The following is a 60948-nucleotide window of genomic DNA, read 5'->3' on the forward strand; positions in this document are numbered from 1 at the left end:
AAAATTCTTAATAAGATGGCATTTCACCCCATACATAGTTGCAGAATTGTCCAAAGACAACTCACACCTATGTCGGAGAGAGTGTGACCAAGTAGGAACTTTAACGCATATGGTTGGGCCTTCCTCTGTTTCCGTAGCTTCTGGTCAGAAACATTCAAATTAATATTTAGAGTAACTGGGGTCTTCATAAAACCAAATATTGAACAAGCTATCCTTAGCATAAATATGTCAAACTACCCAATCTCGGTCAGATCGATAGCTATGCATATATTTTTTTGCTGCACGATCAGTGATAATGTACAAATGGAAAACCAATGAGATCCCTAGTATAAGGGAGATCATCACGAAGGTCAACACTGTAGCAGAATTTGAAAAAATTCTAGCATACAGGGATGGAAACACCTCTAAATTTGAATCTAACTAGTCTACCTGGAGAGCCTTTTCACCTACAGCTTAATTAGATTAAATACGTTAATGTTAAAATACACTGCTGTGATACAGGTTTGAATAATCATCGTTGTCTCCTTTAAGTAAATATAAGGCAACATCCTGACCTTTATCTTTTAATTTCTGTCTTTAGTCAGGATCTTATCCTATAGAAAACTGTATAATGATTTCTAACGGTAATTAAAGTTTCACAGAAAATATACCGGTATATGTATAAACATGGACAGAAATTTATGTATACCATACTTGCATTATATATACTATGTTAAAATTCAATAAAAATTATCTGAATTTAAGAGGCTCATCTACCACTACTTACTGGCTGCAAACTGATACAGCATGGAGGAATTTGTAGAAACAAGGTACAGCAACATTTACAGTGAATATTCCGCCAATAATAAAGTCTCCATCCTGGAAATATTTTGCATTGAATAGGTACCTAATCTTCTTGATAAAACATTGTGGTCCAGAGCTTAGTTTCTGACCTTTCCCCAGAAGTATTACACAGACATAAGCAAATGCTATGCAAAGAAAATGGTTACGATACATCTTTAGATAACATAATATATAACATATAATCTGCTTCATATAAAGTACAGCATTGTACGCTTTAACGGTGCCGCCTAAAAGATGTATGAGTGTTATACAGATCAAGTCACCTCATATAGTCTGGGAGATCAACAGGAGATTGTGTAAATATTATATTTAGATGGCTTTTTCTATGAGTAATGTATCTCCAATAAAGATTTTCATTTTTTTCTGTCAAAACATGTTAACTTAGGAAAGCTGGAAAGTGAAATCTTAATTTGATCCCTAAACTTCAGAAAAGCAAAAATAACATTCAACAGCTCTTGGTGTAAGTAAAAGATTATACAGAGGTTGTAACTACTCCTAAATCCTTAAAGTGGAAGTCAAGGCAGATTTTTTTGTCCAATGCACTTGTTTGGTAACTTGGGATTGAGCCCATTTGGTTGGACCTCGTATGCACAAGAGGGACCCCAAATTGAAATAACATTGTTCCTGAGTAGCATTACCTACTCAGGGCTTGAAAAACTAAAATCGTAGGTGTCATTTAGAGCAATTATTGAGGAACATGGGTAAAAAGAGTAGAATACTTAAAGAGTATTGTAGAAATGAGCAGGGGTCAGCCGTGTAGTCCAGTGCTTCTCAACCGCCAGTCAACTTTAAAGTTAAGGACAATCTCAAAGCACCCTTTAAAATTATGGACGGTCTTGAGGCACCCCATTTTAAGATCTAAAAACGATTCTAATACTTTTATATAATAAAGCAACATCCACACATGTAGGACACTCAATGTTGGTGGTGATTTATTCTTCCAACGTAAATACACTTTTGCACACTGGTACTGGCTACTAGTATTCCAATTTTTCTCTTCTCTCTCGGTTTCTCTCCATCACTCAGCTATTGTGACCCCAGTGTTGACAGAGAGGTACAAGGAAGGGTCACACAAGGATGCAGTGTAGGTGACAGACATACTCCTCCCCATCAACTGATTAACAACTGAGCGTTAGTTGTTAGAATGCCAGTGGCGAGAAGGTTGTAATTATGCATAATGAAAACCTGTGACTTTGTGTAACTAAAAGGCAGGCTTGATCTACCCACTGACTTGTATACAATTTTTAGGCACTTTGCCAAGGCACCCCTGAAGAAACCTTCAAGGCACTCTGATTGAAAAAGACTGGTCTTGTCCATTCACTTGCCTCCCATAGAATCACAGGTCCAGTGAATGACAGCTTTTATATATAAGGGGGCAGGGTCTCCGAGGTGACATCACTGGCCGGATATGGCTATGTCCATATATATGGACATAGTTACTTAGTAGGTGAGGTTGAAAAAAGACACAAGTCCATCAAGTCCAACCTATGTGTGTGATTATATGTCAGTATTACATGGTATATCCTTGTATATTGCGTCCTTTCAGGTGCTTATCTAATAGTTTCTTGAAACTATCGATGCCCCCAGCTGAGACCCACGCCTGTGGAAGGGAATTCCACATCCTTGCCGCTCTTACAGTATATAACCCTCTACATAGTTTAAGGTTAAACCTCTTTTCTTCTAATTTTAATAAGTGGCCATGAGTCTTGTTAAACTCCCTTCCACAAAAAAGTTTTATCCCTATTGTGGGGTCACCAGTATGGTATTTGTATATTCAAATAATATCCCCTCTCAAGTGTCTCTTCCAGAGAGAATAAGTTCATTGCTCGCAACCTTTTCTCATAACTAATATCCTCCAGACCCTTTATTAGCTTTGTTGCCCTTCTTTGTACTCGCTCATTTCCAGTACATTCTTCCTGAGGACTGGTGCCCAGAACTGGAAATCATACACCAGGGGCGGCCGGACCAGAGTCTTGTAAAGCGGGAGAATTATCGTTTTAACTCTGGAATGAATCCCCTTTTTTAATGCATGCCAATATTCTGTTTGCTTTGTTAGCAGCAGCTTGACATTGCATGCCATTGCTGAGCCTATCATCTACTAGGACCCCCAGGTTATTTTCCATTCTAGATTCCCCCAGAGGTTCTCCCCCCAGTGTATAGATTGCATTCATATTTTTTTTTCATATTTTTGCCACCCAAATGCATTATTTTACATTTTTCTACATTGAACCTCATTTGCCATGTAGTTTCCCACCTCATCAATTTGTTCACATCTTTTTGCAAGGTTTCCACATCCTGCGGAGAAGTTATTGCCCTGCTTAGCTTAGTATCGTACACAAATACAGAGTTTGAACTGTTTACCCCATCCTCCAGGTCGTATATGAACAAATTAAACAGGATTGATTCCAGCACAGAACTCTGTCAGAAATCATGAAATCAGACTGAGACAGAAGTACAGTTAAATTGCACTTGTTTAATTATAAAAGTAAAAAGAACAAACATAGTCAAAACATAGCCAAAGTTCTGTAATTGGAATGGATAGTCAGCCAAGCCAGAAGCCAGGGATCAAAGTAGTGGAACAGCAGGCAGGATCTGGAGCCAGAAGGGATGTCAGCAAAGCCAGTCTTTAAACAGGAATGCAGGAGATAGATTCTTGTGACGTGACCAAGGGCAAGCTAGAGCTACTCTGGACTGAACGGCTTAAGTAGGCAGGACTGACGAGCAGGATCATCCACAGCTGACTAACTGTTGAAGCTGACAATTAGCCGACAGCTGAGCGACCAGCTCAGCCCTGACAAACCCTGGGCGACCCCACTACTCACCCCTGACCATTCCGAGTACCCCCCATTTATCACTACCCTCTGAACTCGTTCCTGTAGCCAATTTTCAATCCATAAATTCACCCCATGGTCCATGCCAATGGACCTTATTTTGTACAGTAAATGTTTATGGAGAACTGTGTCAAATGCTTTTGCAAAATCCAGATACACCACATCTACGGGCCTTCCTTTATCTAGATGGCAACTCACTTCCCTATAGAAGGTTAATAGATTGGTTTGGCAAGAACGATTCTTCATGAATCCATGCTGATTACTGCTAATGATTAGGGATGAGCCCAAAGTTCCACTCGAACATCGGGTGCTCATCTGTTCTCCGAATAGCGAACAATTTGGGGTGTTCGCGGCAAATTTGAACATCCTTTAAAAGTGGGAGAAATCAAAAGTGCTATTTTTAAAGGTTTATATGCATGGTATTGTCATAAAAAGTGTTTGGGGACCTGGGTCCTGCCCCAGGGGACATGTATCAATGCAAAAAAAAATACTTTTATGTGTATTGCCGGGACTGACAATTCATTATAGCCACGATCAGTTTTAAATTACTTTTTTTCCTTTATAAATGTCATTTTGTGCAGGGACTGTTGTAAACACGGGAAACATGCGCCACTTTACAGGCATACTATAGACACCCCCCCAGGTACAAAATTTAAAGGAATATTTCACTTTTATTGTTTCACTTTAAGCATTATTAAAATCACTGCTCCCGAAAAAACTGACGTTTTTAAAGCTTTTTTTTTGCTTTGATACATGTCCCCTGGGGCAGGACCCAGGTCTCCAAACACTTTTTATGACAATAACTTGCATATAAGCCTTTAAAATTAGCACTTTTTATTATTCATGTTCACTTTTTATTATTCATGTCCCATAGACTTTAACAGTGTTCGAACAACTTTTTTGCCTGTTCGCATGTTCCACTGCGAACCAAACTGGGGGTGTTTGACTCATCCCTACTAATGATAACGTTCTCATTACTAAAATCTTGTATATAGTCCCTTATCATCCCCTCCAAGAGTTTACATACTATTGATATTAGGCTAACTGGTCTGTAATTCCCAGGGATGTATTTTGGGCTCTTTTTAAATATTGGTGCTATATTGGATTTTCTCCAATCAGCTGGTACCATTCCAGTCAGTAGACTGTCAGTAAAAATTAGGAACAATGATCTGGCAATTACTTCACTGAGTTCCCTAAGTACCCTCAGGTGCAAGCCATCTGGTCTCGGTGATTTAAAGAATGTTAAAGGGGTTGTAAAGGTAATTTTTTTATTTTCTACATAGGTTCCTTTAAGCTAGTGCATTGTTGGTTCACTTACCTTTTCCTTCGATTTCCCTTCTAAATGTTTTTTTGCTTTGTCTGAATATCTCACTTCCTGTTTCTCCTCAGTAAACTTCTCACCATCATCCGAGCTGGTGGTTAGTCAGCCAGAACAGCTTACTGAACAGCTTACTGAGGAGGAACAGGAAGTGAGAAATTCAGACAAAGAAAACAAAGAAAAAAACACATTTAGAAGGGAAATCGAAGGAAAAGATAAGTGAACCAACAATGCACTAGCTTAAAGGAACCTATGTAGAAAATAAAAAATTTACCTTTACAACCCCTTTAAGTTTCCCAAGTCTAATTTTAATTCTGTCCTCTGTTAACCATGGAGGTGCTTCCTGTGATGTGTCATACAAGACAAAGCCATAAAAACTGAGATGTGGAGTGGATTTTTAGACAGGTCTCACTGAAAGGATCCTGCCTGAAGTGAGACCTGGACCTATTTTGGGGTAGATTGTAGGCTTTTTGTGACTACAGCATTTTTGTCTTTTTACCCACAGCTGAGCAATAAACGTAATAGAGTAACTTTAAACTATTGTACACCATCCCTATTTCTTTCCAATTACCCTTTCTCTGAATGTAACTTCCTGGTGACCACAACTCTCTAGCTCTTTTGTGTCTTATGTAACTGTGGCAGTTTTGGTTAGTTCCATTTTTAAGTTCTTTGACAGTTTATCAGATAAAAAACTGATATTTTATATTGTTTTAATATTCATGTTAATCATTTATTTACAAAAAAAATAAAAATTGGAACAGGAAGTTCCAATATTCAAAGACATATGCTCAACAAATGAATACATGATCTGAAAATACTTTTGTTATTATTCAGATTAAAGGATACGGTATACTCCTGTAGCCTCAAAACCTACTGACATTTAAAGAGGAAGTAAAGCCTGTTAAGAAAAAAAAAAAGACACCCTGCAAGGCAAAGGCATAATGAGCTAGTATGCAGAGCATACTAGCTCATTATGAATTACTTACCTAAGATCGAAGCCCCCGCAGCGGTCCTCGGTCATCACCTCCGTCACCGCCATGATACCCAGAGTGGCGTTTCTAACGTCATGATCGGCGCCGTAGACATCGGTGCCGCTATTCTTGCAAATATCTCCTAAACCTTTTATCTTTTTAATCTAGGCTTAGCTGTAGGTTAAAGTGTTTGTAATGGGTTTACAACCACTTTAACCTTAACCTCCACCACTCTACATTGCTACTTCGCCCTACTGATCTTTGCTGACAGACTCTATGGAAGCATAAGTTTGGGTAGCCCTGCCCTCGCTCCTACCCCATTGGACTCCACTCCCATAAATTTCAAGGCTGAGCCAGAGGTCACATTTGGAAGTATCAGAGGCCAGGTCTCATGTGGGATGGCTGTGCGACGTCAGGACCATCCTGTGGTGTCCAGAAGTCTTCCAAAATGGCTCCTGTGGTCACCAAGCCCCCAGCTAACAGCGGGGTGGTTATGGCACACATGATTGATACCTGCAAAAAGAACGCCTTGCCAATGATGGGCATTTGTGTCAGGTTGGATGCCCTGCTAACAGTGTGCCCAGCATGATGGTGTGCTCTGCTGTTCCTTCTTCTGGGATCCAGGTTGCCCTTCAGATGCATCAATTGCCATGTGGAAGAGATCCAGGATATGTCAGCATGTTTGACTTGAGGTCAGCAAAAGGGACCAGATGCCACGTGAGCTGTTAGGGAGTAAATCCACTTTTGTTTAAAAAAAAAAAAACAATGAAAACATATGAAAACATATGGAGATGTCTATGCTCTGATGTTCATTGCAACATTTTATCAGAGTTTGGTGCAGTTGTCTTCTGTCCTGAACTGATTACTGTGTGTTTAACCACTTCAGCTCCGGAAGATTTGGCTACTCAATGACCAGAGCATTTTTTACATACGGCACTTCATCGATTTAACTGACAATTGCGCGGTCGTGCGATGCTGTACCCAAACAAAATTAACATCCTTTTTTTACCACAAATAGAGCTTTCTTTTGGTGGTATTTTACCATCTCTGCGGTTTTTATTTTTTGCGCTATAAACAAAAAAAGAGAAACAATTTGGAAAAAAACACAATATGTTGTACTTGTATCTATAATAAATATCCCCAATTTTTTTTTTTAAAAGTTAATTTTTTTCTCAGTTTAGGCCGATATGTATTCTTCTACATATTTTTGGTAATAAAAATTGCAATAAGCATATATTGATTGGTTTGCGCAAAAGTTATAGCGTCTACAAAATAGTGGATAGATTTATGGCATTTTTATTATTATTATTATTTTTTTTACTAGTAATGGTGGCGATCTGTGATTTTTATCGTGACTGTGACATTATGGCGGACACATAAGACATTACTGACACATTTGTGGGACGATTGACAATTATACAGTGATCAGTGCTATAAGAAAGTCACAAAAAACAAGGGTAACCTATGTCGATCATCAGACTATGGGCAACAGATATGAAACAGGGTACCGTATTTGCCGGCGTATAAGGCGGCTGGGCATATAAGACGACCCCCTAATCTTCCATTTAAAATGTTGGATTTGTGCTATACTTGCCGTAAAAGATGACCCCCTTCCGACCAGTCTGTCAGCCTGCTCGATGTAACAGTTAACATTGTCTCACAGTATACATACAGTATACCTCGCTGAGCCAATCACGGCGAGCGATGTATTCTATTCATGAATACAAAGCCTGCTCGGATTGGCAGGGGCTGTAACATCATCAGCCCGCGCCTCTCTCAAAGCCAATCGGAGCAGGCTACCGTATGGCCTGCTCGGATTGGCAGAGGTGGTTACTCCAATCCGAGCAGGCTTTGTATTCACTAATAGAATACATCGCTTGCCAGGATTGGCTCAGCGGTGTATACTGTATACAGTATTACCGCACATTTATTGCGAGCATCCAGTAGGCTGTCATCCAGCGGGCGGCTTGCATAGAAAATGACCCCTGCTTTATACCCGGCGTATAAGACGACCCCCGATTTTTGGCCGTTTTCTTTTAGTGTAAAAGGTCGTCTTATACGCCGGCAAATACGGTAAATCCCATAGCATATAATGGGGAGGATGGAACAGGGTATTTACCATAACATATAATAGCGGGGGTATTTGAAGGATTCATTTAGGAGGCAGAGAAGAGAAAAGGAAAGAAAAAAAGGGGGGGGGGTATAGGGGAGGGTGACTGAATGGATGTGCAAAATCTTTCTAAGCCCTTATACACACGCTTGGACATTCCGATGGACAATGTCCGATAGGACCGTGTTGTCGGATAATCCGACAGTGTGTGGGCTCCATCGGACTGTTTCCATTGGAGTATCTGATGGACCAAATTTTCCAGCTGGGCTATAAAATTTTCCGACAACATGATCCGATCAGACTTCGTCCGATCATGTGTAGAGAATTCCGATCGGACAAAGTGCCACGCATGCTCAGATCAAATTCCTAGACCAAAGCTATTGGCTACTAGCCTGAACGTAGTCCCGTCCTAACAAAATAACATCATCATGTTAAGTACGATCAGATTTTCTGACAACTTTGTCCGATTGTATGTATGCAACAGTTTCGGACAAAATTTGGTTGTCGGAATGTCCGATCGTGTGTACAAGGCCTAAGAAAGGAGAATTGGTTTTGGGTGTAAATGCAAAAAATTAATTTTTCTCAGTGGCCAATGGAATTCTCCAGTTGGAAGCAAGATCAGTAATAGTAGTCGGGGAGAAGAAGGGGAAGAAAAGAAAGAAAAAAAAAAGGAAAAGGGGGGAGAGGGGGTAAGAGATGGAGTATAGATCAGGTCAGATCACCTGATCTTTTTTCTTAACAATGTGGAGTTCTCCCTTAGACTTGCAGGGATTTATTTGTTTCTGCAATAGGTCCTTGTGCAGTTCCAGCCTTTTCCCTCTATGCTGTGCCTGCTCTATGCACATTATGGGGGGGGGGGGGTGTAGTGTCTTCCTTACTGATACTGTTTCTGGATTGTCAGCCCTTCTGCAGGCCTCTTAAAGCTGGCATATGGAAAGCTGACTAATGGACACTTGTTATTAAGCCTCTCCAGATCTGCATGTAGCACATCGTTAAACTGGGCCTTTGGTGCTCGTGCCTTGGCTGGTAAAACCCTGTATGAATTGTGTTGCTTTGTTCAGGCATCCATGGAGGAAGATGACAGTGACCAACAGATTGCCATGGGTAGTCAAGGCACTGTAAAGAAATCTTTTACAACTCTCCCTGTGCAAGGAATTCTTACTCTACACAATGTCAAGCTTTTTCCTTGCAGGACCAGTCAACTGGCCAATTTAACCCTCTTCAAACAATTCCTTAAATGAAGATGCGGATGTCGATGATCTATAAGTAGGTTTTTGTACCTCCTTTTTGTAAGGCTGTTAGGATGCCTAAAATGGCAGAGATACTTGCTATGCAAGGAGAGCATTGCCTTTTTATCCTATCTTGTTTAAGCTAGAAGCTCATTCTTGAAGAGGGGTGCAAATTGAACAAAAGGACAGAGTACAAGAATGTCTTAGTGGTCAGCACCTTGCACCTTGCAGTACTGGATTGCTCAGTTCAAACACCAATCAGGACACTTCAAATTAGGCTCTTATGAGGAAGAGGTTTTCCAGCATAATGAGTCACCTGTCTGGTTGATGTGCGCTTAGCCGTATACATGGAGTTGTCATTGGAGGATGCTGTGTCATTCAGGGGCATACTAAATCAAGGTGATTGGGTATGTCCTTGGGGGGTTTAGTATCTTTTAGTGGTAGCTTTATGTGTCGGACTTGTCCTTAGGGGTATATCTGTCTGCAGTTGCTGCCTGGAAACCTGCCTTAATCCTTGCCTTTCTTCCATTGCAATGGAGGTTGGGGTGAAGAATACTAATTCTATCATAAAGAAAGATTCTTACAAGTGGGACAATCTGGTGTGCATTGTGAAAGTTTAAACTGTCCCTTTCAAGCACTAGCTTCATTTGATAATGAAGAGCTGCATTTAGCCTGGCCTCCTGCCTCAGAGTAAATGTCTGCTGAATGAAAGAAGAATCTCCTAGTTAAGAGACAACTGCTGTCCCAAAAGGCCCACAGAAGGCACTCCCTATCTTATTAGTGCATTTAGTTGCCCAAGAATAGGAATTGCACCTGGGAGAGGCTTGAACCCAGCTGGAAGCTGCCAACTGTAGAGATAAGGGACGTTTGACCCCCATTCACTGACCATGAGGTATTAGGAAAAAAAGGACAATGCTGGGAGTGCACTAATCCCTTTCTTTTATAATATTCACTGGTCCTGAGGGAGGAGCCAAGGCAGAGCTTGTCACGGGTATGCTGCCAGGGAGGCACCAGGAAAAAGTTTTGCCCATAGTTCTACTTCTTTTTAGCAAAAGGTTACTAAGGTATTCCCTATCCTGCATGTTTTTAAGAGGATTGAAAATGTAAGCCTTGCTGTCCTGATGCCCGGAGTCCATTCCAATTTCTTTGCAGATCTTATCGACATCCTCTTTCTATTACCATGTCTTTGTTTTTTCCTTCTAAGTTGAGTCTCTCTTATTTAGAGTCGTGTTTTCCTGGAAGTTTTTTGACACTTTTGGGATTGGTGAACTTGTTGCTAAGGACGGTTAGCGGCAACACCATCAGCAATGGCATGCAATGCCAAACTGCAGCAAGCAAGGCTATTATTAGTGATGGACGAACTTCCGACGGGACGTTTCGCGAACGCGAAATGCGAACGGACCCAAACGTTCGCGAAACCGAACGTTCGCCGCGGGCCCCATTGACTTCAATGGGAGGCGAACTTTGCAAACCTTCATGTCGAATTTGCGGCCACGTGGTAATTATTAGGGGGTAAAACGTAGTCCCACCATCTGGACAATGACATAATACATGTATGAGGTGAATTTGGGATCGATAACTACAAGCATTTTTATTTTATTTGGGAAATTGTTCTAACAATTCAGGACTATGGAGCTAATGAAGGCAATGGAGGAGAGGGAAGGTCAGGGACCAGGGTAGGCAAAGAAGAGGGTGCAGGAGATGATCACCAGCAGCGTGACATACCGGAATGACACATGCACCGTGATAGAGGCATCTGACAGCAGCACCGTAATACAGAGCACTGACAGCAGCACCGTGACATACAGCGCTGACAGCAGCACCGTGACATACAGCGCTGACAGCAGCACCGTGACATACAGCGCTGACAGCAGCACCGTGACATACAGCGCTGACAGCAGCACCGTGACATACAGCGCTGACAGCAGCACCGTGACATACAGCGCTGACAGCAGCACCGTGACATACAGCGCTGACAGCAGCACCGTGACATACAGCGCTGACAGCAGCACCGTGACATACAGCGCTGACAGCAGCACCGTGACATACAGCGCTGACAGCAGCACCGTGACATACAGCACTGACAGCAGCACCGTAAGCAGCCCCAGGAGGAAGTCAGCACAGCACAGGGATGGTGTGATCCCCTCATAATAAGAACCCCCAGGAGGAAGTCAGCACAGCACAGGGATATCATAAGCAGCCCCAGTAGAAATATGACACCGCTCAACCTCTTCAAAGAGGAGGGTAGGGGCATATAGTACGGTGTGCTTTTTTGGGTCAAGGAAGTGAGCCAAATGAATTAAGAAGGTCTGTGTGCTTGATTAAAAAAATAGTTTATAGACATATACATGGTCTACTGGTCACATGTGTTGAATTCCTCCGAGATCCATGCCTCATTCATTTTTAGAAATGTGAGGTAGTTAACACTGTGGTGAGCTAGGCGAGTACGCTTATCGGTCACAATCCCCCCTGCTGCGCTGAACGTCCTTTCGGACAGGACACTGGATGAGGGGCAAGCCAACAGTTCGATTGCAAATTGGGCAAGCTCTGGCCAGAGGTCAAGCCTGCCCACCCAGTAGTCTAGGGGTTCATCACTCCTCAGAGCGTCCACATCGGCCGTTAACCCAATGTAGTCGGACACCTGACGGTCTAGGCGTTCCCTGATGCTGGATCCGGATGACACCTGTCGATGGGTCGGCTGAAAGAATGACCTCATATCCGAAGTCACCAACACATCTTCAAACCGGCCTCTTCTTGCAGGCGCTGTTGGATTGGTACCCGCAAATCCTTCTCTGGGAGTGGGAATTGCTCCTCTGCCAGCGCACGCAAAAGCAGAATGCAGCATTTCTCGAAGCAAGGCCTGGAAGTGCTGCATTCTGACAGCCCTCTGCGACGGCGGTAACATTTCCGCCATTTTGTGTTTGTACCGGGGGTCTAAGTACGTTGCCACCCAGTACTGGTCCTTGACCCTCATGCTTTTTATACGGGGGTCCCTATTAAAACACTGGAGCATGAAGGCCCCCATTTGCACTAAAGTGGAAGCGGTGTGGTGGCCTGGCTCCTGCTCATCATCCAGGATAATGTCGTCCTCTTCATTCTCCTCTCCCCATCCTCGCACAACAGGGATCCCAGAAAGGTTTAAAGCATGCTCTTCTTGCTCCTGCTCATCCGCCCCGGCACCATCCTCCTCTGACTCCTCATCAGACTCCTGTTGTTGACTTGTCTCAGATAGAGTAGCCCCCCCTGGGAATTCATCCAGCATTGCGACTTCCTCATCTTCCCGCTCCTGCTCCTCCACAGCCTGATCAATGACACGACGCAATGCACGCTCCAGAAAGAAGGCATAAGGTACCATGTCACTGATGGCGCCATGGCTGCGACTGACCAGTTTGGTGATCTCCTCAAATGGCCGCAGAAGTCTGCATGTGTCGCGCATGAGCAGCCACTGGCGCGGTGAAAAAAAACCCAGCTCCCCAGAACCGTTTCTTTCGCAGAGTTCATACAGGTAGACGTTAACTGCACGTTTCTGCTGGAGCAGCCTATCAAGCATATAGAAGGTTGAGTTCCATCGCGTCGGGCAATCGCAAATAAGACGTCTGACCGGCAGATGGTGTCGCCGCTGAATGTCAGCAAGGCGAGCCATGGCCGTGTAAGATCTTCTGAAATGGGCCGAGATTTTCCTTGCCTGCCGCAAGATGTCCTGGACCCCAGGGTATTTGACAAGGAATCGCTGCACGACCAAGTTTAAGACGTGTGCCATGCACGGCACGTGCGTGATTTTGCCCTGTTTCAATGCGCTAAGCAGATTGGCACCGTTGTCACACACCACTTTACCAACTGTCAAATTGAGCGGTGTTAGCCACTCATCTGCCTGTGAACGCAAAGCTGAAAGGAGTGCCGGGCCAGTGTGGCTCTTTGCTTCCAGGCACAACAGACGCAGCACGGCATGGCAACGTCTCACCTGGCATGTGGAATAGGTTCTGGGGAGCTTGGGCGGTGCAGTGGAAGAGACGCTAGCAGCGGAAAAGGAGGAGGCAGCTGAGGAGGAGAGGGAGGAGGATGGAGTAGGAGGAGGAGAAGAAGAGTCAGGCCTGCATGCAATCCGTGGCGGTAAAACCAAATCTACACGGGTGCCACGGGTTACATGCTTGACGGCCGTCAGAAGGTTCACCCAGTGGGCAGTAAAACTGATATACCTTCCCTGCCCGTGTTTGCTAGACCACGTGTCTGTGGTCAGATGTATCTTGGCACCGACACTGTGTGCCAGAGATACATTCACTTGCCGCTGAACATGGCCATATAGCTCTGGGATGCCCTTCTCTGAGAAATACTTCCTTCCTGGGACCTTCCATTGTGGTGTTCCAATGGCCACAAATTTGCGAAAGGCCTCCGAGTCCACCAGTTTATATGGCAGTAGTTGGCGGGCTATGAGTTCTGACAAGCCAGCCGCCAACCGTTGGGCAAGAGGGTTATCCGGCATCATCATTTTTTTACGCTCAAACATTAGGCCCACGGAAGCCTGCCTTTTTGCAGAAAAATGTGAGCTTGGCGTGATGGAAGGTGGAGTGGAGGACAATTGTGAGGAGAGAGGAGAAGGAGAAGTAGAAGACGAGGCTGGACGGTGAGAGCCTGCAGTGTGGCTTTGTGTGTTCCGTTGCTCCCACTGGGCTCGGTGATGGCTGCTCATGTGCCTTCTTAAGGCGGTCGTCCCTAGGTGAGTATTGGGCTTACCGCGACTAACGCGTTGACTGCAAAGATTGCAGATGGCAACGCTATTGTCAGCAGCGGACACGTTAAAAAAAGCCCACACTGCGGAGCCATGTGCCGGTGTCCTGGGAGCGCCAGATGTGACCGTACATGGTCGATGACTCGCTCCTGATACATTTGCAGTCTGCTTTGTCCCTGCTGTGCAATGTAAGTCATTGCTGCTTCTCCTCCCTATCTGCTGGTCCATATCTCCCTCTGAACTCCCCTCCTCTTCCTCTCTTGTGGGCACCCACGTGACATCACTAGACACGTCATCATCAACGTCACCTTCCCCACCGCTATAAGTAGAGATCTCGGAGTAGGCAGCAACACCGGGGACCAACCTCCTCCTTGGGCTGATCTGGGTACTGGCGTCAGACTGCTGAGTAGCGCTTGTTGCTACCTCCTCTTCCTGATCCAATACCAAGAGTGGCTGCGCATCAGAAATGTCCTCTTGATATGGATCGGAAAATAATTCCAGTGACTCAAGCGGAAGGTATGTGGTGGTGGTGGTGGTGGTCGTGTTGTTGGTGGTAGTGTCTTTGGGGGTGCACATAGCAGAGAGTGAAGAAGAGGGTGCAGATCGAGAGGATGAGGAGGGTGCAGAAGAGTAAGGCTGAGCGAGCCACTCAACCAAGTCTGGTGCATCCTTTAAAGTAATTGAACGCACCTTCTGCAACTTCCCACTTTGGCTCAAGCCTGTTGCTCCTGCCCTACCCCTACCACCCCTGCGGAAGGGCCTGCCTCTTCCTCTGCATGTCATTTTTTAAATGACCCTGTGACAAAACTCTTAGTCCCTATACCGCTGAAGGACTGCTGCAGTATAGGGCAGCGGTCAGCAGTGGTGCACGTCAACCCTATCTATTGTGGACCGATAGCGGTCCTTACAGAACAGCAGACTGTACCGCACTCAAGCCTATGTACCGTAGCACCCTATACCAAGTTACCAGTCCTTATAAGAACTTTTGTGGACCAAGCAGGTTGTGTGTTAGTGATTAGCAGACTGTACGTCAGTCCCTATACCGCTGAAGGACTGCTGCAGTATAGGTGAGCGGTCAGCAGTGGTGCACGTCAACCCTATCTATTGTGGACCGATAGCGGTCCTTACAGAACAGCAGACTGTACCGCACTCAAGCCTATGTACCGTAGCACCCTATACCAAGTTACCAGTCCTTATAAGAACTTTTGTGGACCAAGCAGGTTGTGTATTAGTGTTTAGCAGACTGTACGTCAGTCCCTATACCGCTGAAGGACTGCTGCAGTATAGGGCAGCGGTCAGCAGTGGTGCACGTCAACCCTATCTATTGTGGACCGATAGCGGTCCTTACAGAACAGCAGACTGTACCGCACTCAAGCCTATGTACCGTAGCACCCTATACCAAGTTACCAGTCCTTATAAGAACTTTTGTGGAACAAGCAGGTTGTGTGTTAGTGATTAGCAGACTGTACGTCAGTCCCTATACCGCTGAAGGACTGCTGCAGTATAGGGCAGCGGTCAGCAGTGGTGCACGTCAACCCTATCTATTGTGGACCGATAGCGGTCCTTACAGAACAGCAGACTGTACCACACTCAAGCCTATGTACCGTAGCACCCTATACCAAGTTACCAGTCCTTATAAGAACTTTTGTGGACCAAGCAGGTTGTGTATTAGTGTTTAGCAGACTGTACGTCAGTCCCTATACCGCTGAAGGACTGCTGCAGTATAGGGCAGCGGTCAGCAGTGGTGCACGTCAACCCTATCTATTGTGGACCGATAGCGGTCCTTACAGAACAGCAGACTGTACCGCACTCAAGCCTATGTACCGTAGCACCCTATACCAAGTTACCAGTCCTTATAAGAACTTTTGTGGAACAAGCAGGTTGTGTGTTAGTGATTAGCAGACTGTACGTCAGTCCCTATACCGCTGAAGGACTGCTGCAGTATAGGGCAGCGGTCAGCAGTGGTGCACGTCAACCCTATCTATTGTGGACCGATAGCGGTCCTTACAGAACAGCAGACTGTACCGCACTCAAGCCTATGTACCGTAGCACCCTATACCAAGTTACCAGTCCTTATAAGAACTTTTGTGGACCAAGCAGGTTGTGTATTAGTGTTTAGCAGACTGTACGTCAGTCCCTATACCGCTGAAGGACTGCTGCAGTATAGGGCAGCGGTCAGCAGTGGTGCACGTCAACCCTATCTATTGTGGACCGATAGCGGTCCTTACAGAACAGCAGACTGTACCGCACTCAAGCCTATGTACCGTAGCACCCTATACCAAGTTACCAGTCCTTATAAGAACTTTTGTGGAACAAGCAGGTTGTGTGTTAGTGATTAGCAGACTGTACGTCAGTCCCTATACCGCTGAAGGACTGCTGCAGTATAGGTGAGCGGTCAGCAGTGGTGCACGTCAACCCTATCTATTGTGGACCGATAGCGGTCCTTACAGAACAGCAGACTGTACCGCACTCAAGCCTATGTACCGTAGCACCCTATACCAAGTTACCAGTCCTTATAAGAACTTTTGTGGACCAAGCAGGTTGTGTATTAGTGTTTAGCAGACTGTACGTCAGTCCCTATACCGCTGAAGGACTGCTGCAGTATAGGGCAGCGGTCAGCAGTGGTGCACGTCAACCCTATCTATTGTGGACCGATAGCGGTCCTTACAGAACAGCAGACTGTACCGCACTCAAGCCTATGTACCGTAGCACCCTATACCAAGTTACCAGTCCTTATAAGAACTTTTGTGGAACAAGTGAGTTGTGAATGTTTAGCAGACTGCAGCAGAAGGGCAGCAGTCAAGTATAATATCCTTTCTATATTTGGAAGAAAGAATATTATACATGTACAAGCCTATTACTGTACCACTGATACCAGTCCTGAAAAGAACCTTTGTGGAACTAATAATAACAGCAAGTCTTTAAAATTACCCTCACTGCCTGACAACACTGCTTCCTTCCTGTCCCTATACAAATTGGCAAAAAAAGAGAACGATTAGTGGTTACTGGAACAGCTCTTTTGTGGACCTTGATAGTAACAGCTAATGATGATGATGATGATGATGATGATGAAAGACTAATCTGGCTGTCCCTGTAGCATACACCGTCCTTTCCCTTTCTCTAAACTAACAAAAGACACTCAGGCTGCTGCAAGAATCAGCAGCACAGCAAACCTATCAACACCTAACACCTATACCAGTCCTGAAAAGAACTTTTGTGTACCAAATAGCTAGTGGTTTATCTCTCCCTACTCCACACAGGAACCTGTCCCTATCGTAACAGAAGAAAGAATGTAAAATGGCCACCGGATCGGGTGTATTTATAGGTTAGGGGGAATGTACAAGTGTCCATGTGCTGTCATGTCTCAATTGGCTGTCCTGTATCACATGATAAACGTGTCACCAAAGGTTAAAGTTCTTGTATACATTAAACACGTAAGTCCGCCGCGGCGAACGACGGAAAAAGGCGTTCGAACGTGCGGACCGCGAATGTCGGAAATTCGCCGCGAAACGACCGCCGGGCGAACCGTTCGGCCATCACTAGCTATTATATACACATTCCAACCTAAAATGATCAAGCGCTACACTTGTCTTACACTGTGTATAATACTCAAGAATATATCAAAAATTCAGATACAGATCACAAATTTTTTATATAGTATGGTTTTTCTACCACTTGTGTTCAAGTTTTTTTTTCATTTTTATGACGCAAGTCTAGAGTATTAGAGTATTAGCATGCATTAAAAAGGGTTTTTACTCAAAACTATAATTCTACCACTTTACAAAACTCTGGTTCGGCCACATCTTGAGTATGCCGGCCAGTTCTGGTCACCCGTACTCTGGAGGGACATCCAGGAGGAGAGAGTCCAGAGAAGGGCAACAAAACTGATAAGGGGACTGGAGGACCTCAGCTATGAGGAACGACTATAAACATTAAAATTATTCTCCTTGGAGAAGAGATGCTTAAGAGGGAATATGATAGCCATATACAAATATCTTAATGGTGATTCCAACAATGGGAGGAAATTATTTAGTCTCAGGTCACTCAAGAACACACATGGCCACTCAATGAATTTAGATGAGAAGTGATTCAACCTTAACCACTTAAAGTGGTTGTAAACCCTTACAAACCACTTTGACCTACAGGTAAGCCTAGATTAAGGCTTACCTGTAGGTCCAAGCAATATCTCCTAAACCTATATGGTTTAGGAGATATTTGCCCGAAAACTGGCACCGCTGTCTACGGCGCATGCACCGTAGACAGCGGCGTGCAGGCGCACTGAACGCTGCATTCTCAGCGACGGAGCTGCCGCGTGTTTCGGCTCCCGTGCGCATGCGCGGGAGTGACGTCATCGCGGCTTTCGCCGAATGACAGCGGCGGAGCTGCGAGACCCCACCAACAAGATGGATGCGGCGGACTACAGGGGACAGCGGCGACTTTGCTGGCTCCTGTGTCAGGTAAGTGACACATAATGGGCTATTATTCGATGCATAGTAGTCCATTATGCTTTGCCTTTGCAGGGAATGAAAGAGGAAGTAAACTCATCAGGGTTTACTTCCTCTTTAAGGACCAAGCCTTTTTTTGAGATGTGTTGTTTACAAATTAAAAACAGTTTTTTTCTTAAAACACCCAAACATTATAATTTATAATTTTTTTTTTATAAAACCCTAGAGAATGAAATGGCAGTTGTTGCAATACTTTCTGTCACACTGTATTTGCGCAGTGATCTTACAATGGCACTTTTTTCAAAAATAAGGAAACATTAAAGCTAGCCCATTTTTTTTTTTATATTGTGAAAGATAATGTTACACCGAGTAAATTGATACCAAACATGTCAGGCTTCAAAATTGCGCTCGCTCGTGGAATGGCGACAAAGTTTTACCCTTAAAAATCTCCATAGATGACGTTTAAAAAATTCTACAGGTTGCATGTTTTAAGTTACAGAGGAGGTCCAGGGCTGGAATTATTGCTCTCGCTCTACTGATTGCGGCGATACCTCACATGTGTGGTTTGAACACTGTTTTCATATGCGGACGCTACTCGTGTATGCATTCGCTTCTGCACGCGATCTCAGCGTGACGGGGTACTTTAAGAAAAAAAAAAAAATTCTTATTTATTTTACCTTTTATTTTTTATTTTTACACTGTTAAAAAAAAAAAAAAAAAAAGTCACTTTTATTCCTATTACAGGGAATGTAAACATCCCTTGTAATAGAAAGAAAGCATGACAGGAACTCTTAATATGAGATCAGGGGGGCAAAAAGACCTCAGATCTCATATTTACACTAAAATGCAATTGAAAAAAAAACAAAACAATTTGCCATTTTAAAAAAAAATACAAAAAAATGGCCCTTTAAGAGCTGTGGGTCGGAAGTGACGTTTTGACGTCACTTCCACCCTGCAATGTTATAGACACAGGCAGGGTCCATCTTCCCCTCACTCGTCTCCATATCTAGCAAAGGTGAATATCCGACCGCCTCCGCTGATGCAGACGGCTCTGGTAAACAGCAGGGGGCACTGGAGCACGGTGGGGGGGGGGGGGTCCCTCTCCTGCCACTGATAAAAGTGAACTCGTGGCAAATACGCCACAGAGACCACTTATCTTGAAGCGGACCGCCAGCCGAAGAAGAGGGCACTGGGGTTATGGTAGCTAGATGCTGCCATAACAACGATATTCCTTGTCAAACTAAGGATGTATATTGGCGTGCGCTGGTCCGGAAGTGGCTTAATTGCGTAGAGGTTTTCTTTTTACTGTTAGAGCAGTAAGGATGTGGAAATCCCTTCCACAATCAGGCATTTCAGTGTTACTAATTTAAACAAATTTCCATGGACATGGTACTGAACACAATATACAAGAATGTGGGAAGTGTTCGAGACACACACACACACACACACACACACACACACACACACACACACACACACACACACGTTGAACTAGATGGATTGGAGTCTTTAATCAACCTTACCAACCATGAAACTATGAGACCAAAGGACCTGCTGCTACCAGCCTTCTTTGTCTCTGTCCTATTGTGCTCAGGCAAAAAAGAAAAAAGGGTAAAACAGGTAACTACATCGAGCACTGTGCTGGGATGGTCTCTGTTGTTGCAGGAGCCATCCCTGCCTATGTATCACCTAGCCATCTCCTGCATGCTGCAAGACCAAGCTGTCATAACAGCTCAGTCCTAGAAGGTGCACTTGACACGTGTAACACACAAAACACAAGTCCAGAACACTTAATAAACTACATTAATCTATTCCTATTGAAATTTTTCCATGTCCTGTCACTATCACCAGCTCTATTATCCCAACACTATGGCTGTTCTCAGCCTCCCCCCTCTCTTACGTGTCTAGATGTTCAGCTCTCATATTATTGGCTCATCTCAGGCTTCTGATGGGTCTGTACCAAAATAAAGCAGCCATGAATTAAAGCGAAATTTTAAGTTTCATATTGAATTCATCCTGGAAGTTTGGGTGGAAACCTGATGTGACCCAAATCTCACCTTTACTCATAATTTACTGAAAACCATTATGCCCTGTACACACGATTGGACTTTCCGACAACAAAACTGGATTTTTGTTCGAAGGTTGTTGGCTCAAACTTGCCTTTTACACACAGTCACACAAATATTGGCCAACAATTATGAACATAGTGACATACAAGACGTACGGCGAGACGATAAAAAGGAAGTTCAATAGTCATGCACAACCCTTCGGGCTCCTTCTGCTAATGTTGTGTTTGGTAAGCATTGATTCCGAGCACGCGTGGACCTTTTGTGTACAAAATTTGCTGGCTGAAAATTTGAGAACCTGCTAGCCAACATTTGTTGGCGGAAAGTCCGACAACAAAAGTTTGATGGAGAATACACACGGTCAGACTTTCATCGAACAAGCTTAAATCCAATCATGTGTACGGGGCATAAAAGTTAGTAAACTAATTTTTTTTGCGAGGAGGTCAGAAGTAACACTTTTCATTGTTCTCTATTGACAGATTTACTTTAGCAACACTAAATATGATTGTTTAAAATATTAAAAGCAATATAAAATCAATCATCAAGGCAAATATAATTCAACAGTTAAATATATTGCTTACATAGTCTCTAGCCTGCTTGGTTCACTCTATATAAGGTCATTGAATTGATTCAGATCATTGAATTGATTCAGGATCCATGCACAGGGCACATCTATGTTGTAGTATATCGCTTTTACAGATCTGTGATTTTGTGGTTTAAGATAATCAAATGGGGAAGTGGGAAAGCTAAGGGATGGACGGTCATTCTTTCTTTCTCCAGGTTATGTTATGTCTCTGTGTGTTATTATCACCACAATGTCAGAAACTAAGTTCCGGACCTCAATGTTTTATCACAAGCAGACAATATGTCTTTGACAAGAAGTATGTCTATGAAGGTGACTTTGTAATTGGTGGAATATTCAGCGTGTATTATTTTACAGTACATGCAAAGTCAAGTTTTTCAAATTCTCCAGTGTTATGTATGGAGTAAGTACGCAAGACATAAATTTTTTCTCAAACAGAAAGGTTTTATTGAATATACAAAAAGTAACAGACAGTTCCAGAGTAAATTTGGTACATGTAAATTACGACTTATAGTGCATAGAAAAGGAGAGTATTCAAGAAAAACATTTCAGACTCTCACTCATAACTAGGTACAACCGTTTTTTTTTTTGTTCAGTTCGATTAACCCTATATGGGGTTTTAAAATATACGATCATATACCAAGTCTACTGGCGCTAGTCCAGGGACATCCAACCAAGGTGCCCAAAGTTTCTCATATTTCGTGGTTTTGCCCCTATGTTGATAAATAAGCTTTTCTAAGCGGAGAGTGTTCCCCATTTGTGCAATCCATTCCTGAACCGTAGGCGGATCAGTGGATTTCCAGTGCCTTAGGATCAGCATACAAGCCTGAAATAGAGCTCGTCCTATAGCCTGCTTCAGGATATCAGGAGACCATCTAGTATCCCCAACAAGCACGGTTTAGGGTCCAAGGGTATCAGGACATGAAAAGTACCATTGAGAGTGTCAATGATTTTCTTCCAATATAAATGCACCGCCATAGAAGATGAATGAGATCCCCAAGATCTCTGCAGCATCTAGTGCAGGGGGATTCTGTGCTAACCCCTATGCGGGCCAACCTGGCCGGTGTGTAGTGTGCCCTAAGGAGTATGTATAGCTGGGATAACCTCTGTGCCACACTCAGGGAGGACAGGGGTACCGCCTGCAATGCTGCCTCCCACTCCTCCTCCTTGTATGCCCCCACATCCTGTTTCCATTGAGCAGCTGCCTTCAAAGGTGTGTCTCCCAGGAATCGACTTAAAAGCATGGTGTAACAACATGATATAAATCCCTTATATGTATCCACTTCAAACAGGTAGTTAGAAATAGGTGTGGGGTCTAGGGCCCAAATATCCATTCCCCTCTGAGCATCTATCGCATGCTTCAGCTGCCTGTAATAGAAGCACCCAAGAAACTGGCAGCTGAAAGGCCTCCCTAAGTTCCTGGAAGGATCTCAATCTGCCATCTGTAAAAATATGGATCATATGTGACACCCCATATTTTCTCCATTTCGGGCCGTATGGTATTTTCGCTATTTCCTGGTAATGATTATTCTCCCAAATAGGGCTATATTTGGTAAACCCAGTCACCCCCTGAAGTGTCCTGATCTTATTCCAAATCTTCTGCAACACAAGACATACTTCATTTATCTATAAAGTGTATGCAAGTCCTAACAATGAATTTCTTTTATTTGCTCCTTTTTTGGGCTGTTAAATATACCATTTTAAGAAATTGTTATACACTATATTACACGCACATGAACTTTAATGGCATCCCAGTCTTAGTCCATAGGGTTCGATATTGAGTTGGCCCACCCTTTGTAGCTATAACAGCTTCTGGGAAGGATGCCCACAAGGTTTAGGAGTGTGTCTTTGGGAATGTTTCACCTTTCTTCCAGAAGCGCATTTGTGAGGTCAGGCATTGATGTTGGACAAGAAGGCCTGGCTCACAGTCAGACGATCTAATTCATCCCAAAGGTGTTATATCAGGTTGAGGTCAGGACTCTAAGCAGGCCAGTCAAGTTCCTCCACCTCAAACCCACTCATTCATGTCTTTATGGACATTGCTTTGTGTACTGGTGTGCAGGCATGTTGGAACAGGAGGGGGCCATCTCGAAACTGTTCCCACAAAGTCAGGAGCATAAAATTGTCCAAAATTTCTTGGTATGCTGATGCCTTAAGAGTTCCCTTCACTGAAACTAAGGGGCCAAGCCCAACCCTTGAAAAACAATCTCCACACCATAATACCCCTCCACCAAATAATTTGGACCAGTGCACAAAGCAAGGTCTATAAAGACATGGATGAGCGAGTTTTGGGTGGAGGAACTTGACTGGCCTGCACCTCAACTCGATAGAACCTCGATAGTCCTGACCTCAACTCGATAGAACACCTTTGGGATGAATTAGAGCGGAGACTGTGAACCACGCCTTCTTGTCCATATCAGTGCCTGACCTCACAAATGTTCTTCTGGAAGAACGGTGAAACATTCCCATAGACACACTCCTAAACCTTGTGGACAGCCTTCCCAGAAGAGTTGAAGCTGTTATACCCGCAAAGGGTGGGCCAACTCATATTGAATCCTGCAGACTAAGGCTGGCCACACATGGTCGAATTTCGAAAGAATTTTCTTTTGAAAATCAGAAATTTTGTGCTTTTTGTGATCCAATGATGCCACCATTGAGTTTGAAATTTGACCAACCAAGCCTTCAATTTCACCTCATGTTGCTACAAAAAAGAATGTTCGTGGCTGGGAATCTTCTTTTCTTGCACATGCACATTTCTTTTTCGATTACATTTCTCGTACGATTCTCCCACCATTGATAAGAAAATTGTTTGTTTTAAAAAAAAAAATTACAACATGCCCGATTACTCAAATTCGATGGCCGCACGAAAATCGGCTGTTGCTGCAGCCCACTCATGGTGCAAAATTCAAACAAAAATTCTTAGATAATATTTTCGAATGAAAATGATTTCGAAATTCAACTAATGTATGTCCTGCCTTAGACTATGATGCCATTAACGTTCATGTGCGTGTAAAGGCAGGTGCCCCAATACTTTTGGTAATATAGTGTATCTTATTGATAAGTGCACCTGTTGATCCTGCCAGAAATCCAGTGCCGTTAACCCTTACAATCTGTTTGGCACACCCATGAATGAGAGTTCCTGCTTATGTGAAAGCCAGTTTGTAGACATTCTCTACCTTATAGACTTCATTTTAGATAATATAATCTCAGGAGCTTTCCACAGCTAAGGGAACTGGACGCTGACAATTCTCTTTTTTTGCAGCAGTAATCATTTTTAGTATTCATTTTGGTAAAGTAAACATCCAGTCAAAGTTGACCGAAGATGGCTTTTTTCCTCATCAAAAGTGGAGTTCCACTTTAAAGTGAACTTTTAAGCAATAAATTCGGGTTAGTTAAAAAACGTAACAGTTAAAAATTTAAATCTTGGCCATCAAGGAAAAACAAATTGTCTTGGGTTAATAAAGAGCCTTCATAATGACATAGAAGACATGGGGGTAAAATATATGTCTTATTGTTCATTATATGTTTTTCATATTATCATCATAATATATTTTTTCTCTTCTTTTTTTTTTCTTCATAGACCTGTACCTCGTTACTACAGATATCTCCTGGCTTATGTGCTTGCTATTAAAGAGATCAACAGTAACTCTGATATTTTACCTAATGTGACTTTGGGGTACCATGCAACTGACTCCTGTAGACATGTGGTTAAAGCAATGGAGGGTGTATTGTGCATTTTATCTGGACAGAGATATGCAGTACCCAACTACTCTTGTCAAAATCATGACAATCTAATTGGTATTATTGGAGATCAATCTTCAGACACATCTTTGCACATAGCTCAGTTGTTAAATATTTATGGTTATGCACAGGTATTCAATAGCAGGGCCCTTATATCCATTTATGCCGTGTACACACAACTGGACTTTCCGGCAGAAAAGGTCAGACGATCTTCCCGATGCACTTTCGCCTGAGTTACGACGGGCTTCTGAATGAACGCAGTTGCCCACACATGAACGGACTAAAGTCTGTTCGTTTTGAACGTGATGACGTAGGACGGGACTAAAAAAGGAGGTTCAATAGCCAGTAGCCAATGGGAGGTTCAATAGCCAGCATACAGACAAATGGTTTTCCCGATAGGAATTGAGTCCGTCCGACAGATTTGAAACATGTTCTATTTCTAGGTCCGTCTGTATTTTTTAAAGAAAAATGATTGGATTATTCCACACACGATCGGACTATCCGACGTAATGATTCCGCCTGACCTATTCTGCCGGAAAGTCCGGTCGTGTGTATGCGGCATTACTTGTTCTCTATTTGTGACCTTTGACGTCTGCTTTTAAAGAATATGTTCACCTTTAGAAAATATTACTTTTCACCCGTATTAAGGGTGGAACATGTAACATGTTCCAACTCTTGCTTCCTCTCCCTCCTATCCCCCTTCCCCCAGCAACAGCGGCCGGGGGTTCTTCTCTCCTCCGGTCACTTTTTAAAAAGAACGTAGCTTTGCAGGGCTCTACCTACAAATCTGTGTCATGCCACCGGGGCAGACAGAGCTTCAATGGGCTCCAAGGGTGCCGATGAGCGCTCTCATAGACCATTGACATATCCTCCAGCTTTCAAATAGAAACACATACACGATCATGGGCTGAAAGCCAGAGAACATTTCTGCCCACATTGCAACCGAAACCTTTTTCTTAAAAATATGCAAAAATTCTTCAAAAATATGTGCATTCATTATTTTTTTTTACATAAAGGTGAAGTTATCCTTTAATGTTTTAACATAATTATAAGCCATGTATGCCAGATTATATCTCTAATTCCACGTACACACAATCAGATTTCTTGTCGGGAAAAGATATGACGGCTTTTCTAACGGGATTCCTCTCAAGTTTGCCTTGCATTCACACGGTCACACAAAATTTTGCTGAAATTACGACCGTCAAAAACTCTGTGATGTACAGCAACCGAGAAAATTAAGTTCAATGCTTCTGAGCATGCATCGAATTGTTTCCGAGCATGCGTAGGAATTTTGTACGATGGAATTGCCACAGACGATCACATTTTCGGATAGGAACATTTTCCTGACCGAAAAATTAAGAGCATGCTCTCAACCTTTTGCTGGCTGGAATTCCACCAGCAAAAGACCGATGGAGCATACGCACGGTTGCATTTTCCAACAATAAACTCTCATCTGTCTTTTATGAGCTGAAATTCCGATCATGTGTACATAGCATTATGAGTGCATGTCTAGGCGACATGTGTTGAGAATTGGTTCTATAATGTTTTGAATACTTTAAACTCATAAAAATATTTAAATTTTTTTTTTTAAATAGAACACTGCACCACCCCTGAAGGAATTACATGTTTAGGTTCTACTGTTCCCGGTTCTAATGACCCACTAATGACACTACACTCACTGACACACCTTGAGGCTTTTTATTTAGATGACACTATCCACCAAGGCAAAGAATAACAGAAACAACAGTGCAGTATTACACAGTACAGCAGACATAGAAAACAATATCACAAGTTATGAACAACACCCTAAAATTTGTGACAGATTTCAGGTCCTCATATATCTGGACTAAGAAGGGCCATAAATAATGGTAACTACTCTCCAAAGTCTGACAAGGGTACTGTCTCTCCCCTGCTGGGAAATGGCGCCTCTAACATTGGCTGACATTGGAGCCGAAATCCTGGGTTGATGCACTCGCCTCTTCCATTTAGGAAAGGTTCCTTGTAATCCCACAAAGTCAGGTAACACAGCAGAAATAAATGACATAAGGCTTTTGGTTAGTCCCACGTAGGCCAGCAAAAGCATCCCCTCATTCAAGTTGGCACCCCACAGCTGATGCAAGTTGTCCTCTCAGAAACACTGTAGGTTGAAGCTCCTCCTTGGAATCAACAAGTCTGGAACCATAGATCTGAATTAATAATCTGCACAGTCCAAGTTCGGGTGGACACAATAAGCTTTGTAGTCCAACGGCAGCAGAGTTCAGATCACGACAGGTTCATCAAGTATCCAACACAGACAGGAAACAAGAATTTCACAGCAGTGACTACAGCATTGGCAGCCCAGTCTACACATAGGGACAATTGCAAAGGGACAAACTCTCATTACATCACCGAAACAGCAACAACTGCTCTCAGCAGCTCAGTCCTTAACAGGCAGTACAGCACAGTCCAGACCAGATTGCCCTAGCATACTTTGGCAACTGCACAAACTGAATTTTTTTCACCTTTTGGACAGTTTAGATAATGCCCTACTGTTTTGTTTTTTTTGCCTTCCCCTGGATCAACTGTGGGTGTAGAATTCTGCATATGGAAGTTTTCTATTTGTGTTTTTTTTTTCTATTGGTTGAACTAGAGGATTTTTTTGTGTCTTTTTCAATCTAAGCAAGTTACAGTTTTTTATCTCCAAAAACATGGCTGCTGCTCTACCTACACCGAGGACAGCTGTTCAGCTCAGTGCAGCAATTTAAAAAGAGTGGAGTAACAAATTGCAATTGGCCAAGTTAACGTGGCTTTAGCCCAGGATACAACTGTTTATAAAAACATTTCAGCAATATTTTAAAATTATTTTGTAAAATACTTTTTTTAAAACTGTGTAGCGGCCATAACCCATTGCAGGGCGGCCTTGACTGAATGGGCTTACTGGTTACCTTCTCCTGGCCTGCTCTTCTGTGACTAGGGGTTCCCAGGGTTGATACCCAACGACTTTTACACCGACACAGAAAGTCCTTTCAAAAGGTTTTATTTTGCAGTAGAACTCTCACAAACACAAACACATCTCTTTGGGAACAGAGGGCACGGGTGGAGAACTCAGGTACCTTGAAACTGTAGGTTTTACAATGTCTCTATTTCCACCCAGAGAGTAGTCGCTCACAGCTGGGCACTTCAAGGCTTAACAGACCTCTAGCCAGAGGTCATGGCAGTCAGCAGGTTGACTCTAACTTGAACAATCAACCGAAGATAAACAGGAACCTTTTCAACCTTCCAACTGTACCTGGAACATTTCCAGCTTCCTTTGAGGTACTGGAAAAGTGTGGACCCGTCAGTGCCTTTCCCAACATAGTAACCAGGCACTTCTCAGGATGCCACTTATTGGCCCTCCTCCGAAGAGTCCTCCCCCGGTCACTTGCATGAGCTGTGGTGCCCCTCCAAGCTGAGAGCACACCCGGACACTCTGAATCCTCCCTCAGTTACAGTGCCTCGGACCGGCAGGTTCCGAGACTCGGGAACAGACGGATCCCTACCCCAGACCAGTCGGGTCTAAGAGGGGCCACTGACAGGAACATGCTGCGGGATGTCAAACACCCCGTGACCGGGACCCCTGACGGGGCTACCCCGGTCCTGGAACCAGAACAGACCACATGTGTCTCTCGAACAACTCCGGAACCCCCAACACGTGACCCACACCTGCTTAAGTACTCCCTCCCAGACTCCTCAGCGGGTCTGGCACTCCCACTGATTGGCTCCGAGAGGGCCATACCAAAACATCCAACCATGCCTGTCATGTGCCCCTCACTGTTCATATGACCAGGCAGATCATCAATCATGGCCTGGCCAGACTAGGGTTAAGCCTTACCTACACAATTAACCCTCAGTACTGTAAGGTCCTGAGGCAAAAACTAAATTTACAAAGCGTGTGACATTTGATCCCAAATGTCATCCGCTACATCTGTGTTCATCCTTTGTTGCATCCCATTGCAGTTCATCTCATGTAACCTCTTTTCTGTCTGCATGTATACCATGGCTGCAGAGCGTTTCCCAGGATGACTTTCCACATGGTGGCAACAGTGGAACATGCTTGCATAACGTGTATTAAGGCAATTACTTGTAGTTTCCATTGGAAACTCATTTGGTAGGGTGACAACAGTGGAGCACAACTGGATAGCAGATACAGAGCGTTATCACCCTACAACAGAAAGTACCTAAACAAGGACCTTCATGGTGGAATCCACCACTGGCTTTAAGAGTAAAACCTGCTTTTTTTTTTATAAATCAAAGAATGTATTCTTGCACTCTGCCTTAAATACTAATTACTTCAGGACACTGCCCTACATACTACTGACCCCTATATACTGCCCTACACATAACTGATCCCTAAGAATTATAGTTCGGTTTATCTTATAGAATGCCCGTTAGTGCATCTTTGGTAACAATGCCCATTGGACAGATGACAAATAGATTGCACCTCCACTGTGCGACTCTCAATTTGAAGTTGCCCCCCCTCCATATGAAGATTGGTTCAGGGAAGAAACATAGTGATGTGTTCTTGTGCACTGATCCCAACGAATCTACCTCTCAAGTCAATCCCAAGCACTTGTATGTTACGATACATATAAGCACCTGGCAAGAAGAGAAAGTAGAGGGTCAGTGAGGATTAGCATGCCAAAAGGGGTAACTAAGACTCATAACCTCTTTCATGCCCCGTTGTTTATATGGGGGAAATAGCACTTCTCCCTAAAAATTACTTGTACATTGCTCTACAAGCTACTGACCCCTGTGCTCATCCCTGAAAACTACCAAGCCTTGTACTCTACAGTACAAACCACTGACCCCTGTTTGCCCCTTGTACACTGTCCTATACACTACTGATCTCTACATTCTGCTTTACAAACTACTGACCCCTGTACTTTGTCCCACATACCACTGCTGACACTGATCTGGGTCGTAATTCCCTGTGCCGCTGTTGGCTGTATGGACACCCAAGGGCTGACACTGATTCATCAGTGTCAGCCCGCCCCTAGCTTCTGCCCATGTTATGACCCCCCCTCTTCCATATATATTGCTTGCCATGTCATAACTGGCAGTACGGGCACATCCTAGCTGTCAGATCAATCAGTTGTTGATTGGCCGCTTTCGTATGGAGTCCGCCTGTGTCCCGTGGCTGTCACAGCCATGTGACACGAACATGACTACGCACTGCATTATGGGGATTGTAGGTCCGCTGTGTACAATTTGTGGGTGCATGCGCACAAGCTTTACCTGTCCGCTCACTGATCGGCTTGATGCCGATCAGGTGTGGGGGGCTTATAAAGCCAGTCAGTCCACTCACTATTCTGCTGGACTCAGGGGCGCCGTTATCTGTTGTTGCTATTGCTAAGGTATTCTATCCATTCTTGATTTAAGGCTTCAACTAGTGATCTTCCACATAAATTCTTTATGTTAGCTCTTCCCTTCTCAATCCAACGTTTCTATGGCAACCCTGCTTCCCTGTTCATAGCTGACTTGTTTTGTTTTTATAGTATTTACTTGTGCCGATTGTCTAATGTTTGCCTGTGTCAGTCTTATAAGCTTCAGCTGATAAAACTGCAGTAATGGCCAAGTTTACACTGCATGTCATGTCACATGGTCACATGGGGTGTAGGAGGAAGCTCTGAGTGATTATGAAGTCTCCTGGGATATCAGTGTTGTGCCGTAGGAAGTCCTGATAACAGATAGACAAGCACATAGTGAGTGTGCCGTAAATCAGGGGAGATCTGGACATGCTCAGTGACGTCATTCTAAAGAACAAAAAGGATTACAACAATACTAAGCAAGTAAGGCAATATCTACAAGCAGTGTTCATTAGGGTTTTTTTATGCTGATTTACATGGGATAAAGTTGTGGGGGAGAGTTTACAACCACTTTAATCGTCTCTCTTTTTGCAGCCATACACCTGGGACGATTTGTGTCAATTGTTCCTTATATCAAAACTCTCCTTGCAACTTTTCCATCCAGGCGCCCCTGCTTCATGATTGATTTTAATCCACAATTGTAAGTAATTGAGGCTATGTTAGCTCTGCATATTTGGGACCTTGTCTATCCCAATATTTTTATTCATTAAAACACACAAATTAATTGATACTTTCATTTTTTGATTGCTAGGTCTTTGTTCGGCCCCTGCAGCCATAGATGCGGTACAGGGCCAGTGACTCTTTTGGGGTGCCCTTTTCCCATTGTGGTGCTAATCTGTAGCTTGTGGGTATGTACCTGTGGTGCATTGTAGGATCTACCGGTCATGGGAGGTCTATGATCATGTTCTGAATCCACACAAAATATATTTAGACTTGATTTTGAACTGTAGATCTTATGTTGTTTTTTTGCTTTTTTAGAATCTTCACTTTTGGCACAGGCATATATAATTTCCCTGAGGAAGCCAATGCTTTGGTGAAACATGTAGGACTTGATTACCTGTAATACTGGCCTTTACAAGATCTAGGCTTGTTTTTCCCTCTGTGTCCACAAACTTAAATATATTTGTACTGTACCCATCTATATTATTGTATGTTGAAATTTTTATATTTGTGTCTGTCCTTTTTGTAATTTGTATAGGTAATAAAGTATATTGATATTTTTTATATATTATTTGTAATTTGGTATCTTTTGGCACCACTATAATCCCCACCCTCTATCCCTAGCTACAAACTCTTGTTCTAACTCTATTAGTCCAAGATTATTTGACATAGAGTGAAAAGATTCAACATGAAGATTCGATGAAGCAGTCGCCGTGAGTGGACATTTATGGTAAAAATCTCCGCCCATAGGCTATAGAAGACTTCTAATGTTGGTTGACTAGTAACAATAATTAATAAATATAATTGTTACTAGTGTCATACAACATTAGAATTCTACTATAGCTTGTAGGCAGAACATTTGACCATAAATGTACAATTGTGGCATCGTACAGTTTAGCTGCTCCGTCAAATCTTTTGAGGACATTCGACAGACACCATAAGCCTTCAATGACAGATGCAACCTTAATTATTTCAGATTTTCAGACGAATGTATTTTTTAACGAAATTAAATAAATAAAAACTAATTTCGTGAGTAACGAAATAAATGTATTTTCCGGATGAAGACAAAATTCCAAAACAAAATATTTCAGTGTGCACATGTCTACTACTAACCTCTGAGAAAAAATTTGTGTAGCGCTTCAATAGTAATAGGTGTAATCAACATAAATTGAAAAAAATAATCAAATAACGAAAATCATATAATTAATATAAATAATTCAAGAAAAAAGTCCATAAGATGGGCACCAATTTCACAATAAAGCTGGTATGGAGATGACTGAACCGTCATAAAGCAAAAACAGATCACACTAAGCAGATGTGTTCATGTAAGTCAGCTTGTCTGTAAACGTCAAAGAGGGTAGATAAATACTTCTTACCAACTCTGTTGGACTCACACAGTCGTATGACAGTTGAGTCTGAAAAGGCTTGAGGTCACAATCTGGGACCAAGGAGTATATGGAGGGAGGTCCGTTGGACTGGTGGAGGAACTTCAAACGGCTGTATGCTCAATGGTGTGTTTCACAGATGGAACATCGAGGTAGTTTGAAATCCAGCTCAGACGCGGCCCATTACACCGATACTCCAATCACCCCAAGTGGGGAGGAAGATGTTTGGGGGTTTAGACCAAAAAGAAGGGAAAAAAGAAAAAAGAGCTCCACATGGTGCGGGTCAAACGGTATAAAATGCGAATTTATTGAAGTCAAAAAGTTATTAATGACTTGGTGATCACAAAAATAGAATAAAATGAAGTTAAAAGCAATGTAGGGTGCCAACAGCTAGCCCAACGCGTTTCGACACAAATGTCTTCGACAGGGGCATGTTGGGGCCCGCCACATTGCTAACAAATATATAAGGGGTCAGAGACAGTTCCGCCTACAAAGGGGCGGAAACTCCTGTCACGGACCGCCTTTTACAAATACAATGAACAATTAGATCAGATCAAGATAAACATGTTCAAACGCAATAAACGAATACAGATATCATCTAATATAACCTTTCTATTCACACAAGCTGTTAATTTAGATTTGGTGATAGTGAAGGATAGATCTAAGTAACCTATATACTAAGTAAATCAATTACATATATTGATCTAGGCCTCCTCCAGGGGAGTCTGATAAACACACAGAACATGTGCGGAAATACATCTAGCACTAATGCGAAAAGATCAGCCACATAATATTACCTCAATATAGATTATATTGTACCATCGCCTGGAAGGACTGGTTCACATTTATATTATGTCACAAATGTAACTAAGGAGGTCAAGAAGGTGATGTCTCATGGTGATCAGTCGTTGTGTAAGTTAGATGTTTCTTGCTTGTTTGTTGGCGATATGCAGCCGAGAAATGTATATACATAACCATGGTAACTGATATTACGTGCTATTCCATAGGCCAGAGATTCCGATCAGGTGACCGGAAACGTCATGGCGAGCAGTGTAGCGGAGAAGCCTCCGCCAATCACTCAGTGTACGTATCGCATGACAAGATGTGGGAGTGATTGTGGAGGACGGCCCTCCGCAGGGTAGGGGCGTGTGCGTGTAAACGTCACCTGGTACATCACTATACAGGCATGTGAGAGCGGGGAGGGGCGTCAAAACTTGGCGCCATTTCCCCGTGGTGTACGTCACACGCTGCGGGGCGTGACGAACGGCATCGGAGCGAATCTAAACGATCAAATATGTGACGGCATTGCGCATGCGTCGTGGCTTGTGATGTAACTACGTCACGTTATGCGCCGTGATCTGCAGAGAACCAAATACATCCGGGACAGGCGAAAAAATATGTATACAAAGGACGCAGTTACGTCAAGCCGAACCAAATGACAGGTCGCGACGTAACCATGGCGACCAAAAAACATCCTGCATTTTAAAAGGCAGAGTATCATAGAGTGAAAGAACGAAATTAAAGAAAACAGGAGGGGACTCAGACATCCCGCCAAGATTGGCATAAAAAAACTAGTGGTAGATGTATAATATAAAAAATTTAAAAAATATAAAAGTAATATAATAGGTCAAATACTATGCGTTTAAAAATACGCACCCCTTAGCAAGACAGACCCTGGGGCACCTAAGGCCCAAGGGTGGACTTGGGATGTAATAAATGTAGCATATTCACAGGTTATGCCCGATATACAGCTAGAGAAACCAGGTGTGAATATATGTTTCACAAAAGATGTATGTCCCAAATCGCATAAAGTTAAAGGATGCAATATAATCCCACATGACTATAATAGAACATGGGGAAGGGATGGGGGACATGTGGAAAGAAAAGTGAATGAAAATATAAAAAAATATAAAAAAATTCAATTATATCAATGAGAATATGTGTCGTGCAGAAAGGACACAGACCAAAGACTATGGAATGTGTATCATAGAGGTGAGGTGTTGCATGAATTAATATGTGAACATACTAAGAATCCATGGAAGAGATGGGCAAATAAATCAAAGAAATTGGCAAAAGTGGGTTGTGATAATAATAATCTGTGACTAAATAAGTTAAGCCTGATTAATGAAACTATTGATGTCCCAATCTGTATTCATGCCAAAGGGGGAGTAGCACCTCAATTCATAAATCCAAAATGTCTCGAGGCGCGACACCCCCCTCAGGCATGAATCTCCCCTCCAGTTCGGGACAAATTTGTCAATAACTTGAAAACGTGTACCCGTGGGGTCTCTATTATGTTTCTCGAGATAGTGTCTCGGGACCGTGTGTTTGTCACAGCCTTTTTTGATTTTGCTGAGGTGTTCGTTGACTCTAATGGAGAAGTTACGGATGGTGCGGCCAACGTATTGTTGGTTACAAGGACATGTGATCAAGTAAACAATATACCTGGTGGTGCAAGTAGTAAAGTGTTTCATAAGGTACCTGCGTGAAGTGGCTGTGGATGTGAAAAAATCACTTTTCCCCTTACCCAACGTGTTGTGTATGCAGACGTTGCATTTTCTACAGGGAAAATATCCCTTGCTCTGTGGGAAAAATTGTATCGATTTAGGGATATCTATTACATTAGGGGAGATGTCATTTTGTATTGATCGAGCTCCCCTGTAGATAGTTCCGGCTTTCTCTGGAATTATTCCCCCTAGGACTTTGTCACTGCTTAATACGCACTGGAAGGTATTAAGCAGTGACAAAGTCCTAGGGGGAATAATTCCAGAGAAAGCCGGAACTATCTACAGGGGAGCTCGATCAATACAAAATGACATCTCCCCTAATGTAATAGATATCCCTAAATCGATACAATTTTTCCCACAGAGCAAGGGATATTTTCCCTGTAGAAAATGCAACGTCTGCATACACAACACGTTGGGTAAGGGGAAAAGTGATTTTTTCACATCCACAGCCACTTCACGCAGGTACCTTATGAAACACTTTACTACTTGCACCACCAGGTATATTGTTTACTTGATCACATGTCCTTGTAACCAACAATACGTTGGCCGCACCATCCGTAACTTCTCCATTAGAGTCAACGAACACCTCAGCAAAATCAAAAAAGGCTGTGACAAACACACGGTCCCGAGACACTATCTCGAGAAACATAATAGAGACCCCACGGGTACACGTTTTCAAGTTATTGACAAATTTGTTCCGAACTGGAGGGGAGATTCATGCCTGAGGGGGGTGTCGCGCCTCGAGACATTTTGGATTTATGAATTGAGGTGCTACTCCCCCTTTGGCATGAATACAGATTGGGACATCAATAGTTTCATTAATCAGGCTTAACTTATTTAGTCACAGATTATTATTATCACAACCCACTTTTGCCAATTTCTTTGATTTATTTGCCCATCTCTTCCATGGATTCTTAGTATGTTCACATATTAATTCATGCAACACCTCACCTCTATGATACACATTCCATAATCTTTGGTCTGTGTCCTTTCTGCACGACACATATTCTCATTGATATAATTGAATTTTTTTATATTTTTTTATATTTTCATTCACTTTTCTTTCCACATGTCCCCCATCCCTTCCCCATGTTCTATTATAGTCATGTGGGATTATATTGCATCCTTTAACTTTATGCGATTTGGGACATACATCTTTTGTGAAACATATATTCACACCTGGTTTCTCTAGCTGTATATCGGGCATAACCTGTGAATATGCTACATTTATTACATCCCAAGTCCACCCTTGGGCCTTAGGTGCCCCATGGTCTGTCTTGCTAAGGGGTGCGTATTTTTAAACGCATAGTATTTGACCTATTATATTACTTTTATATTTTTTAAATTTTTTATATTATACATCTACCACTAGTTTTTTTATGCCAATCTTGGCGGGATGTCTGAGTCCCCTCCTGTTTTCTTTAATTTCGTTCTTTCACTCTATGATACTCTGCCTTTTAAAATGCAGGATGTTTTTTGGTCGCCATGGTTACGTCGCGACCTGTCATTTGGTTCGGCTTGACGTAACTGCGTCCTTTGTATACATATTTTTTCGCCTGTCCCGGATGTATTTGGTTCTCTGCAGATCACGGCGCATAACGTGACGTAGTTACGTCACAAGCCACGACGCATGCGCAATGCCGTCACATATTTGATCGTTTAGATTCGCTCCGATGCCGTTCGTCACGCCCCGCGGCATGTGACGTACACCACGGGGAAATGGCGCCAAGTTTTGACGCCCCTCCCCGCTCTCACATGCCTGTATAGTGATGTACCAGGTGACGTTTACACGCACACGCCCCTACCCTGCGGAGGGCCGTCCTCCACAATCACTCCCACATCTTGTCATGCGATACGTACACTGAGTGATTGGCGGAGGCTTCTCCGCTACACTGCTCGCCATGACGTTTCCGGTCACCTGATCGGAATCTCTGGCCTATGGAATAGCACGTAATATCAGTTACCATGGTTATGTATATACATTTCTCGGCTGCATATCGCCAACAAACAAGCAAGAAACATCTAACTTACACAACGACTGATCACCATGAGACATCACCTTCTTGACCTCCTTAGTTACATTTGTGACATAATATAAATGTGAACCAGTCCTTCCAGGCGATGGTACAATATAATCTATATTGAGGTAATATTATGTGGCTGATCTTTTCGCATTAGTGCTAGATGTATTTCCGCACATGTTCTGTGTGTGTATCAGACTCCCCTGGAGGAGGCCTAGATCAATATATGTAATTGATTTACTTAGTATATAGGTTACTTAGATCTATCCTTCACTATCACCAAATCTAAATTAACAGCTTGTGTGAATAGAAAGGTTATATTAGATGATATCTGTATTCGTTTATTGCGTTTGAACATGTTTATCTTGATCTGATCTAATTGTTCATTGTATTTGTAAAAGGCGGTCCGTGACAGGAGTCTCCGCCCCTTTGTAGGCGGAACTGTCTCTGACCCCTTATATATTTGTTAGCAATGTGGAGGGCCCCAACATGCCCCTGTCGAAGACATTTGTGTCGAAACGCGTTGGGCTAGCTGTTGGCACCCTACATTGCTTTTAACTTCATTTTATTCTATTTTTGTGATCACCAAGTCATTAATAACTTTTTGACTTCAATAAATTCGCATTTTATACCGTTTGACCCGCACCATGTGGAGCTCTTTTTTCTTTTTTCCCTTCTTTTTGGTCTAAACCCCCAAACATCTTCCTCCCCACTTGGGGTGATTGGAGTATCGGTGTAATGGGCCGCGTCTGAGCTGGATTTCAAACTACCTCGATGTTCCATCTGTGAAACACACCATTGAGCATACAGCCGTTTGAAGTTCCTCCACCAGTCCAACGGACCTCCCTCCATATACTCCTTGGTCCCAGATTGTGACCTCAAGCCTTTTCAGACTCAACTGTCATACGACTGTGTGAGTCCAACAGAGTTGGTAAGAAGTATTTATCTACCCTCTTTGACGTTTACAGACAAGCTGACTTACATGAACACATCTGCTTAGTGTGATCTGTTTTTGCTTTATGACGGTTCAGTCATCTCCATACCAGCTTTATTGTGAAATTGGTGCCCATCTTATGGACTTTTTTCTTGAATTATTTATATTAATTATATGATTTTCGTTATTTGATTATTTTTTTCAATTTATTTTGATTACACCTATTACTATTGAAGCGCTACACAAATTTTTTCTCTTTGTTTGCTGAACTTTGTTTGTTTTTAGTGTTAGCTGCTATTTCTGGCTGTTGAGGCCGTTCTTTTATATATGTTTAACTATAGCGCAGTGTTTTCCCCCTAACTGTACTACTAACCTCTGTACACTACCCTACATACTACTGATCCCTGTAACCTACCCTACATACTACTGACCTCTGTACACTGTACATACTACTGACTTCTGTACACTACCCTACCTACTACTCACCTCTGTACGCTACCCTCCCTACTACTGACCCCTGTACACTGCTTACACACTACTGACCCCTGTACGCTGCTTACATACTACTGAGCCCTGTACACTACCCTACATACTACTGAACTCTTTACACTACCCTACCTACAACTGACCCCTGTACACTGCTTACATACTACTGACCCCTGTACACTGCTTACATACTACTGACCCCTGTACACTTCCCTACATACTACTCACCTTTATACACTACCCTACCTACTACTGACCCCTGTACACTACCCTACATTCTAATGACCCCTGTACACTACCCTACCTACTACTGACCCCTGTACACTACCCTACATTCTAATGACCCCTGTATACTGCTTATATACTACTGACCCCTGTCGACTGCTTACATACTACTGACCCATATACACTGCTTACATGCTACTGCCCTCTGTACACTGCCCTACATACTACTGACCTCTGTACACTGTGCATACTACTGACTCCTGTACATTGCTTACATACTACTCACCTCTGTACACTACCCTACCTACAAATGACCCTGTACACTGCTTACATACTACTGACCCCTGTACACTGCTTACATACTACTGAGCCCTGTACAGTACCCTAAATACTATTCACCTCTGTACACTACCCTACCTACTACTGACCCCTGTCGACTGCTTGCATACTACTGACCCCTATACACTGCTTACATGCTACTACCCTCTGTACACTGCCCTACATACTACTGACCTCTGTACACTGTGCATACTACTGACTCCTGTACACTACTTACATGCTACTGACCTCTGTACACTACCCTACCTACTACTGACCTCTGTACACTGCTTACAGACTACTGACACCTGTACACTACCCTACATACTACTCACCTCTGTACACTACCCTACCTACTACTGATCCCTGTACACTGCTTACATACTACTGACCCCTGTACAGTACCCTATATACTACTCACCTCTGTACACTACCCTACCTACTACTGATCCCTATACACTGCTTACATACTACTGACTCCTGTACAGTACCCTACATACTACTGGCATCCAGCCCAGCTCTTCATCTGTCAGCTGGCCACACAGTGATCCGGACACTGTGGCTGCTCATTCATTCTTTCCTCGTGACTGTGTTGTGTGTTAAATGGGTTCTCTCGTAGACTATATGCGTTCTATCACATTTTATTTTAGGAGTATATAATATGTTGTTTTTAACCAGATCAGCTCCGGGAGATTTACCCCCTTTCATGACCAGGTAATTTTTTGTGATACGACACTGTGTTATTTTACCTGACAATTGTGCGGCCGTGCGACGCTGTGCCCAAATAACATTTATGTTCTTTTAGAGCTTTCTTTTGGTGGTATTTGATCACTTCTATGTTTTTATTTTTTGCGCTACAAACAAAAAACAACCGATAGTTTTGAAAAGAAAACAATATGGTCGTAATAAATGGGGAGTACTCGGAATGGTCCGGGTGGGTAGTGGGGTCCCCCAGGGTTCTGTGCTGGGACCAATCCTATTTAATTTGTTCATAAACGACCTGGAGGATGGGGTAAACAGTTCAATCCCTGTATTGGCGGATGATATTAAGCTAAGCAGGGCAATAACTTCCCTGCAGGATGTGGAAACCTTGCAAAAAGATCTGAACAAATTAATGGGATGGGCAACTACATGGCAAATGAGGTTCAATGTAGAAAAATGTAAAATAATGCATTTGGGTGGCAAAAATATGAATGTAATCTATACACTGGGGGGAGAACCTCTGGGGGAATACAGGATGGAAAAGGACCTGGGGGTCCTAGTAGATGATAGGCTCAGCAATGGCATGCACTGCCAATCTGCTGCTAACAAAGCAAACAGAATATTGGCATGTATTAAAAAGGGGATCAACTCCAGAGATAAAATGATAATTCTCCCGCTCTACAAGACTCTGGTCCGGTCGCACCTGGAATATGCTGTCCAGTTCTGGGCACCAGTCCTCAGGAAGGATGTACTGGAAATGGAGCGAGTACAAAGAAGGGAAACAAAGCTAATAAAGGGTCTGGAGGATATTAGTTATGAGGAAAGGTTGCAAACACTGAACTTATTCTGTCTGGAGAAGAAACTCTTGATAGGGGATATGATTTCAATATACAAATACCGTACTGGCGACCCCACAATAGGGAGAAAACTTTTTCACAAAAGGGAGTTTAACAAGACTCGTGGCCACTCATTAAAATGAGAAGAATAGAGGTTTAACCTTAAACTGCATAGAGGGTTCTTTACTGTAAGAGCGGAAAGGATGTGGAATTCCCTTCCACAGACGGTGGTTTCAGTGGGGGGCATTGATAGTTGCAAGAAGCTATTAGATAAGCACCTGAACGACCGCAACATACAGGGATATACAATGTAACATATGTACTGACATATAATCACACACATAGGTTGGACTTGATGGGCTTGTGTCTTTTTTCAACTTCACCTACTATGTAACTGTGTAATATTTTTTACTTTCTGCTATGAAACATATATCCAATAAAAAATTTAATAAATCTAAATTTCTTCTACAATGTATCCCAATATATATTCTGTTACATGTTTTTGGTAAAAAAAATAAAAAATCCCAATAAAAATCCCAATAAGCCTATACTGGTTGGTTTAGCCAAAAATGTTAGCGTCTACAAATTATGGAATATATTTAAGGATTCTTTTTTTTTTTTTACTAGTAATGGTGGCGATCAGCATCTTGTAGCAATACTGCGATATTGCGGTGGACAAATCAGACACTAACTGACACTTTTGACATTTTTTTGGGAACCAGTGATATTAAGTTCTGTGCGTTTCTGTTCATCAGTTCAGGTGCGATTAAGGTGCAAATGTTTCCCTGAATTTGCACCTAAACCAGACCCAAAAACGCAAAGGACCCTTTTCAATTTCGCACTGCAGCCACCCCAGGCACGTGTGAACGGGCTTCATTAAAAGCCGGTCACACTCACATGTTGTATGAATTGGATGCAATGTAAAACGCATCCAATTTGCTTATATATGAACTCAGCCTAATACAGTGATCAGTGCTAAAAATATGTACTGCCACTGTACTAATGACACTGGCTGGGAAGGGGATAACATCTAGGGCAATCAATGGGTTAAATGTGTGCCTAACAAGTGTTTTCTCACTGTGGGGGAGGTGCTTTTACAAAGGGAAGACATAGATCCCTGTACTTGTTTTGCAGGAACACAGGTTCAATGTCTTCCATACTGACAGAATGGCGAACTGCCTTGTTTACATAGGCAGAACCATACCTCCCAACTGGACCAACCCTGATTTGGAGCAATGTCCCTCTGTCCTTCATTCCTCCTCATTTGTCCCTCATTTTGGTCTGATCTATTTAGATGTATATAAAATGCACTTTTTATATTTTTGATATTTTTATCTTAAAGTGTTTCTACTTATGACCAATATGTACCTGCTGCCTATGAGTTCTGATACCATCCATTATGCCAGAGAGACAGACACAGTGCAATGTAGTCTATTCACAGACACCCCCAAAGCACACCTGTGTTGAAGCCTTGAAGGCACTGGCAGCCCCCCGATTGGATCTGCTTCCCCTCTATTCCTGCTGCTGGACATCATCAGCTGAGCTCAGCTGCCTCTCTCTGCCTGTTGCCGCCTCTGCCACCTGCCTCACAGCCTTTCAGGTCTCACTCTCTGGGCCCTGGCTACTACTGGGTGGGGAGCGGAGGAAAATCACTCTGCCGGGGAAGGCAAGGAGATAATCAGGTAGGCGGCTGGCCCGGGATTCGAGCCAAGGCAGAAGAACATGTGAGCGGAGCTGAATGGGCATGTGCCAGAAACTGAAGAAATAGTCCATCCGCTCTGACCAGCACATCATCATCATAAAGGGACACAGGTAATGGAAAAAATACACCCCCCTAAGTTAGTAGGAACGGGGGTGTGTAATTCAGATTTTTATTTTTTATTTTGCACTGACTGTCTTTGAAAATTGCCCCAGCTCCTGTTGAAGCCAAATCCGGGGACAAAACCAGGGACAGAATTGGTCCAGGGACAGTGTCCTCAATCCGGGGACTGTCCCCTGGAACCAGGGACAACTGGTCATCCTAGTGTAGAAGGAGCTGGTGCTCTGAACGCATAGCCTGCCCATTCTGCCTGTTTAGCACAGTCTCTCTCCCTGATGCTTCCCTGCTTCTGGTGATGTCACTTCCCTGCATTCCATGCTGGTTCCAGCTGACTTCCTGGTGGCCAAAGGACCGACAGTGGACCCCTTGCCACCTCTACAATGCATGGATGCTTGTCTTGAACGCCAGGAGAGATACTACATACAGATGAGCCTGGTTTTAATCTTTATCTTGTGAGTGCTATTGCTCATCTTGCCAATACATTGTGTTTTGACTTAGGTGGCGCTTCCTGTGTTTCTGTTTTTTTCATCCTGTTTACAGAGATAGCTTTCTCTGAGGACAGCTGCCGCCATCAACCATAGATTGACCTTGTATGGACTAATATGATCATTTGTTTATTGCCTACCTATATGTTCACAGTTACACTGTTTTTCCGCTTACAGTTATCTCTTTCACTGTAAGAACTTTGTTGGTATTTAGGATCAGGTGCATGACAAATGGCATAAGTTACAGCATTCTTTTAAAGAGGAAGTAAACCCTGTCAAAAGAAAAAAAAACACCCTGCAGGACAAAGGCATAATGAGCTAGTATGCATAGCATACTAGCGCATTATGAATTACTTACCTGAGATCAAAACCCCCTAAGTGACCCTCGTTCATGTCCTCAGTCGCCACCATGATACCCGGAGTGACTTCCGGGTATCGCTGCTCTGCCGCTGTGACTGGCCGGAGCAGCGATGGCGTCACTCCGGAGCATGCACACGGGAGCCATCAGTGACAGCATGATCGCCTTCAACGACGGCATGCTCAGTGCGCCTGCGCAGTTGTCTACGGCGCACATGCGCCGTAGAGATCGTGCCCATTTCTAGAAAAATATCTCCTTAACTGTGTAGGTTAAGGAGATATATCTCCTTAACTGTGTAGGTTAAGGAGATATTTCTTGCACCTACAGGTAGGCCTTAATCTAGGCTTACCTGTAGGTTAAAGTGGTCTGTAAGGGTTTACAATCACTTTAAACAACAACTGCAATTATGGGGAAAATGACACTGGTCCATTAAAATACATTTGTTTGATACTGGGATGTTTGTGCATTTGTGCACAAATCATGCCAGTTAATGCCATGTACGCACGGTCGGATTTTCCGACGGGAAATGTTGGATGTGAGCTTGTTGTCGGAAAGTCCGACCGTGTGTATGCTCTATTGAACATTTGCTGTCGGACTTTCCGCCAACAAATGTTTGATAGCAGGTTCTCAAATTTTCCACCAACAAAACTTTGTTGTCGGAAAGTCCGATCGTGTGTACACAAGTCTGTAGCACAAAAGTTTACGCATGCTCGGAAATCAAGCAGAAGGAGTCACACAGGCTATTGAACTTCCTTTTTCTCAGCTCGTCGTACGTCTTGTACGTCACCGCATTCCCGCGTTCGTAATTATTGGCCAACATTTGTGTGACCGTTTGTAAGACAAGTTTGAGCCAACAACCTTGGAGCAAAAATCCATGGTTTTGTTGGCGGAAAGTCCAATCGTGTGTACGCGGCATTAGACCTAAACCTTTTGTTGCTTTGCCATTAAGTCAAGTTTATCTGCCAGCACCCATACAAAACTTAAATGTCAGTAACCACTCACTATAAACTTATATTATATTATTTTTTTAAATAGATCAGCTATGGTGCAACGGATCCCCTTTTAACCAATAAGCTATTCTACCCATCCTTCTTCCAAACACTCCCGGGTGATCAGACCCAGTGTCTGGCAATCATTAAGCTGTTGAAACATTTTGGTTGGACATGGATTGGTGTTATAACATCTGAAGATGATGCTGGAGAGAAACAAAGTCAAGAGCTAACCAAACAGGCTGCAGAACATGGTATCTGTATTGAGTATACAATAAGCTTACCTTCTGGTCAGACCAGTAAGCAACGGTTTAACCTAAATAAGAGAAAACAGACCATTTACATTTCGACTTCTAATGTTGTTGTACTCTGTGGCACTGTATCATTGTTCCCAATATATTTTATTGAAAGTGAAAGCAGGTTTGGTCATCTAAAGACATTAGTTGTTTCGGCAAATCCAGTTCCTCAGCTTACACTTAATGTAGAAGGAAAATCTTCACTCCATGGAAGCCTGATATTTTCACCAAACACTAAAACAATCCCAGATTTGAAAACATTTTTAGAGGAGACGACCCTAACAAATAATCCAGGTGACACTTTACTGGAATTCATAACTGCAATTTACTTTGACTGCGCAACTTTCGATTCCATACTTAATAAAGCAATTGAATTCTATTATGGAAATAAACTTCACAAATGTAACCACAGTATTTATTTAGCTGGACTCCCCAAATGTATATATTACACTGAGTGTTTTGGAACAGCTTACCAAGTTTATCAATCTGTTTATGCCATGGCACATGCTCTGCATGAAATGCTATTATACACATCTAAGAACCTTAACTCGAACACAGGCAACTATAGATATATGCTAAAGGTGAGGCACAAAAAAACATATGCTAAGTGAGGTTCAAAATGATTCATGATGAAGTCAACCATTGGGAGCCACATGAAAGCCAGTGATCAGAATGGAGAAAGGCTGTTAGAGACTTCCCTGCAGCAGTTTTATACAGACAGATATCTAGCAGTTGTTTAGGCATGGTTGTCCATTTGAGATCTGGTCTAGACACCTGGAGTTAAGCTCACAATCAAGTGACTTTCACTGGAACCCATGGTAAAAACTTAAGGGTCCCTGCTCAGGCTATCAAGGTCCGATGAGTTGGATGCCATTGACTGGTGAGGGTGCAGGCTGAGAAGAGGTCCATCCAGACCCAAAGCAAACAGCAGAAGAGGGCCTCAACCGGAGCAGTTTTGTTTAAATCGTTTTTATTGGGTTTTACATAAATTGCAAAGAACAGCGCAAATGACAAATGTTCTTACATTAGTCTGCAAAAACAAAACAAGTTAATAAAAGTGATAAGGTACTTAGTGCATGGTACACAGTAAACATTTTTCTGACAGTTGGTTGAGTAAGAGAAACACAAATACTCAACTCTAGCATGAATAGGTGAAATATGTGGTGATTCACCTTCGGTTTGATCATAAGTTCAAAGAAGATAAAAAAAATACTACTGGTAAACATGAACATATACAGTCAGATATCCTAAATAGGTTTAGATAGTGGAGCATTAGGGTATATATAAATCCCACCACATAAATGTAAGCCAGTTTGAAGAGCTAGAGAGTCAAGAGTACCATACCACCCACGGCTGCCAGTGCTTAATACAGGATGAATATTTATCATTGCTAGACGCAAAAAGTGTTTCATAAGTACTATGCATGATTGTTATTTGTACAATCTCTTTCAAGACGGGAGGTACAGTGTCTTTCCAGTTTCAAACCAGAGAAAGGCGGGCTGCTAATAAAATGTGAGATACCAATGTCCTTTCCCAGGGAGGAATGGAGTCTATTTCTAGTGATAATATGGCCATTCCTGAGGTTGGTAGGATGGCAATTCCCAGGACTTGAGAGATAAGGCTGAAAAATAGTTAATTAGCCTGGGGCAAGACCATAGAATGGGTTTCAGAAATGCTTCTGGGGAAAATGTAGATATGCGGTAAGGTGTGAGATACCAACGAAGTAGGATTTTTTGGTGCAGTTCTCATAGATCTGCACTCCTGGTAGAGGCGTATGTTATAATCAGCGCTCTCTGCCATTGAATCTCTGAGTACCCTCTGTTAAAGACCCTCTCCCATGCCAAGATTGGGGAAGATTTGACAAACTCTTGTTTATTTTGAGGGTAGGTATAGAATAGTGAAATGCCATTAGTGTTTGTTTGGTTCACTAGATAATAGATTCACTAGATAATATTGGGCTATTTGCCATGGAATAGACATAGTCAAATTCCCGGAATGTTTCATTAGGTGGGCAATTTGCAGGTATCTATAGTGTTCAGAGTGGTGGATGGAGTGTTCTATTTTAATGGCTTTGAAAGTCTTGAATGCTGAGCCAACAAATAGGTCCTCCAGCGTGAAAATGCCACTGGAGCACCAATTGGCTAGGAGAATACCAGAAATCAAGAGTGAAAGAGCAGGCAGGGGGAATTTCAAAGGAGTTAGTTTGTGGCTAGATGGTTTAACATAATATTGTAAAGAATCAGCTAAGTAGAGCTTGAAAAACCTGTGAACCGTTGAACACCCTAATTGTTGGCTGGATATGCAAACACAATATACTGCACCTTTGATTTGGTAATAATATGTTAACATTGCTGAAAAAAATAGGGTAGTGAACTATAACATGAGTTATGGACAAAAAAAAAAGTAGTAGGTGTCTACACTGGCAGTCACAATACCCTGAAGATGCCATATTAGGTTCTCATTGAGACAGAATATGATACCAAAAATATATATGTGTATTCTTTTATAATGAAACAAGAAAACATTATTTTTCTAGTACTTTTTAAGAAGAGTTAATTTTCAAGATCCCACTGGAGGAGAAGTTTATTTTAACGAGAGGGGAGAGATGACCCAACTCTATTACATTTACAATTATGGAGATGTTTCTGATGGAAAGTTTTACCTCAAGCACATTGGAATATTCAATGCATCCGCTTCTGAAGGCAGACAGCTTGTCATTTTTCAAGATGACATATTATGGAAACACGGTGAGGTCAGTGCCTTTATGACAACAACGAGACAATGTTTGTCCCTCAAAGTGAAGACCAACCCTTTCGTACAGTATTCTGACACGAGGTAGAGTTTTGCAATCCTCCTGAAATCTCCTGAGACAATGCCATGTTACAATGTAAGGCTTTAAACCAGGGGTGCCCTCTGATGTGGCACGCCACCTCCTGCTCTTGGATGGTGGGTTGGCAACCCCCGATCACGGGCTCACACCGAGCATTAGTGTGAAGATGGAGCTGGTGCTAGAGGAAGCTTCTTCTATAGCGCCGTTTCCTGTCACAGGCGGAGTGATATCAAATGTACTCCACCTATGACAGTTGCCAGCATTATATAAGAAGCATTGGCTCTTCTCTCTATTGCAGCCACATGCTCCCGTCACACTGATGCTCGCGAATGGCTGGTCAGGAACCCGCAATCTGGGAGAGCAGCCCCCAGGGATACCCACCAGCAGTACCAGGCAGCACTACCCACCAGAAGTACCTGCCAGAAGTACAAACCAGCAGTACCCATCGGCAGTGCCAGCCAGCAGTACCCACTGGCATTACTAGCCAGAAGTGCCCACCAGCAGTACCAGCCAGCAGTACCCACCAGGACTACTCACCAGCAGTACCAGCCAGCAGTACCCACCAGCAGTACCCACTGGCACTACCCACCAGCAGTGCCCACCAGCAGTAACCGCCAGAAGTACCTGCCAGCAGTACCAGCCAGCAGTACCCATCAGCAGTACCAACCAGCGGTACCCGCCAGCAGTACTAGCCAATAGTACTCGTAAGCAGTACCCACCAGCAGTTCCTGCCCTGGAGGACAGTCAGCAACAGCCGCCAACCATACCTGCCTGGGGGACAGCAGCAGCCAGTGATACCTGCAGGAATCCCGAGGAAGAAGTAAAAATTTAGGTCAGTTGAGGTGCAGGTAAACCGCAGCACATCAGTGTAAAAGCAGCCTTAGGTATCTTTCACATTATCAGTCCAATTGGGTCCGCCTGTCCTTTTTTCATGCGGATCCACACAGACTCTCCATTCACCCCTATAGAGTGGCAGAAGTAAATGGACCTGTATCCATTTACATCTGCCTATCTCCAATCCGATCTGCTTAAAAAACAAGAAGGGGATCTGCCCCCTTCTGTCTGGGAGGATAAGATCAGAGGGCCTATTTAGTAGAGTGGGCTGTGTTCGTGTCTGCTCTACATATGCAAAGTAGACACAGACCTGTCATTAGACCGCTCCACTGATTGTGGCCCGAGGCCGGTTACCAAGTCGCTAAAGTAGCCCTTGCTCTTCAAAAGGTTGGGCACCCTTGCGTTAGACCATTTGATTTCATTTTGATTGTGTCTTAAAATTTGTTTTAGCTATCAAAGGGTCAGTTAATAAAATGTTAAGTGAGGTGTAGTAAATCTAGGTTCCATCATATACACAAAAAAAAAAGGTTTAGGGCAGGATCAGACTACAGGACCATAAAATGTAACTAATATCCCAAGCTATAGCACAAAGGCTTGAGCATCAGTAGTAAGATCAAGGATAAGTACTTCAGAACATTCAGCTAATGCTCATTGTCCTGTGCTGTATGTATGCTTTATGCATGATTGAGGTCAGTGGAGGCCTGTCCATTAGGGGCGCATGGGCACCACCCCCTCTATCTATGCGGGGTGCCAGACACATGCATTCCAATGTTTGTTTTTTTGCATGTGATTAGAACCTAAAGGCTCTAATACTCTTAAAAAAGGGGTGGGCTCTGGGAGCAGATCACTGTGCCCTGAGCGCATCAAGTTGTGTGATTATTTGCTATTGTCACACTGATTCTCCTCCCGGCCAATCAGGAAGGGGACCCATTTCCTGATTGGCTGAAAAGAGAAGCGATTCTATTGGCCTAGGAGGAGGAGGAGGAGGGAGGAGACACACACAACATGATGATCAGTGACAGCCCGGCTTCCTTCTACAGACGGTGGGGGGACACGGAGAGGCCGGGACATGGAGGAGGAGGAGGGGTGAATCCGCGGCCGGCGGACACTCTTCAACATGTCAGTCCGACGGCAACACAGGGTAAGCCTGCGACCGGGGGGTGTGAATGCCACCCCCACCCCGACTGATGGAGCACCAACCGCCACTGATAGAGGTCAAGAAAATCAGCTGGAATGGTCTTCAACAGATCATGGTTGTAAGTTTCTAATTTTCTAAGTTTATTCTTACATTTTTGTAATATTTTTATTTTGCATTTAGATTCCTGTGTCTACATGTTCGGAAATCTGTCCACCAGGTTATAGAAGTGTTATGAAGAGGGGACTCCATCGGTGCTGCTTTGAATGTCTGCAGTGTTCAGAAGGAGAAATATCCCATGAAACAGGTGCAATTTCCTTCTATGTTTCTGAACAAGTTTGATCACAGGCTATTCCAGTTGATAGACCTATCTGAGATACTAGACTGGCAAAGGTGCCTTGCCTTGCCTCAATATAGCAGAAATAAGTGAATATTTTTAACTGTCCTCTACTGGTAGTTCAACAAATCATATACAGTAGTAGTTCACTCAACAATTTCTTTTCAGTTTTAAATTATTAATTTAATACAATCTATAGTGTGTTTGTTAGTAAGACATTCCTTTTTTTGATCATTTCGGGGTATTTAAAGGTGTACTTTTTTCTCATTTTTATGCAATTGCCAATGGTAGGCTTCCCTAGAACATGATGGGTCAGCCAGTGCAGTGTGATGGATCAGCCCTGTGGTATTAAAATTAATTTTTTGGAGCATTAAATAGAGATTTAAAGCGGGAGTCCACCGGGACTCTGCGTTTTTTTTTTTTTTTTTTAAAAGCCAGCAGCTACAAATACTGCAGCTGCTGACTTTTAAAATAGTGACACTTACCTGTCCAGCGCGCCCGCGATGTCGGCACCCGAAGCCGATCGCTAGGTCGTCTGTCGGGTCCTGCCGCCGCCATCTTGGGTATGGGAATCAGGAAATGGAGCCTTTCGGCTTCATTTCCCGGTTCCCTACTGCGCATGCTCGAGCCGCGCGGCGCAATCCGGACGGTCCCCGCTGCCTCTGGGAACTGTGTGTTTCCCAGCAGGCAGCGGGGCACTTGCGCAAAGGGGCGGGCAGTTGCGGAAAGGGGCGTAATCTACGTCCCTTTCCGCAGACAGCTATCCCGGAAGTGGGTGCAGTTACCTGGATTATCCAGGTAACTGCACCCCCCTCCCCCCTGAAAGGTGCCAATTGTGGCGCCGGAGGGGGGGGGATTCCGATGAGCGGAGGTCCATTTTAGGGTGGACCTCCGCTTTAAAGTACATTTTTTGGAGCATTAAATAGAGATAGGAGGATTCATGATGGAAAAAGCGGAAGTGGCCAGAAAAATATTATGGTGGATGGCTTTGTTATAAGATCTTTCCCTGACCCATTGCAAACAACCCATAGTATTTTGGTTGTTCTTTTTTCAATCTCAATGTAAGCACGGTTCTCCTTATCCCCCCCCCCCCCCCCCCCACCGGCATTCAGTCGCTGCAGGAAAATACAACTGATCAGATCTAGTAAATGCTGTCCCCCACCACCCCTCCTCTTCAGGTCCTCTTGCTGCTCGGGCCCCCTGTGTGCCCCCCCCCTCACAGCACTGCCAACTCTCCCCTTCTCCTCTTCTGCCAGCTACTGGGGAATGTCAGGATGGAGAGGGGTGGAAGGGGCCAGTAAATGTATTGTTTACCATCCCCTTCCTTTTGTGAAAGAACACAGAAAGTGATCGGTACTGATCACTTACTGTATTGATTCATAACTGAAGTATAGTAAACAGTATTTTCCATGCTTCCATTTGTGAATGAACAGGAACCCGTTCAGCACAGAGCTCTTCTCATTCATTTACTGTTTAGTGCAGCTGATGCTCTAGAGAAAGGGACTAGGGATTAGACCCCTTATATATCACCAAAGCCCCCCACAAAAGGGCTCCTACATTCTTTTTGTAAAAAACAATAAAAAATAACATTGTAAAAAATAATAAAACAAATAAAACTGAAAAAATATAAAACTACTGACACCATCCACTGCCCTACTCACACAAACCTCTGCTCTACTAACACTGTCCTCTGCCCTACTGACAAAGCCCACTGCTCTACTGGCTGACACCAACCACTGCCCTACCGACACCAGCTCCTCAAACAAAAATTTCCCAGCACGCTTACCAGCTAGTCTGCAAACAAACCAAATTGACCCTAACAATTCACTACAACCTTGATGAGGCAGCAGTGCCCACCTCAAGGCATATCTGTATACTGCGGCCCTAACTCTACAATATAGAATATACTTATATAATTTAATTTTAATTAGGATTTTAATTATCAAGACATAGACTGGGCGGAGGGAATCACGCATTCGTCTAAGGCTTACCAGTTCCTAAATTTCTTGCAGGACAATTTCATGGGTCAGATGGTAGACGCACCAACTAGAAACAAGGTGTTACTAGATCTATGGATTACCAACAATACAAACCTGATCACGGATGTGGAAATACGGGGCAATTTAGGAAACAGCGATTACAGGTCAATTGGCTGGGATCATTGTCGGCATTCAGAATTTACAAAGAATGCAACAATATATGTATGGGTACAATTAGTGTGGCTAAGACAGAACACGAAAGACACATATCGGAGGAGAGCAAAAAAAAATCCCAAGCAATTCTTTAAGTATATAAACAGTAAAAAAGAGAGGAAAGGCCATATTGGCCCCATAAAGCATGAGGAATGACATCTGGTTACAAAGGATGGGGAGATGGCAAAGATATTAAATGTATTCTTCTCCTCAGTCTTCACAAGGGAATTGGGGGCTTCAGTAACCAAAACTCACCCGGAGTATGCTGTCCAATTCTGGGCACCAGTTGTCACGAGGGCCACGTACCTAAGGTGAGACCGAAGTAGTGGGGAGGCCTCCCTTGCACCTCGGGTCCTTGAAGCCTCTGCAGATGGAGACAGAGACTTGGTGGACACCGAGTGGCATGGGTGCCAGTGGTGTGGAGCACTGTACAAGCCTTAGTCCAAGATCCGAGCCGACGTCAAGTCCAGTTTGGCAATGAAGTATAAAAGGGTTAATCAGAAGAAGAATGGTCAAGATCCAAGCCAGGGTCGGTTCTAATCTGGCAGCTGAGTACAACAGGGACAAAGAAGTAGAATGGTCAAGGTACAATTCCGAGGTCAATGGCGAGCAGCAATCAAGAGTAGTCAAGAGTAGTCAAATAGGTTTCCAGGTCACAACAAGTTCAGACAGATCACACACTAGCACAGGAACAAGGGGGGACTGAAGATAATCCAGCAATTTGGCAGTGTCTGGGCTGGGCTTATATAGGGAAGTTTGAGGTCCCTTCCTCTGCATCTCCTGGGCATTTTCCTGCCTTTTTCCATCAGGTTGAGATCACTTCCTGTGCGCCTTCTTGGCAGTTTCCTACCTTTTTTCCATCAGGTCTTCTACGCAGGTGCGGGTTGGACTCTTACACCAGTCCTCTGGAAATGGAGCGAGTACAAAGAACAGCAACAAAGCTGATAAAGGGTCTGGAGGATATTAGTTATGAGGAAAGGTTGCAAGTACTAAATGTATTCTCTCTGGAGAAGAGATGCTTGAGAGGGGATATGATTTCAATTTACAAACACCTTACTGGTGACTTCACAATAGGCATAAAACTTTTTTGCGGAAGGGAGTTCAATAAGACACGTGGCCACTCATTAATATTAGAAGAAAATCGGTTTAAACTTAAACTGCATAGAGGGTTCTTTACTGTAAAAGCGGCAAGGATGTGGCATTTCCCTTCCACAGGCGGTGTTCTCAGTGGGGGGCATCAATAATTTAAAAAAACTATTAGATAAGCACCTGAATGACCGCAACATACAGAGATATACAATGTAATACTAACATATAATGACACAAATCGGTTGGACTTGATGGACTTGTGTCTTTTTTCAACCTCACCTACTATGTAACTACTATACTGTATATTTTCAAGTCTCCAAGTCTCCAAGTTGGAGCATACATAGCAGTGTATAATTTAAAGGCAGGTTTGACTGAAGGGCGTCCAATTCTCCTTAAAGTTACAGGGACACAGTAATAGCGCAATGGCACCCAGAAGCAACCAATGTACCCCCACACCAAATCAGGGAACAAGTTATACAAAAAGATGGCAAACATCCCAACTTGTAACACTAGCCACTGCTCTACTGACACCATCCACTGCCCTAATGACATGTTCCACTGCTTTACTGACACCATTCACTGCTCTACTTATACCGTTCACTGCCATGCTGACACCAACCTCAACCTGACACCAACCTCTGCCCTACTGATATCGCCACTGCTCTACTGACACCGTCCACTGCCCTACTGACACCATCAACCACTCTACTGATATTTTCCACTGCCCTACTGACAACATTTTCCCTCCTGACATCATCCACTGCCATACTGATACTGTCCACACACAGGTGGATCTTCACTTCTCAAAGGTTGCCTACCCCGTTTTACACGTAGCTGGGAAAAAGTGATTACCGCATCACCCTGCATAGATAATTCAGTAAACTCAGAGGGTACGGGCTACTAGGCAGGGGCCTGCCCAGGATCCTGGGCCCTCTGACTTTACAGTTTCACCTACACAGATTTATGAGACAAGCACTCAGTGCATGCTGTGAATGGTAGTGGGGGGGCCCAAGTCAACTTTTACATGGGGGCCCACAAGCTTTAAGCTACTCTTCTGGTTAAGAAGTGAGATCACTAACAGAAAAATTATCATTCTCAGGGAGGGACCAGGTGGGGGAGTGAAGGCAGGCTCATATATCAACACAGCAGAGGTCATATTGTTTTGTGTGATTCTGCCGGACAGATGCCATTTTTGTGAGGATACCCTATAGATAAAAAGACACACCAACATTCTGTGTCTTGTTTGATGCAGGGAGTTTACACCCCCCTCCTGTGAGTGGTATCATGAGAGATCACAGACTTGAACTGGAAAATAAATATTTAATTTTTCATTTTCAGACAAAGGATCATGCCATACATGTCCAGAAGACCAGTGGCCAAATGACAACAGATGTGTGCCAAAGCCTGTGGAATACCTAGCTTTCAGAAATGATACAATAATTCAACTTGTTTCCATTATCTCAGTGTTATTATTTCTTAAAACCTCTACAATTTTGGGAATCTTCATTGTATTTCGGGACACTCCACTTGTCAGAGCTAATAATCAAACTCTGAGCTTTATTCTCCTCATCTCCATCATGTTAAGTTTCATTTGTGTGTTTTTATTTTTGGGCCATCCAGTACACACAACGTGTATGCTACGTCAGACATCATTTGCAATCATCTTCTCAGTCGCAATCTCTTCTATTTTGGCAAAAACTATTATGGTCTACTCAGCGTTTAAAGCCACCAAACCTGGAAGTCTCTGGAGGAAATTAATTGGTATAAAAATCACAAACTGTGTGGTTCTCCTTTGTTCCTTTATTCAGGTTTTAATTAGTATTATTTGGTTATCTATTTCCCCTCCTTACCCAGAAAGTAACACTCATTTGTACGTGGACAAAATAATCATTCAGTGTAATGAAGGATCTGTGGTGGCATTTTCCATACTCCTGGGTTACATGGGTCTTTTAGCAGCTGTGACTTTGATTGTGGCTTTCCTGGCAAGAAATTTACCGGACAGTTTTAATGAGGCCAAATACATCACCTTCAGCATGCTGGTGTTCTGCAGTGTCTGGGTCTCCTTTATCCCAGCTCATATGAGTGTTACAGGAAAGAACACTGTACTTGTAGAAATATTTGCTATAATAGCATCTAGTTGGGGCATTTTGGGTTGTATATTTTTACCAAAATGTTACGTTATCCTGGTGAGACCAGATTTAAACTCAAAAAGTAACTTACTAAAACAAGCACACAATAGACTGAGTAATAACATGTAAATGACCCATAGAATCCTTTCGCCACTTCAATCCTTCTCTTCTCTATTCTGCTACTGACCACCTCTATGACAAAAACTCACCCCTGTCCTGCCCCAACCTAGCCACTTCTGTCTACAATAGATGCCTGTCCTCTGCCCTGGGCGAGCTTGGCCTTCTCACTACACACAGAATTGGACCCCGTCCCCTACCACTCTGGCAACCAGAGGTCTCATAAAATGTAGCCATGCTCTTGAGTGTCTGTGACGTAAGACTAGAGCCTCATATACATGATCAGATTGTTGGCCAACAAAGCGTCAGACGTTTGTCCGAAGGGCGTGTGCCAGGAACTTGTCTTGCATACAAACGGTACACAATTGTCAGCCAACAAACATGAATGTAGTGACGTACTAGAAGGAATTTCAGCTCTTGAGCGCCACCCTTTGGGCACCTTCTGCTAATGTTATTTTTGGTGAGCATTGATTCTGAGCATACAAGTTGGAACTTTCAACTTTTGTGTGATGGATTTGTGTACAGACGATAGGAAAATATGACATCAGACCATTGTCTGCTAAAAATGTACTAGCCTGCCATCTAACATTTGTTGGCGGAAAGTTGGACAACAATTGTCTGATGGAACGTACTAATGGTCGGATTTTAGGCCAACAGTCTGTTATCACACAATTCCCTGCTGAAAATCCGATCGTGTGTACGAGGCTTAAGTCTTACAGACTTCAACCAATATAAATCTACCTGCCAAAAATACAAATCTTGCCTCCACACTGCCAAGCAGACCTATTTTATAACTCATTAACACCTTCTCATCCAGTCCCCATGAACTCTTGTCTACTTTAACTCTCTACTTCATCCTCCACTGCCTTCACCCGCTAACGCACACTTTGCCCAGGAGATTGCCAATCACTTCAAAAATTAGATTGATGTGATTTGCAATGAAATTTCCACTTAACACCCCATGACCATAGGTACACTCAACATTTCCCTCAACTACTATAGACAAGGTTGCTAAACTTATTTTTAATGCCCACCTAGCCACTTGTTCCCTGGACCCTATCCCCTTTCAAATGCTCTGGGGTCCCTCTGGCTCTATCCTACACTCTCTAACTCACATCTTTAATCTCTCCTTCTCTTCTGGCATCTTCCCTAATTCTCCAAAACATGCACTAGTCACACTAATACTTAAAAAGCATTCCTTGAACACCACCAATCTTAACCTATGCCCCATTGTCTTGCTCCCCTTTTCCTTCAAACTCCTTGAACGCCTGGTCTACAACCAACTGAATGACCACCTCATTAAGAATACCTTTTAAATAGATGACTCCTGCACGGCCTACACAATTAAAACTAGGGAACACTGCTGCAAACACCTTCTAATCTGATCCAAGACAGAGAAAAAGCAGGGTATATGAGTAAATGGTGGTGTTGCGCTGTGAGACATAAAGAGAGAGTGTACTAAAGGTGTACAGTGGAGAGCAAATGGATAAATGAATAAATGGCGTACAAACTAAGGTCTAACAAACAAGATATAATCCTAGTGAAAAGTCCATGACAAAACAAACTCGATGATCCAATAATAAAGTCTGTGTCAAAATGCAAAAAATATATAAATACAAAAAATAAAAAAAAGTTATAAAATTGTGATCCTTGTGAAAAAAATAAGTGACAAACCAAGCTAGATATCCAATAATAAAGTCTATGTCAATATACACAAATAAGTGATAACCCAGCAAATATCCGTGTCAATATTGTAAAGTATATAAAGTGAGACCCAACCACCGATTTAGCTGAAACAAAGTGATGAAACAAAGAGATGAGACAAATCTTTAGTGATGCCACCTGTGTATCTGCAAGCCTCTCACCTTACAGGGGATGAAGTCACGTGATGTGACCATATGCGTCAGGATTGGAGCATTAGGTACTAATAATATCTGAGGGGAGGATACGAGCTCGGGCCTTGTGGATATTTGCATGTTTTTCTACTTTAAATGTGAGTTGTTTTTATGATGTTTTTCCTTCAATAAATTGTTCTTAAAATGGGATCACGCTATAGGCATCTCTCTTTCCCAGCCATAAATCCTACAATCTCTGTTTATATCACACAGCGCAACACCACCATTTACTCATATATTAAAAATCTTATTGCCTTATCTCAGGCTGTTGATGGGTCTGCACCAAAATGAAAGCATCATGTATTAGAGCAAAATTTTAAGTTTCAAATTGAATTTCAGTCATGGAAATTTGGGTGTAAACTGGATAAGACTTGAATCCAAATCTCACCCTTACTAATTTACTCAAAACCATAACAACTAGTAAACTAATGTAGTGCTACCCCCATAGGAGATGCTTGAATACTCTCTTGCTTTAACTCCTCAACCAGGCAGACAGTATTTTCCACAATCAGGCACATGCTTAGACGGCTTTCACACCGAGCGGGGGGGCGTCGGCGGTAAAGCGGTGCTATTTTTAGCACCGCTTTACCGTTGTTTGACGGTTTTAACCCCCCACTAGCAGCTGAAGAGGGGTTAAATCCGCCCGAGTGGCGTTTTGCCAGCGGTATCGATTTGATTTCAATGAGGAGCAGTGGTGGAGGAGCGATGAGTTCACCACTCCTTCACCGCTTTTTGTGACACCCTTCCAGCACACTGCTCCAGTGTGAAAGCCCTCGGGCTTTCACACTGGAGTGAATGGAGCCGCTTTTTTCAGGGGCTACACAGGCGCAATGAAACTTAAGTCAGCCAAATCTCACCCTTACTAATTTACTCAAAACCATAACAACTAGTAAACTAATGTAGTGCTACCCCCATAGGAGATGCTTGAATACTCTCTTGCTTTAACTCCTCAACCAGGCAGACAGTATTTTCCACAATCAGGCACATGCTTAGACGGCTTTCACACCGAGCGGGGGGGCGTCGGCGGTAAAGCGGTGCTATTTTTAGCACCGCTTTACCGTTGTTTGACGGTTTTAACCCCCCACTAGCAGCTGAAGAGGGGTTAAATCCGCCCGAGTGGCGTTTTGCCAGCGGTATCGATTTGATTTCAATGAGGAGCAGTGGTGGAGGAGCGATGAGTTCACCACTCCTTCACCGCTTTTTGTGACACCCTTCCAGCACACTGCTCCAGTGTGAAAGCCCTCGGGCTTTCACACTGGAGTGAATGGAGCCGCTTTTTTCAGGGGCTACACAGGCGCTATTTTTAGCGCTGTAGCACCTGAAAAACGTTGATAGTGTGAAAAGGGTCTTAGGCTTGTTTCTTAAAAAATCAAGTCTAGGGGTATTGGTTGTTTTGATGTTTTATTTAAGTACTTGGCTAGGGAAGGGACTGTAGTGGGATACAAATTCAACTAATTACAGGGAGAACAACTTTAACTGGACTGTGGAATTCCTATTTGCAGCAACATGCACTCTTGAGCAATTCCTCTATGAGAAGGACAGACCATTGCTCTCCAGGACACTAGCCAGTATCCCCCTTCTGCTGTACCCAGTAGCTGACTTTCCTAGCACAGAGGTGTATCCCACAAAAAACAGGCACTTAGATCTTTGGTCTGTACTCACAGGAGTCACAAACAGATCCTCCCAGGCATGGCTGCCCTCAGTAAGCTGTTCAGTACACATGGATCAGTTCTCCAACCTTCAGCCTGAGGCCGCATGACAGCAGGTGCTGAGAAGGGCAGGACACCCCCTCCTGACTGGGCTCCTGTCTCCAGATGAAGACCACTTCCTGTGTCTCCTCACTGAATATAAATAACCCTTGCCAGCATGCATAGAGTCCTATACCTGCAATTGGTTGGGGTGGCATCCATATCCATGCCACTGATCTGTCACATGTCCACCCAGCATTTTCCAAAATGACTATATTTTACCTTAGTTTCTTGTTAAGCAGGAGACCACACTATGGTCAGTGGTGGCTGTTGCTAAATATTTCCGGGGAGATGGCATACTAAAAGGCAGCACAACAGGAGGTGGACCACTGCCAGCCCCTTCCCTCTGCGGGAGACAAAGCTTACCTTGCGAGGCAAGGGGAAGGAAGAGCCAGGCCGTTGCTTCTCCTCCCAGCTGAACAGAGAGTGCGTCTTGAAACCCATTGGGTCTCAGGACCCACTGTCTGATTGGCCCAGAGGAGAATCAGGAAGACAATAGCGAATATTAGTTTGCTATTGTCACACAACCGGGCGGGCTCAGGGCGCTGACCCTTTTTTGAGGTCAACTAGAGATTCAGGCTCGAAACATGCTTCAGTAAAAAACAAACCCCATTGGAATCCATGTGTCCGGTGCCCACATGTAGATTAGGGGTCGGACACATGGAGCCCAGTATGGATGGGCTGCCACTGCTAACTATATACATTCTAGAAGGGTGCATCACAGATTTACTTTGGCAACATTAAATATGATTGTTTAAAATATTAAAAACAATATAAAATCAACCAACCAGCCAAATATAACTCATGAGCTAAATATATTGTTCACACAGTCTCTAGCCTGCTTGGTTTACTCTATATAAAATCATTAAATTAATTCAGGATCCATGCACAGGACACATCTATGTTGCAGTATATCGCTTTTTACAGATCTGTGATTTTGTAGTTTATCTCCTTAATGACCAGGCCATTTTTTGTGATACCGCACTGTGTCAATTTAACTGACAATTGCACAGTTGTGTGCCGCTGTAACCAAACAAAATTTAAGGAAGGTAGAAGGTGGTTGCAACTACTAAAAAATTGTCTATTTATCACAGCACAACATTGGTCATTTACTTTGCCAATTTCAAACAGGAACCATTGAAAAAAAACATCAAAGATGGCCAATGAAACTTAAGTCAGCCATTCATGGATCGAAATTCAGCCAGTTCAGCAGGGACCGGCTGAAGCCGACCCTGCTGGGAGATGACAATGATTATTGATAGCGGCGATAGCAGCTGCTAGCTATAATCACAAGAGAATCCGGAAGGCTGGTTGTACCCAAGTTGATCAATCAATCAACTTGGTACATTCAGCCTGCCCATTAACAGTTCGAATCTCGGCCGGTTCCTACTGAACCAGTCAAGATTCGAACCGTGTATGGCCAGCCTTAGCAAGCTTCTAATCACATTACCGAAATTGTTGGTGGCTGGTTGCCCTCATTTTTTTTAATCTCATTTGTGATCAAAATCTGGTTATATCTGGAAGAAGAACCTGACAGAAATCAGCCTACTGTATGGCCACCACTAAGCCCATAAACAACTTGTCCCATCACATTTGAAAGGTGTACAACAATATGTAACAACAATATGTAACCCCAACGGAAGCACAGACAGCAATAAAAACTGACAGGGGTTCTAATCCCTCTCCACTCAATCAAAAAAAAAAAAAAAGTGTCGCCTTTAGTTATACATTAAATAAATAAATAAAATGAAATAAACATAAAAATAAAATACTGACCAATAATTCATGTAGCGGCCATAACCCTTTGTAGGGCGACCTTAATTAACTGGGCTTACCGGTTACCTCCGCTTGACTTGTCCATTCATGTCTAGGGGTTCCCAGGGTTGATACCCAACAACTTCAACGCTGACAAAAATAAAGTCCTTTTGAAAGGTTTTATTTTGCAGTGATAACATCCAATAACTCTGTCTCTCATGGGAACAGAGGGCATGGGTGAAGAACTCAGGCACCTTGAACTGCAGCTCTAACAAAGTCTCTAATTCCACCCAGAGAGTAGCCACTCACAGCTGGGTACTTCAAGGCTGGACAGATCTCTAGCCAGAGATCATGGCAGTCAGCACATTGACTCGAAACTTGAAACAATCCTATGAAGGTGTACAAGTTGTAACTAAGGGTGAACAGGAACCTTTTTCTTCAGTACCTGGAACATTCTCTGTCCCCTTAATAGTATTGAAAAAAGCGTGGATTCGTTAATGTCCTTCCCAACTCAGTAACCAGGCACTTCTCAGGATGCCACTTGTCGGCCCTTCTCCGAAGAGTCCTCCCCCGGTCACTTCCACGAGCTGTGGTGCCCCTCCAAGCCGAGAGCACACCC

General features: G+C 43.2%; 1 protein-coding gene across 1 annotated transcript; it reads left to right on the forward strand.

Moving 5' to 3' along the window:
- The first annotated feature begins 21292 nt into the window (after positions 1–21292).
- On the forward strand, positions 21293–54943 carry LOC143975921 (vomeronasal type-2 receptor 26-like). Its single transcript, XM_077478455.1, has 4 exons — positions 21293–21525; positions 24703–24994; positions 49251–49374; positions 54024–54943. Exons 1-4 carry the CDS (start codon positions 21293–21295, stop codon positions 54941–54943), a joined length of 1569 nt encoding a protein of 522 aa, XP_077334581.1.
- The last annotated feature ends 6005 nt before the right edge of the window (positions 54944–60948 follow it).

This window comes from Lithobates pipiens, unplaced genomic scaffold (genome assembly GCF_037356315.1).
Source record: "Lithobates pipiens isolate NorthernLeopardFrog02 unplaced genomic scaffold, aLitPip1_a1.2 Scaffold_13, whole genome shotgun sequence".
Classification (NCBI taxonomy): domain Eukaryota; kingdom Metazoa; phylum Chordata; class Amphibia; order Anura; family Ranidae; genus Lithobates; species Lithobates pipiens.

What these genes read in the sequence shown, in the direction of transcription:
- LOC143975921 (XM_077478455.1), top strand. Translation starts at nt 21,293, where the DNA reads ATGGACGGTCATTCTTTCTTTCTCCAGGTTATGTTATGTCTCTGTGTG. An exon ending in ATATTTATGGTTATGCACAG is followed by an intron (nt 24,995 to 49,250) that starts GTATTCAATAGC and finishes TTTTGCATTTAG; the next exon opens with ATTCCTGTGTCTACATGTTC. An exon ending in AGAAATATCCCATGAAACAG is followed by an intron (nt 49,375 to 54,023) that starts GTGCAATTTCCT and finishes TTTCATTTTCAG; the next exon opens with ACAAAGGATCATGCCATACA.